Source organism: Piliocolobus tephrosceles, chromosome 16 (assembly GCF_002776525.5).
Source record: "Piliocolobus tephrosceles isolate RC106 chromosome 16, ASM277652v3, whole genome shotgun sequence".
In the NCBI taxonomy this organism is placed as follows: domain Eukaryota; kingdom Metazoa; phylum Chordata; class Mammalia; order Primates; family Cercopithecidae; genus Piliocolobus; species Piliocolobus tephrosceles.
Window position 1 is genome coordinate 38,596,680 of NC_045449.1, and position 72,089 is coordinate 38,668,768.

The window sequence follows — 72,089 nt, forward strand, 5'->3', positions numbered from 1 at the left end:
CTATTCTTTAGTAATTGGTTTCTGTCTTTTCTACCTTCCCAGCACCACTCAGTTTCCATTTTCTCTTTTGTTCTAGCCCTATTTCTCTTTTTCTCCTTCTCATCTGCTCTTAGAAAAGAAAAAAAAAATCCATTATAGACCTCGGTGATTGCCTCCATCCTTTTCCTCTCCATGGCTACAGGCCCAACTGGGAAGTGAATTTTCAGAGCACATAGTCACATATAACACAGTGTTTGACTATCGATTACTTTCTTTTTCAAACTTCTGGGAACAAGCCGCACTCTACACGGGCACCAGCATGGCCAGTCTCCACTGCCAAGTCATATAGAGACAGGAAGTTGGACCAGCACCATCTCTTACCCTCTCTGGTATCAATCAAATCTAAAGAAAAGGATGGCAGATGCCAAAATCTGTATGCAGAAAGTGTTCTCAGCCCATATTTTTCCTCCCTCTTGTTACCTCTATCCTATTCCCAACACATCCAAGGCCATGATCACCTACTCAAATAATAACTTGGAGAACTAAAAACCTGCATCTTGTAACTACCATTATTCTATGTAATTCTAGGCCACTGTGAGACACCCCGGTGCTCCACTGCCAACTCTAAGGGACAAAATCATTAACATCCCCTTATAATAAGTGATTATCTGTATACAGATGACCCACTTTGAGAATGACTGATGATTGGCCGGGCGCAGTGGCTCATGCCTGTAATCCCAGCACTTTGGGAGGCCGAGGCGGGTGGATCACAAGGTCAGGAGTTCAAGACCATCCTGGCTAACACGGTGAAACCCCGTCTCTACTAAAAATACAAAACACACAAAAAAAATTATCTGGGCGTGGTGGCAAGTGCCTGTAGTCCCAGCTACTTGGGAGGCTGAGGCAAGAGAATGGTGTAAACCCAGGAGGCGGAGCTTGCAGTGAGCCAAAATCGCGCCACTGCACTCCAGCCTGGGTGACAGAGCAAGACTCCGTCTCAAAAAAAAAAAAAAGAATGACTGATGATTGACAGTGCAGTTTAAGTTCAAGTCTACTTTTATGTTTGCTCAGCTACTTTCCCCTCCACCCATTGATCAGCCTCCTCCTCAGTAAGTGCTGCTGGGAAGCCTGAGAAAGGCAGAGAAGAGTAAAAACACTTGGAAAATACAAACAAAATTTAATCATGCCAGCCTCAACCAAGCATGAACTGAAAGGCAAATAAGCGAGAGAGAGAGAGAGAGAAATATTATTATACATATTTCAACATATATATACAATATACATTCATATATACAATATACATATATAGTGTGTATATATACACATATACACACATGATTATACACACTATATATATGTATATATACACACTATATATGTAGATTTATATCTATAGACACGCGCTATATATGAGAGAGAGTGAGAGGTCTGTATAGATACCGATACAGTTTGGCTGTTTCCCACCCAAATCTCATACTCAATTGTAATCCCCATAATCCCCACATGTCAAGGGAGGGACCTGGTGGGAGGTGACTGGATCATGGGGGCACTTTCCCCCATGCTGTTCACATAATAGTGAGTGAGTTTGCATGACATCTGATGGTTTTATAAGGCAGTTTTCCCTGCTCTGGCTGGCTTTTCTCTCCTGCCGCCATGTGAAAAAGGTCCTTACTTCCCCTTCACCTTCCGCTATGATTGTGAGTTTCCTGAGGCCTTCTCAGGCATGTGGAACTGAGTCAATTAAACCTCTTTCCTTTATAAACTACCCAGTTTCAGGTGGTATCTTTATAGAAGTATGAAAACAGACTAATACAGATATTTATTACCTCATTTTTAATTTATATTTTATTGATGTAAATGTTACATGTGATAATGTACACATATCTTCAAAAAACACCTTGGTAACTTACGGCATGTGCACATGCATGTGCGTGTGTGTGTGTGAATTAAACAAAGCTGTTTATCTACTGTTTATCTAGCTATAAAGCTTCCTTCATAACCTTCTCAGTCAATACCCACCCCTGGAGGGAACCACTATGCTGACTTCTATCATCATAGATTAGTTTTGTCTCTTCATCATCATATACATTGAATCATACAGTATGTACTCTTTTTGCCATCTGGCTTCTTTTGCTCCACATAATATTTGTGAGATTTCCACTTTGTTAAATTTAACAAGATTCTTTTTCATTGCTGTGTAGTATTCCAATATATGAATACACCACAATTTATCCATTCTACTGTTCAATCACTTAATTTTGAAAATACTATTAGTTCTTTAGGACAACCTGGGCTACTCATCTTCTTCAGTTAGGTACTAACTACACTACAGTAGACTCTACACAAGTGGCTTACAACCTCAGTTACGTATTGGCATCATCTGAATACATTTTTACATTACTTGTGGCTTTTAACTGTAGCTAGATGCTCACGGGGATCCAAAAACCTCTGTGAGAAGACATACCTCCCAAGAATTCCTAAAATAATTCAAGGATTTATTTATTTTGATTGAGATTAGAGAATTTAAAATGTAATTATTTTATTTATATTTTATATAAATATATTTTATAGAAAATGCATTTATTTTATTTATAATTAATTTCTTGAATTATTCTGTGCTTATGTAGCATAACATAGAGATGATGATGATGACATATATTACATGTTGATGCTTCCTGTATACCAGGCACTGTGCTAAGCACCATACACTTGCATTCTCTGGGTGGCTCACCATTGAAATCCCAGTACCTTGCACTATGGCTGGCACATAGCAGGTGTTCAAAATTTACTGTGTATGCAAATTTAAGTTGATCTCCACAACAACCTTTTGAAATGAGTTTCATTCTTCTTTTATAAGAAGAAAATTAACTGTCAGAAATTTAAAAACTTACCTGAAGATACTGAGCACAAATATGGGGAAAAGTAGGAATCAAATCCAGGTTCTAATCATTCTACTAGTGTATCCTTGCATGAGACCTAAAGATATGGCCTTTCTGGTAAGGTAGGAATAGGAGGAGAGCAGTGTTGATCCTTTTTTTTTTTTTTTTTTTTTTTGAGACAGAGTCTCGCTGTGTCGCCCAGGCTGGAGTGCAATGGCGAGATCTCGGCTCACTGCAAACTCCGCCTCCCGGGTTCACGCCATTCTCCCGCCTCAGCCTCCGAGTAGCTAGGACTACAGGCGCCCGCCACCACGCCCGGCTAGTTTTTTGTATTTTTAGTAGAGACAGGGTTTCACCATGTTAGCCAGGATGGTCTTGATCTCCTGACCTCGTGATCCGCCCGCCTCGGCCTCCCAAAGTGCTGGGATTACAGGCTTGAGCCACCGCGCCCGGCCAGTGTTGATCCTAGATCAGAATATGGATGACCTGGGTGGAATCTGAAAGAAATTCAGATACATGGAAAAAGTGGGGTGCTTGTTTTCATTAACAATTGACTATTGGCAAGACACCTTGCTCACTGGAGTGGGAAGGGTGAGGATATCTATTATTTTTCAACAAGCTCTATAAGTTTGTTTTATTATCTCCACTTTATAGATGAGGAAACTAAGGCTTCAAGACATTAAATATTATACAACACAAAGCCATGAGTTCACAACAGTTGCGTAAGCACAGTTCTAAACTAGGTCTATCCCATTTCCAAGTCCATGCTCTTTCTACTGCATCCTGCTGACAAGAAGGGAAAGTGTGGGAACTGATGGAGGTTCAGCAGGCTCTGTTGTCAGCCCAACAAAAGCACCAAAGAAGGCAGGAGGAAAATAGAAACTGAAATAATACATAAAGTTACAGCTTTTGTTTACTGAACACTTGCGATATGCTAGATAATGTACTGGAAGTTTTCATGCATTATCTAATTAACCTTCACAACAATCTCTGAGGAAGGAAGTATTTTTATTCCCACATTATAGATGAGTCACTGAGAGTTAGAGAGGTCAAATCACTTACACAATCACTGTTACTGAACAGCCAAGCCAAGATTAGAAGTCAACCATTTGGCACCCAATTGCACACTCTTAACCCCTATGCTACCTGGACTCTTGAGGCAGAGATTGGAGAAAAGTAGCCATGTGGGTAGAAGCAAAGTACCAGGAGACGTTCTAGGAAGCTGTGATATACCAGATCTAAGAGACCTCTAAGTCCAAGGCCAATCCATGGCATGGAGGTTAAATCTGTAGACCTGTGGTCATGACCTAAAGGTGATAGGTGGACCTAGGGACCAAGCAGTGTATTTCCAGGGATCAAGATGTTTGAAAATGAAACATAAACAGTATGAATACATTTTCAAGAATAGATAATGACCTTAAAAGTTGCAATTAGGTGAGGTTCCAGCTCCCTTGTTCTCCCAAACGAGAGAAAATCAGGAATAAGTTAAAGAATGTTTTAAGCCTAAACCAATATATTGATTGCTGTGAGATGCTGAACTGAGGACACTCCTTTTTAGGCCACCTAGTAGAAGTGGTGAGATAACCTTGTGTTGGTCACCTGTGCTTCCCAGACTAAACAATTTGCATTTAAAAATGTCAACCTTACTTCAGCTAGACTATCTACTAAGACATGTACATTTGTAATAGGCAACCTTAAGTAGCTACATTCCAGACACTTCCTGGGGTTTGTAATCTTGAAGTAGTAGTCTTGTGGAGTACTCTGCTGCCAAATACCTACCAAAAGTGCATCAGAGCAAAACAAAATTTGAGAATTATTTTTAGAAATAAAAACAGATTCTTTAATTAATCTGATTATTAAAATAACACATTTAGTGCATGCATACAATCCCTGTGTCAGCTGGGGTCTCCTGTATTTTAAGACTAAAAACAGATTGTGTGAATCCCTTATCTTTGCCTTGAGGTAAAATCCATTATCTTCCCCATGATTTTAATGAAATACTACAAGGCTTACATGCTTGTAATCACCAAGGGCTCTGTCGTCTGGCTTTCTCTGAATCTTGATTCTTTACTGTGCCTTACTCTAATTCCAGTCTGGTGTTGACCTAAATGCAAAAATCAGTTACATTCTTCTTGTTCAAGTTCTTGGTGTGTGAAACAGACTGTAATAAACAGACATGGTAGCAATGCAAATAACTGAAATCCACCACATCACTCAGTCATGCTCATTTCTCCTTGCTCTTGCTCCCACTCTTTTCTCTACTCTTCTTCCACCCTCAAATTCCTTTGCATTTCCAATGCACAGTGAGTTAGTTGTCTTTTGTGTGATTTTGTACCTTGCTAACCCAAGTCCTCGGCACCACACCTTCTTCTCCTAGCAGCTTATAAAGGTATTTTATTAAAGAAATACACTTTTTTAAAGATGAAATCTAGTGCCTGCCAGTATGATTTTCTTTAAACCTCACTTTTAGAGCTATGCATTGTTAATCTCCAAGAAAGGAATCACATGTGGCTATTTGCAAATATTTGAACTTTTGTTTCCTTAGAGCATCCTTCAGGCCTAATGATGTACCGTGGAAAACACTGGAAAATGCTGGATGAATCCCATTAGTAAGTAAAACAAAAATCATAGAAAGAAACAGTTTTTTGACAGTGGTATCCTATTCTCATGACCAATCCCTTAGACAAAAGGAAATTTGCTCACACTCAGTAGCATAGCCAAGTGACAAGAGCATTGAGAAAAATCAAAGGCACTATTACCTCTCTAAAAGTAAAATACTTAGAAAGGAAACATTTTTCTAAGCCATAATACAATGAGTATGACCTAGGTAAAATATCCTTTTCTTACTGGCTGTGATCTACTCAGTCTTAAAATTCTAGGAAGGTGATTTTCTTAATGAAGTCATCGTAGAATTCTCTGCTTCAGAAAGGTTAAGTGCTATAATTTCTTACCTCTATACTCCTGTTGTGTGTTACTCATACAGCTAGCAGGGCCCTTAATGAATTGCAGTATTGTTCATTATCTGTTCCTCCTCTGCCCTCTTAACTAGGTGGAGAGTAACCTGATGTCAGGGAATGTGGTTCTGCACTTCTCAATTGACACGAATGAAAATTATTAGTTGGATTGTCCAGTTAAATGAAAGTATAGAAACTACTTTTACAGGCTGGGCACAGTGGTTCATGCCTATAATCCCAGCACTTTGGGAGGCTGAGGCAGATGGATCACCTGAGGTTAGGAGTTCAAGACCACCCTGGCCAACATGGTGAAACCCCATCTCTACTAAAAATACAAAAAATAAAGTAAAATAAAAGAGCCAGGCGTGGTGGCACACACCTATAGTCCCATCTACTCTCAAGGCTGAGGCAGCAGAATCGCTTGAACCAGGGAGGCGGAGATTGCAGTGAGCCGAGATCATGCCACTGCACTCCACCCTGGGTGACAGCAAGACTCTGAGAAAGAAAGAGAGAAAGGGAGAAAGGGAGGAAGGGAGGAAGGGAGGGAGGAAAGGAAGAAGGAAGGAAGGAAGGAAGGAAGGAAGGAAGGAAGGAAGGAAGGAAGGAAGGAAGGAAGGAAGGAAGGAATTTTACAATAAGTAAAAAATTTTTAAAAACTTTCAGTTGCCTAGAAATCTCCACATCTTTTCAGTTCTCCATAAACTTTCAGTAAGCTTTTTTGAGGAATCAAAAAATTCAGCAATCAACTTTTTCAGCTTAGAAATGACATGATAAAGTCCAAGTGGAAATAAAAAAGAAAAACTTGAACTTTCAAACATTCAACTATAAGCCAAAGGAAATATATTTAGCAACAGATCAAATAAAAACAAGAGCAAGAGGAAGAGGTTGGAAATGCTAAATTATACGATTTTTAATTACCTCAAGGATTAATTTTGCTAAATGCATACAGACATCATACAGTATAAGTTTAGTAAACTAATAGGAGAAATTGAACAGACATTTTGAATAGAGGAATATTAATAATTAATGTAAAACACATATAACCAACAGCATCTATGTTTTCATTGTTTAGAGAAGATAAATTATTTTCAGACTTCCAGAAAACATTTGGATTACACAAACTAAAATATTTTAAAATAAAGAAAAAATTATGAAACAATAGTTAAAAGAACAAACGAATGGAGTGTTAAGATTATGTAAAGGATTTACTATAAAAATTAGTAGTAGTTATATATGAAGAATTAAACACAAGCTCTAAGTCAGTAAAATGTCCATATTAATAAGGGAAAAAATGAAATACCCACAGCATAAATGACAAAAATAAAATCATTTACTTAAAATACGTGGAGAAATCTCAACTCTCTACATTTACTGGAGATGCAAATCAAATTTGTAAAAAGCTATCACTAATTTGCAGTCAGAACTTTCAAAATTGGTGCATGGAGCAGTGAAATGACAGTTTCATAGTCATAATAATATGTCACAATAAATAGTTTAATGTGGCTGTTGTACAGAGGGCAGAGTGGCGGAAATGGGACTAATACTTTCTGGTTTTCCTCTCTTCCTAAGTTTCCTGGCTGACATCTTCCTACGTCATCATGTAGGTTGAACTGGATCGTGAATACCCTTAGGTGCCATTGGAAGGGGTTTAGATTTCACTTTCTAAGGCAATGAGAGTTCATTCAGAGATTGTGAACTGGAAGAATATCATGGTCAAAACTGTGTGGCTGGTGAATGGAGACAAATCTGAGGTCTGGGGTTATATTATCGAGATTCAATAAATGCTAATTCTATACTTATTTATTGAGTGCCTAATATGTGCAAAACTTCATGCTGAGGAATAAGCCTAAAGAAAATAGATGAAGTCCCAATCCTCATGAATCTTCTTGTCCAGTGGGGTCATTACTGTAGTCCATAGAAAAGATTAATTAAATCAGATGAGAAACCCAAGAATCAAATAATACTTGGCCTAACCATAGTGCCAGTGATTATTTTGTGCAATCCTCTCACACTTACAGAAAATAAAGATGCAGCTAAGAAAGAATCACAGTTCTAACTTGAGTTTAGCGGCTGCATATTTGGATATGGGCTATAATTTCAGATAATCTCAGATTTGGGAATCTGTGATTCAGAAATTTAGCATGAACCTTAAAGAAAGTATTCCTGTGAATTATAGTTGCTCAGTGGTATTTATCTTATCAGAATTTCTCATCAGTGAGGAATAATACGCAAGATGCAACAAAGAGCAGTTTCAAAAAGGCACCTAATGGTGCTATCTTTTTACCTTAAAATTACCTAACAATAAAGGCTGGGCATGGTGGCTCACACCTGTAATCCCAGCACTTTGGGAGGCCGAGGCAGGTGGATCACTTGAGGCCAGGAGTTCAAAACCAGCCTGGCCAACATGGTGAAATCCTGTATCTACTAAAAATACAAAAATTGGCCAGGTGTGGCCAATTACTGGTGTGCACCTGTAATTCCAGCTATTTGGGAGACTGAGGCAGGAGAATCACTTGAACCCGGAGGCAGAGGTTGCAGTGAGCCGAGATCGTACCACTGCACTTCAGCCTGGGCAACAGAGCAAGACTCTGTCTCAAAAAAAAGAGAGAGAGAGAGAGATAAATGTAGATATGGATATAACTAGACTTTTTATTTGCTTGGTAACATGATAATTGTAGAAGGCTATGCACAGAGAGGCTGTGTCAGCCAGGAAGCTAAGAGAGAAAATACAGAAAGAGTATTGGAACATCAATAATATGTAGCACTGTAACACACTGTCAACTACACACACGTGAGTATCAGCAAAAGTATATCCTGAGGTCTGAAAGTTCCATGTGAATTTTAAATTCTGTTTTCACTTCAATGATAATACATCACTGAACTTAATCTAAAAACATTCTGCCTGTTCTAGATGACCACTTGATAACAGAGTTTTCCCATACAATTTCGGGGCCCTTGCATTTGTGATGCTAATTGCATTAGTACTAAGTGAAGTCCAAATGACCCCACAGAGCACTTTTTAATTGAAGGTTTACAGTTGTACAGAGAAAGGAATTGAAAGAATTGAAACACTACATAGAAGAACATCACATAGATATCTTAAATGCAAAACTCCTGTCAGTAGTCTGTTAAGGTTGTGAGTGGATGCTATGATACCCACTTCTGAGTATAAGTAAGAGTAATAGATTCACATGAAGAAATGTCATTCAGCTTTTTGGGCTGTAACACTTATAATAATTACTAAAAACAATTAAAGGTTGAGTGCAGTGGCTCACACCTATAATCCCAACACTTTGGGAGGTCAAGGCAGACCAATTGCTTGAGGTCAGGAGTTTGATACCAGCCTGGCCAACATGGCAAAGCCCCATCTCTACTAAAATTACAAAAATTAGCAGGGTATGGTGGCACATGCCTGTAATCCCAGCTACATTAAGAAGCTGAGGCATGAGAATTGCTTGAACCCAGGAGGCAGAGGTTATGGTGAGCCGAGATTGCATCACTGTGCTCCAGCCTGGGTGATAGAGTGAGACTCTGTCTCAAACAAACAAGAAATTATAAATATTTATTTTTATATTTAACCCACTTAGAAGTTTCTCCTGGATATATATATGTGTATATAAATTATGTATACATATAAATTATATATATAAAATAAACCAGGAACACACACACACACATATATATAGTTATATAATTACACATACATATAATTTCTTTACTTCAATAGCTTTTGGGCTACAAGTGGTTTTTGGTCACGTGGATGAATTGTATAGTGGTGAAGTCAGATTTTAGTGCACTGGTCACCAAGTAGTATACATTGTACCCAATATGTGATTTTTTTACCCCTCACCCCCTCTCACCCACCCCACTTCTGAGTATCCAACGTCCATTATACCTCTCTGTATGCCTTTATGTTCCCATAGCTTAGCTCCCACTTAGAAGTCAGAATATATGATATTTGGTTTTCCAGTTCTGAGTTACTTCACTTAGAATGATAGCCTCTAACTCCATCCAAGTTGCTGCAAAACACATTATTTTGTTCATTTTTTCTGGCTGAGTAGTATTCCATGGTTTATATATAACACATTTTCATTATCCACTTATCAATGGTCACTTAGATTGATTCTTTAATTTTTAATTGTGCTGCCATAAATATATACATGCAGCTGTCTTTTCAATATCACTACTTCTTTTCCTTTGGGTAGATACCCAGTAGTAGGATTGCTGGTTTGAATGGTAGATTTACTTTTAGTTCTTTGAGAACTCTCCATAACGTTTTTCATAGAGGGCTGTACTAATGATGGCGCCTACAGTCCATCTGGAGCAGCCGCTGCCATTACGCTGGCTGCAATAGCGAAGCTCAGCCAGGGCTGCACACTCCGTGAAGCTGGCAACAAGTGGGAACCCCAGCACTTCTGAGTTGATGGGGAGGGAATTCCCCAGGTGCAGCCACAACGGCCCAAGTCGTGGCTGCAGACTCAGGCCTCCCACTCCACAGAGCAGGAAGGGGCCCCACCCCCTTGGGCATAGCTGCAGCCGCCCAACCCAGGCTGTACAGCCAGGCATCTCTGCACTCTCAGGGGCATGGGAAGGGCTCGCCTAAGAGGAGGAGAATCTCTTGAACCCGGAGGCAGAGGTTGCAGTGAGCCGAGATTGCACCATTGCACTCCAGCCTGGGCAACAAAGGTGAAACTTCATCTAAAAAAAAAAAAAAAAAAAAAATTGAAGTAGGGACTATTATTATTCCTATTTTACAGATGATGAAACTGAAGTCTTCAAGGAGATTGTATAATTTGACTATGTTTACACAGCTACCACGTAGAAAATCTGGGATGCTATGCAGTCTGACTAACAGTTTTCATTTTCAACCACATGTGATACTGTGATTACTGCTATGAAAGAAATAATGTTAATTTCTTGGAGTTACAGTTCAGGGAACTATAACAGTGGGCCCTGACACAGTATGGTGTGGGGAGAGGGTCCAAGAAGGCTTTTCCTGAGGAAATGAGGTTTCAGCAGAGAAATGAAGGGGGGAAAAAGGAGTTAACTAGGCAAGTGGAAGTTGGCAGAGCTTTGTATGTAGAGGAAACAGCATGCAGGGCAGGCCTGGGTTGGAAAGCAGCATGATGCTCTTGAAGAAGTGAAAGTTCATTTCATGGGCTGTTGTTCACTTTATGGTGGCAAGGCTGGAAGTGATGATGCCTGTGTGTGTCATGGGGAGAGAAATGAACTGATGTGGGTCAGTGCATTTCTGCTCTGACTATACCCAGGGGCCCATCACTACAGCGGTGGCCTTATTTTTTCTATTAAGTCTCTTTCAGTGTGAGTTCAAGATCACTAGCATATTATCCCTTTCTCAGTCCTGTGTCTGCCTTCTCATTAGTCTTTGGATGAAGATGAAACTCCTTAAAATCCCTCCGAGTGCTGTGTGGGCTGGCGGCTTCTGGTTCTCTGCTGTCCTTTTAACCCTGCTTCCTCCTGCTCTCTGTGCTCCCAGCTTCTCACTACCCTGATTTTTTTTCCATCTTTTATGCTCCTTCTGTCTCCTTTTGTCTAAGTGATTGTCCTTTCCCTCTTTGCTTGTTCAGGTATTCAAAAATTATTTTCTAGCACCTGCAATGTGTTGGGCACTGTTGTAGGCACTGGAGTTACAACTAAAATTCAAGAAATGCATAGAGGAGTTGGGTTGGGAAGGGCAGACAGAAAAAAAAGAGGCAGTAAACAAGAAGAAATAACAGCTCATGATGACATCATGCAGATAATTAAAATCAAAAGATCTGATGGAGAGAAACTAGGTGTAGGTTGGACGGGTGGTTAGGGAAGACCTTTCTAAAGATGTAATATTTAAGCTTGAGATCTGGATAACGAAAGGCAACAGACAGGCAAAAGTAACAAGCAAAAATGTGTCAGAAAGAGAGAACTACAAGCTCAAAGGCCATAAGCTGGGAATAAGCATGGAATGTTTGAAGAACTGAAAGAAAGATTGTGCGACCAGAGTAGAGTTAGGGGTGGGGCTCGGGGTGGGAGTGGAAATAGTAACAGTTGAGTCAGAAGGTACGAATGTCGGATGTCATAGGGCTGTGTGAGTCAGTGGGAGGAGTTTAGATTTTATTCCGGTTACCACTGGAGGGATTTTAGAAGAGCGACAGGATGGGATTTACCTTTTAGATGAGATTTACCTTTTGGCTGCAGAGTGGAGAATGAAGTCTTGATGGAAAGACTGAAATAGTTCACAAGAGAGAGGGGATGTTGAAGACTTGGCCCTGGGTAGTGGTGGGAAAGTGGTGAATTTTGCATACTATAAGGGAAGAACAGGCAGTGTTAACTGATCAACTGCTTTGGGGTAGGGGGAGTGAGGGAAAGAGAAAAATCGGAAAGAATTCCTAAACCTTTGTTTTGATCAATTGGAGGGATAGTGGTGCCACTTACTAAAACAGAAAAGCTATGAGAAGAGTTGATGTTTGGTGTGAGCAGGGCTGAGAATTCTGCTTTGGACACGCCAACGTGAGATGCCTATGAGGGATCCAAGTGAACTCTCAGGTCTGAATTTTTGAGGAGAGGAAGGACTAAATGTGTACGTGTAAGAGAAATCAGCACATACATGGTGCTCAAAGACATGGAGAGATGTGTGGATAGGGAAGAAAAGAGGGCCCATCTGGTTCACTGCTGCTCAACATTCCCCAGTGTCTCCCCCTCTGGTGTCTCCTTCCTCACTGCTTACATAAATCCCTGTTGTAAACACTCATAACCATCGTGTACCCTCCTTCACAGTTCTTGACACAGTTGAAATCTGCATGTATTTGTGCAATCGGTAATGCAGTGATAATGTGACTGGGTGATAGATCCTTAAGTGTAGAGACTCTGCTTTTGTTCATCATGTGAAGAAAGATCACCCAAAACTTAGAAATAAGGAAAAAAGGATGACTGCGTGTTCTTTCCATGTCATAGAGCATTGGGTAATAAGCCCGTCCATGGGTCAACTGGTTTTGATTTGATGTACTTTTTACCTTAATAAAGAACCAGACTCTGTGAAGTTAGGGCTGAACTTTTAGGAAACTGATAACATATAAATGACTTTTGTCTAGTAGAGAGAATTATTATCCCCAAAGTTACGGTTTTACTATACTGTAGAAATTGACTGTTCTTTTAATCCAATTTAGAAATCTTATTCCAGCATTTTTCTGGTTAAACTGCCTCTCTTCTTCTCTCTCTCCTTTTCTACATATACATACATATTCATATGTGTATGTATATCATATATTTATTTTTATCCTGTATCTTTCTTTGAATCGGTTTATCTTGATGAATCCCTCATAAATGACTCAAATACAACTTTGCAATGTGCTCACTATGTTTTTCATGAGAATTATGTTTTTTTGGGTTTTTTTTTTTTTTTTTGAGACAGAGTCTCGCTCTGTCGCCCAGGCTGTGCAGTGGCGCGGTCTTGACTCACTGCAAACTCCGCCTCCCAGGTTCACACCATTCTCCTGCCTCAGCCTCCCGAGTAGCTGGGACTACAGGCGCCGGTCACCACGCCCGGCTAATTTTTTGTATATTTAATAGAGACGGGGTTTCACCAAGAACTATGTTTTTAACATTTTGAAAATTGTACAATGACAGGCATTCACATGGTCTCCCAGCACTCAGAGTAAAGCCCCTGATGCAGTCTATACTCAATACGTATTTGCTAAATGAAAGAATAAACTGGCCTAGGACCTAATGAATATAACTAAGATTTATGAGGCTAACTCTTATCTCTGCTAAGTGTTTGGAAAAATATATGGTAATCAGGCTCTGAGAAAGGGCCCACGCAGGTCACCCTTCAAGTACCTCTGCAATGTCTAACTCATCCAAGAGTGATTATCCTTGTCAAGGCAACAGTCTTCAGGAGGCACTACTTAGCTTAGCAACAGAATCTTCAATATAATTTTTTAATAATACCTATTGCAAACAAGTGACCTGGGTGTGGATTTGATCTGGGACTCCTTAAAGACCACAAAATTATTAGTTAAGAATGACTTAATCCACAATATGGGAGAAACAACATTCCCTTTACTAAGTTGTTGACCTAAGCATAAATCTATACATATGATATAAAAGAAATATATAGTGTACCAGTATTAAATTTCATTTCCTCCTTATTAAGAAATTAGTGAATTCTTATTCAGGTGTAGCTCAGGGCAAAACCTCTGTCTTGGTATGTCCTAGAGTCTCTTTTTTTCTCCCCGCTTTCCTTTTCCTTCTCATCTCTCTCACCTTGTTCATGTTTTGAATAGTCCATTGATCCCATTCTCTGTTTTAATTATTGATCCATATATTACTTGTCTTAATATATATGTATCCATATATTACTTATTGTCTTAATACATGGATCCATTTATCACTATTACTTTTTTTTCTTTTTCTGAGACTGAGTCTCACTCTGTTGCCCAGGCTGGAGCACGATCTCAGCTCACTGCAACCTCCACCTCCCGGGTTCAAGCAATTCTCTGCCTCAGCCTCCTGAGTAGCTGGGATTACAAGCACCCACCACCACACCTGGCTAATTTTTGTATTTTTAGTAGAGACGGGTTTCACCATCCTAGTCAGGCTGGTCTTGAACTCCTGACCTTGTGATCCACCCGCCTCAGCCTCCCAAAGTGCTGGGATTACAAGCGTGAGCCACCGCACCTGGCCACTATTAGTTTATTCTATCAGTGGCTTTATACAAAATGCAGAAAATTATTTATCTATGTGCAGCTGCTAAAAGTACTGAATTTAAGTGTATCAACATCATTTCTGTAGTTTCAACTACAATGCTCTTGCTAAAAGTCTGAAATTCTAGAGGAAGAGTTCACCTTCAAAGCACTCAGCAGAACACAAGCTGTGGCTGTTGCTTCTCTCTCTCTCTCTCTTTAAACAACTGGAAGAACTACCTCCTCTCATTTTCTTTCTGTATTCACTACTTCTACTTGTCATTCGTAAATCACTTCAGAAACAATGTGACCTAGTGTTGCCTCTCTGCTAAACCTCCTCCTCCTCTTGCCCTTCTCTGTTCTGTACTGTAGAACAAGAGGTTGTTGGTTACCTCCATGGCTTTTATTGACAGAGTGACATTCAGGATGAGTTCAGCTTGAAAATTCATCTCTCACTGCTTAAAGATGTAAAATTCATTTTCTATACCTTCTAGTGATAGCAGTTCAGGGACTTGCTATTTAATCATCTATGCCCATGTGGGATGCCCTTAGTCATGGTCATTCATTTACTTGTGTGGGAGCCTTTTGCATTTATCTCAGCATGTTTGGCTGTTTTACCAGCTCATTCACCTCTGTGCATCTGAAGCAGTATGTCATATATTTCTGGATGATACAGCATAAGGGCATGGACAAGAGGATAGTTGCCTAGAGAGGAAGAATTAATAAACTGGGTTGTAAATGAAGATGGTATAAGAAGGAATGTTGGTGCAGAAGAATGAGGAGCATTTTAAAAAATTATAGTCTAGGCAAAGATGCAAGGACAACATGTCGTTATTCTTCATGGTTTAACAAATATGGATTGACCACTTCCTACATGTTTGGCATCTGGTTCAAGGTAATGGGCAATAAAGATCAATAATGTACCATTCTAGGCAAATTCACAGGGAAAGAAAGTAGATTAGAGATTACCAGGGTATTGGGGAAGAGGGGAATAGGGGGAATAGGGAATTATTGCTTAATGGTTACAGAGTTTTTGTTTGGGGTCATGAAAATGTTTGGAAATAAATAGCGAAGGTGGTTGCACAACATTTTAAATGGAATTAATGTCACAGAATTGTACACTTAAAATGAACAAATGACAAATTTTACTATATATAATCACAATTTATACAGAGTAATAATGCTATATGCACAAAACCACTGAATTATCCAAATGAGTGATTTATAGGATATGTGAATTATGCCTCAGTTAAAGTTGTAAAAAATTAAGACACTATTTTTGCTTTACAAGAGTTCAAGTCTAATGGAGAAAATCAATCTATACACAAATTATAGGTATTACTAAAGGACAAGGTATCAAAAACTGATGGTTAAGAGAACATATAGAGAGTCACATTGTTCCAGTTTAATCCCTTCTCTGTGTCACTAACCCTATAACCTTGAACAATTCACTTACTATCTTTGAGCCTCACCTTGCTTACCAATAAAATGGGTCCAATATTAGTGTATACTTCATAGAGCTATTGTTATAATTCAGTGACGTAATTTGTGTATGTACATGAAACATAGTAGAAATGTAATATATTTTAGATAAAATGTTGATAAATGCAGTTATAGTGAATATGCATTTCAAAGCTAAAAGTATTGCATAGATAGAGTCATACATGTTATGCATATGCACTATGCATTTGAAGGGGAGAGCTTCAAAATGATGATTGGTTCAAATGACAGTCATCGGTATGTAGTGCCAGTCATTATAGCATTGATGAGTAATTTTGATATAGAAAAATTAAAATAATATTCTCATCATTTCTCAAAATTCTGTAACAAATAGTCTCCTATAAAGAGGGGAAAAAAGTTTCACAGACACTAGTGTAAATCACTAGTGTTGATTTACAGTATGTTATTTTTATCATAAGATTTCTTAAATATCTACAAATATAAAACAAGGATAAGCTCTTTATACTTATACAACAATATAACATACTTGAATTTATATAAAATCAATATGTCAAACTCTACTTATCTGATAAAGTTCAAATCAGAGGCATTAATTTAATGTGATGGGTAATATTGTTTCGCTGATATTAAACTACTAATCTTAAAGTTAAGAGTGGAAAAGTAAATGTTGTGTTTTACACTTTAATTGTGGCATTGGTTCTCTTGTATTTGAGCATGATGGGCCATAGGATTAATCACCATTACATCATTCACCAACTTTCTGTTTCAAAAATATACTAGCTTTTCTCTTCTGGACATTGGCCTAGGCAAAGAATTTATGACTAGGACCTCAAAAGCAAATGCAACAAAATCAAAAGTAAACAAATGGGACCTAATTAAACTAAAAAGCTGCTGCACAGCAAAAGGAATAATCAAAAGAGTAAACAGACAACTCGTGGAGAGGGAGAAAATACTTACAAACTATGTATCTGACAAAGGTCTAATATCCAGCATCTACAAGGAACTCAAACAAACCAGCAAGAAAAATAATAATAATAATAATCCCATCAAAAAGTGGGCAAATGGCATGAATAGACACTTCTCAAAAGAAGATACATACAAATGACAAACATGAAAAAAATGCTCATCAGCGAAATGCAAATTAAAACCACAATGTGCCACCACCTTATCCCAGCCAGAACAGCCATTATTCAAAAGTCAAAAACCAAGAGATCTTGGCATGGATATGGTGAAAAGGGAATGCTTACACACTGCTGCTGGGAATGTAAATTACTATTATGAGGTCTTTGGGGTGTCACTTTTCCGGCTAGAAACCTGTGGCCAGCGACGCCTTTGCCCGAGTTTTACTCAGGCCTGCTGGGCTTCTTCCTCTGTTTTGGCCTGGCAGGCTGCACTCAGCTCATGCTACCAGCCTGGATCCCACGCCTCCAAGGGAGACTGAGAGTCAGGCATGGAGCAGCGAGGGATGTGTAAGAGAGCGTGGGGTCCAGACACTGTATAGTCAGACATGCCTGCTGCTGCCACAGGGAGGCAGCTCCAGGTGCCAGCATGGGCACTGGCTCTCTGTGATGCTGTGGCTGGACCTGGCACACCACAAGCAGCTTCCCTAGCTGGCACTGGGGAACGCAGTGGCACCTGGAAGCTTGGAGATGCCAGGAACTGCAGGGCCCCAAAGAGGGAGTCACAGCCCTGACTTAGGGAGCTCCCAGGTCTGGGCTCCCTGAAAGGCTGCAGCTCTTCTCTCCTTCTCTTCACCCACAACGTGGTGAGCAAGGGGCATGTTTCAGCCATGTTTGTGTTACAGCTCTTTTAGCCTTGCCATTTGGTGGGTCCTGAGTTCTTATCTAGCAACCAGGAAAAATGAGGTATGCAAACATGTGGAAGGTGAGCAAGACGAAGAGAAGCTTTACTGGGCAATAGAACAGCTCAGAAAAGATCCACAGTGGGCAGCTCCTCTCTGTAGTCAGGGTGTCCTGACAAGAGTTCAGCTCCTAGCAGAGACAGTAGCTCCTCTCTGCAGGCAGTTCATCCCAACAAGTGTTCAGTGTTTTCCTATTTTTAGTAGAGACTGGGTTTCTCCCTATTGGTCAGGCTGGTCTCGAACTCCTAACCTCAGATGATCCGCCCGCCTCAGCCTCCCAAAGTGCTGGGATTACAGGCATGAGCCACCACACCTGGCTACCCAGCTATTTCAACTTTAAGAATATTAAATAACACACGCAAAATGCTTAGCACAACCCCTAGCATGCAGTTATGTGTTCAGTAAATGTTAGCTACCATCGTCATTATATTATGATTTGTAATGATATATTTATCCATTTGACTAAGTAATGATGCCTCTCACTTCCACCAGACTGGAGTCTCCATTAGGGAAGGAACAAAGAGGGCTTACTCCAGCAGGGTAGAGTGCCTGGCTCAAGTAAGAGCTCAATTAATATTAGTTGAATGAACAGATTTACAGTCTCTTCTTGAATGCAAAACTAATTGCCATGTAATATTCCTTTGCTGGGCTGTATCTAGCAACACTGGAGTCTGGCATTGCAAGATGCATATTGCAGTTGTGACTTAAGATTACGATTGTCTAAGTCTGTTCCGGCTGCTATAAAATTACAAGAAATTTAGAAGGCCGGGTACGGTGGCTCACGCCTGTAATCCCAGCACTTTGGGAGATTGAACCAGGAGGACTGCTTGAAGCCAAGAGTTGGAAACCAGCCTAGGCAACAAACAAGATGCCATGTCTACAAAAAATGTTTGAAAAATTAGCCAGATGTGGTGGTATGCACCAGGAGCATGGTATGCGCCAGCTTACTCAGGAGGCTGAGGAGGGAGGATTGCTTGAGTCCCGGAGTTTGGAGGCTGCAGTGAGCTATAATAACACCACTGCATTCCAGCCTGGGTGACAGAGAGAGATCCTATCTATAAAAAATAATAAGCAAATGAATAAAATTTAGAAAATATTTCTAACAAACATTACTATGAAAGAAGATTTGGTGCTGGAATAGATGTATTCATTCAAATTAATTTTATTGAGTATCTAGTATGTTCAGTATGCCTAGGAAGAATACTAGGTACTGGGGATGCAGCAAGAAATCAAACGTATCAAAACCCCTAACCTAACAGAATTTTAATTCTAGTGGATAAGACTCTTGTATAATTGTTTCTTAAGTGTCAGATACACAGATTTCTTTGTACGCCTGCTTTTCCTTTTAATTTGCAGTCATCTGAACATCTTTGTAAGTCTAAATGAAGCCATTTGTAAATCAATCTATGTGTCCTTCTTCTCCTGTTAGCCCGCAGGTCAAGTCTTCAGTTCTTTCCACAGCCCCCACAGCACGCAGCTCATTACTTAGCACTCACATGCAATCTGAACTCAAACAATATGCTGCGCGGGCTCCATGACAAAATAAAAAGAGAGCTCATGTACCACCAAGTTGGATCTAGGACTAGGAAATCTAGAGGCCATTTGGATCAAGTGAGGAAACCCTGTGGAGGAACCAGTCTCCAGGAAACATGGGAAATTTACATTACTACCCCTTCTTATTCTTTTTTTTTTTTTTTTTCTGAGACAGGGTCTCAGTCTGTCTCTCAGGCTTAAGTGCAGTGGCACAATCATGATCACCGCAGCCTCAACCTCCCAGGTTCAGGCGATCCTCTGACCTCAGCCTCCCAAGTAACTGGGACTACACATGTGTGTCACCACCTCCAGCCCCTTCTTATTCTTTTAACCTCCTCAGCAGGGCTCTCATTGAAGTGACAGATGTCCATCTTTGCCTTTGCATAGCTATCTCTGCTTTGGAATTGCCCCTAGTTTTGCTCTTAGGCGCTGATGAGGACTCTGGGTGAGAACAAAGCCCTATTTTTTTCAGGTCCATGGATCTCTCAGCTTGAAGTCAAGGTCTCACTTTCTTCTTACAGACCTGCCCCTTCCCCTTTCCAGCTGGCAAAGAAGCAGGCTGCTCCTGCCAGGTTTCAGAAACTGTGGTCATTTGATGGTGCAAGAAGTCAGACTGTTTTGCTACAAGTGGCAGAAAGCTCTGGGGATCCTGCCTAGGGGGAGCGTGGCCAAAACACTGGGTTAGGAGGAGGTGGGAGGGGTAATCCGTTTGGCCCCACGTCAAATCCCACCACTGACTCCTTTGAACAAGGGCTACGGAATGAGGCCCTCTCCCAGCGAGCTGTATGAAATTGGAGGCTCCACTTACCTTCTGCCTGTTAAAATTAGACAAGCCCTCCACACAGCACGAGAATAAGTGGCAAGCGTGTGGACAGCTCTTTCTGAGCTGGATGATTTAGTGAAGCAGCTGTGGGGTACACAGGAGGCAGGATTTGGAAGAAGGACCCACTGGGCTGAGGGAGGACTGTTCACCCCCTATTTGTAAGGCTGGTAAGAGCAATATTGGTTGGGAGGTGGAGAGAGGAGAGCTTGCTGTTTCCAAGGCTTTGAGCTCTTTGCCATGGAGTCAGTGGGGAGCTTTTGAAGACAGGTTCCCCCACCCCATTTCCCACTCGGGGCCTGGGGAGAGACTTAAGTTAATACAATGATCTGGGAACAGCCAAAATCCAGTTGCTATTTGGCTCTGCACTTCCAGGGAAATGTGAGCTGTCTGTTTCTCATTACTTTGCTCTTATCACATCAGGCTGTTCTTGTGGGGAAGCAGTTTCATTTCCAAGAAACCTGTTTTGATTCTCCTCCCTTGAAGTCCTGCAGGCTCTTGCCTCCTCCCTCTTCCCTACCCCTCCCTCATCATCTCACCCCTTACTCCATCTGCTAGTAACCCAATTTCTTCCCCATCTAGAAACTAAGCTACTACCTGCCCCCCGCTAACACTAGACCTAGAAAATAAAAAGATTAAAGTTTGGTCAGTGACCACAGCAGATGGCAAAATATAACTCCTCTTCCTTTGTGTTTCTAGGTTATTACTTTCTTGTTTATGGTGTTAAAGGAACTGTGAACCTCAGCCCATTTTGTGGTCATAAATCAGCAACTTGGAGAAAGTACCTGGTATGTTTGCAGGTGGGAGACTCCTTGTAAAAAAACACCTGGTGGCCCACAGTCTGAAAGGCAGGACAAAGCAAATCCTGTGGATAAGTCCAGCCACCATGCTCCAACACCATCTCCTTCGGGACATGAATGGGTATGGACAGTTAAGTCCTCTATTGTTGCACATGCTCCATAAGGACCTGGGGATGTTCTCAGCCAGCAAGGACCAGCTGGATGACTGCTTCTTGCTCAAGCATCCCTCAGTGAGACCTCGGGGAACTCCAAGTGCCTCTCTCCAAGTTCTGGTCATACGCATTTGCCTTTACTCTTCCTTCTTTCTGTCTCCCTCACATTTTATCTATCCCTGCCTTTCTTCTATCCCCACCTTGTAAAAAAAAAAAAGAAAAAGAAAAAAAGATAGCACAATAGGGTGACTGTAGTCAATAATAACAACTGTACCTTTTAAAATAAAGAGTGTAATTGGATTGTTTGTAACACAAAGGATAAATGCTTGAGCAGATGGATACCCCATTCTCCATGATGTGTTTTTTTCACATTGTATGCCTGCATCAAAACATCTCATGTACTCCATAAATATATACATCTACTATGTATCCACAAATATTTTTTAATGAAAATATCTTCCCTATCTTTTCCTAGAGTTTCACTCATGACTGTCGTTGAAGGGTTTACTGAGTCCCACGTCACCCAGGGTCCACTGAGATCTCCCTGCTCTTCAGCTTTAGGGAAGATCACCTCAATTCCACTCATGCTTATGCCCTGCCCTGTGAAGATCCAAAGTCCTCCTCAAGTTGTCTGTGAATTCTTCAAGAGGTAGATCCTTTTGGTCTACTCTGACTCTCAACTTACTGTTTCCACTGAGCTAACCAACCGTGTAGGTCATTGATTCTGTGTCTGCTATGCTATTTCTTTCTGCGCCAGAATCACCAAGGATAAGAACCTGACACCTCCCTCAGTTTAAAAAACAACTCTCTACTCGGGAGGCTGAGGCAGGAGAATGGCATGAACCGGGGAGGCAGAGCTTGCAGTGAGCTGAGATCCGGCCACTGCACTCCAGCCTCAGCAACAGAGCGAGACTCCGTCTCAAAAAAAAAAAAAAAAACAACTCTCACCAGGCCCATGTATGTGAGTAGATGAAGAGGTTCACATTAGAGAATCTCACACAACTTCAATTGCATACAGATATATCCCTTTTTGTGAAATGGTCCAACCACACTTACAGATTTTTCATAGACTCCGTGGCCCCAGGAGCCCCAGCCTCACCCACTTCTCTGTCCACTCTTCCTCCTTCCATCTCTCTTCTTCACCAGCTCATTTGTGGAAAAGCCTTTGTAATGACAAAAGGACCATCCCTTTTAACGGGTCTATCTTCTTTACAAGGCTGTTGTAAATTTTAATTTTTTTAAATTGTGAACTGACAAATTATAGTTGTATACATTTATTGGGTACAATTTTACTTTAATTATTTTTTTTTTTTGAGACAGAGTTTCGCTTTTTTTTTTTTTTTGAGACAGAATCTCACTCTGTCGCCCCGGCTGGAGTGCAGTGGTGTGATCCCAGCTCACTGCAACTTCTACCTCCCGAGTTCAAGCAATTCTCCTGACTCAGCCTCCCGAGTAGCTGGGATTACAGGCGTTCACCACCACGCACAGCTAATTTTGTATTTTTAGTAGAGATGGGGTTTCACCATATTGGCCCTGCTGGTCTTGAAATTCTGACCTCTGGTAATCTGCCCACCTCAGCCTTCCAAAGTGCTGGGATTATAGGCATGAGTCACCACACCTGGCCTTTTTTACTTTAATTTTTAATTATAAAATATTTCAGGCCTTTAGAAAACTACACTGGTATGCTATTTTTGCTTCAGGTGTCTCTCTCTTCCCCACCCCCATTACCTCTCCTGCAAAATAAAATACTTTTCACACAGCTAAAGCCTGGAACCAATCCCTTTCCTTCCCTCCCACCCCCTTTAGGATTAACCAGTATCCAAAAGTTGTTGCATCATTCTCATGCATGTTTTTGTACTTTCATTATATATGAATGTTTCCATAAACAACATACAGTATTTTGGGGGGTATTTTTAAATATTTGCTTGAATGGTGTATCGCAGTCGATGCTGAGAATGAGCTTTATGAGCAAGAACAACATTATCTTATTCTACTTTCTATTTCTTACAATCTCAGTCAGTGGCCCAACATCTTGTAGGTACCCAATAAATATCTTCTGAATAAATTGCATTACAAAATAGCCTCCAAATCATCAATAATAATAAAGCATGCCAAGTTAAGTAGTGACCCAAGATACGTGGTCATCTATACACTTTTTAATTTTGGGCCTAAGAAATTTCAATAACTATGAATAACTGTTCCAACATAGGTACATTCTTCCTGAGATTAAACAGGGGCTTTATAAATGCCTCACTAAGGAGCCTTCTATCACCAAGGCACAATGTGTCTCCCTTTACATGACCCTAATTCAAGGAGATCCCCCGAGACTGAAGTTCTTAGCCCATGTCCTCCTATTCCCCAAACTGCTGACTTCATGGATGAGTACAGCCTCTCCTCTTCTCCTACCCCGAGTTCATCCCCTCAAATGCCAGGAAGACTACTTGATGTTACTATCTCTGGAGCAGCCAAGGACACCAGCAGTCATTCAGTAATGGGTAGGGCTCACATCCCTATGGCATTATTTATTCATCCAGACTGTGAAGAAGCAGAATCCTTCAGACTCTTGGCTGCAACTCCCTGTGAGACAGAAACCTCACTCAAGGCAATGGGGCTGGGAGGTGCTCTAACCTCTCACTACTCTGACCTTCAGTAGAGAAACCATATAATTTATCTTCTAAACTCTTATAACTTGGGAGTAAAGATGGTGCCATTAATAATTATGCCAGGTTAATAGACATAAAGATCCCTTTTGGCAAACCAGGATGTATGGTCATCCTAAATCAGCAATCCTGTGTAAAGCCAAGCACAGTATCCCTTCTTATAAGGTGCCTCAAGTGATATACTACCCAGAGCCTCAGGAAAAATTCCCTCAGTCCCTTTTCCAGGATACATCTAATGATGGATGAGTCCATTCTCTTACAGCAGCATGTTGAAGACCTAATCTTAATATTGTTAAGTATGGGGAGAAGAGACGGCTTTTTAGCAAAGAGTAATTAAAATCACTTTCCATTTCTTTTTTCTTTCTCCACTATGATGAAATTAGAGCCTAGTCTTCCCCCCAAGTTCTCTGAGAGTTTGCAGAGAAATGACAACATACATCAGACATGTATAAATCAGAGGAGAAAAAAAAATAAGACCAGTGGATCAAAACTGTGGCTCTGAAGCAGAGTTTATTGGGCATCAATGGTAATGTTTACTGGGTGACCATATGGTTTTATGAATAAGAGGTTTAGCATTAGATAAATTTGTGTTGGAGTTTCAGCTTCACCAGTATCTTCATAAGACAGACAAGTTACTTCTCTAAATAACTTGTTTAACTAGACAGAGAGAGTGGTATTATTCCCACCCCCATTTTACAGATAAACTGATAACTCAATTTACAGAATTATTTGTAACAGATAGACCTATCTGTAAAATGAGGGTGGGAACAAGATCAATCTCACACTCTAGTTAGAAATTTTTCAGTGAGATAATAAATTTAAAACCACAAGGACAGTGCCTGGCACATTTTAGGTGCTGGGCAAATATTAGCTATAATGATTACTCATACTATTTAAATCTGCATTGTATTTTTTTTTCCAGCATTTTCTCTACTTCCACACATATTATCTCTGTCCCATTAAACTGGCCATTTAACTTTTCCAAAAACTGCCTTGCATTTGCCACCTCTTCATTTTTGTTCCTGCCCTGCCTCTTGCCTGGAACACTTGCCTCTTTCCTCTCTATTTTTATCCTTTTGGTTCAGTATAGCCCCATCTCACCCCTTTTTCACAACCTACTTCAACTGCCACATCCTCCAGGCAGTCTTCTGAAAGGTGAATTCTCCATCCCTGAATTCGTTGTTTTCTTATCACTTTCCACTATGCATTATAGGAGATTAGTACTTTTCTAGTACCCTGCAAATTTGGCAAGGACATATCCTATGCCTGATTAAGATTTCTCTTCCCTACAGTGTTTATTATATTACCTTGAAAAATGTGCTCAAGGAATATCTCCTGACCATAGTAGAGCTTAGAACACAGCAGTTAACAGCTGGAGTCAGACAGACCTGAGGCTCAATCATAACTTTTTTTTGAAAGAGTCTCGCCCTGTCGCCCAGGCTGGAGTGCAATGGCTCGATCTCGGCTCACTGCAACTTCCGCCTCCCGGGTTCAAGTGATACTCCTGCCTCAGCCTCCTGAGTACCTGAAATTACAGGGGTGCACCACCATGTCAGGCTAATTTTTTGTATCTTTAGTAGAGATGGGGTTTCACTATGTAAGCCAGGCTGGTCTTGAACTCCCGACCTCGTGATCCACCCTCCTTGGCATCCCTAAGTGCCAATCATAACTCCTAATTGCATAATGTAAAGCAAATATTTAACCTCTTCAAATCTTGATGCTCCCCTCTACAAAATGGGCACACGGCTACACAAGTAGGGTTGAGTACCCTGGGTTTACACTTGAGCAACCAGTGAATATTCAGGAGATCATAGCCTTCTGCTGCATTTATTAGCTTAGTCACTGTTATCATGAAGTTTCATTATTGTCAGTAATACCCTTTCAGAATGATGCACACCTATTCCCAAAGTGCTTTTAGATCTTTTATTTTGTTGTTCAAGTCAGTTCCAACAAATGCCAGAGACTTGCGTAACAAAGACCTCTCCTACATCTTTCACTCAGGGCCAAATCTGACATCTCACAAGCTCCTCATTACAACTGCAGAATTCATGTGTTTTCATGTTTTTCACCATGAGCACTATGACCATTAATCTCACCCATTGTGTCAGCTGTTCAACTCAAGAACACATAGAGATTTTCTCTTATCTGTCACAATACATACAAAAACTGAAGCCTGATCTTGGCCATTCACAAATATCTCCCTTCTGGATCCACATTATGAATCATTTCTTCTGTGACCGATTGGTTCATTTCTTCGCCCCTCACTGCTGGTTCCCATGCATAACTTACTCTACCTTATGCTGGTTCCCATGCATAACTTACTCTACCTCATAACTTATTCCTACCTCTGAGCTGTGTAACAGGCCATCCATCCACCTTTACCACTCAAATTTAACAGTGTGCTGTAGTGATTGAGGATGGGCTCTAGAGCTTAACAGAACCAGATTCCACTACTGGCTGCTTCGCTGACAGACTGGAAATGTTGGACAATGCACTTACCCTTTCTGAGCTTTAATTTTCTCCTCTGTCAAATGTAACTGGGTAAGAGTGACTTCAGACTTCACGTGACGCCGGTGCCAGGCGAACATGGTGGCGGGCACTGGACCCTTGGTTTGGCTGCGGAAGGAAACCCTGAAGGTGCCTGCCCCTGGCGCTCTTTGCCTTGAACCCGCAGCGCCGGTGTGAGCGGCTGCGGAAGAACCATGCTGTGCAGGCCGCTTTAGTGGTGGTCCGGTAGGGAGGCACCTACACCGGGGTCCTCTTTCGCCAGGAGTCCTTCTTTCACTGGGTATTCGGTGTCACCGAGCCAGGCTGCTACGGCGTCATCGACACTGGGAAGCCAGCCCTGTTTGTGCCCAGGCTTCCTGCCAGCCATGCCACCTGAATGGGAAAGATCCATTCCTAGGAGCACTTCAAGGAGAAGTATGCCGTGGACAACGTCCAGGACGCAGATGAGATTGCCAGCGTCCTGACGTCACAGAAGCCCTCTGTCCTCCTCACTTTACGTGGCGCCAACACGGACAGCAGCAGCGTCTGCAGGGAGGCCTCCTTCGAGGGCATCAGCAAGTTCAAAGTCAACAACACCATTCTTCACCCAGAGATCATTGCGTGTCAAGTGTTTAAGACGGACATGGAGCTGGAGGTTCTGCTCTACACCAATAAAATCTCCAGCGAGGCCCACCATGAGGTAATAATGAAGGCTATAAAAGTGGAAAGGAAAGAATATGATTTGGAAAGGAAATTTAAATATCCAAAATAATAGAAAGTATAATGAACCCAAAGTCCCCATCAGGTTTTTGCGTTAGTTTTGTTTGCTAGAGCATTTTAAAGCCAAACTCCAGATATCATGTTATGGCACCTGTAAATACTTCGGTAGGTATTTCAGTTGATGAGAACTTTTTTTATTTTTCCATAACCACCATGCCAATATCACATCCTTTATCACAAATGAACCGTAACTCCTTAATGTCATGGATATCTAGTTCATATTGATCTTAAACTCTTTTTAGCATTGGTTTGTTCAAGTCAGGAACCACACAGAGTCCATACATTGCACTTGGCTGCTGTTGGAAGCAGGATGTCGTGAAGCTGAACTCTGGGGAGATCTCACCCCTGTCTACAAACTGCTTGACCTTCCCTCCACCCCTATCCCAAGACCCCAGATTGGCCTTGCTGCCGCCTCCTGTGTGGACCAGGGTGGCTCTTGGAGAGATGAGCTCGAAGCCAGAGGCCACAGCCCAGTACGCCAGGAAGCTGTCAGCGAGGAGCAGCCACCCGTACGAGTGCGCCTGAAAGCTGAGTGGCATGGGGTCAGCATGTACCCCTGCTGTGCTCATGCTGTGCACCTGCTGTGCGCGCCCACCTGCGGCTCTGGCCACAGGACATATAGAGGGGAAACAGTGCTGGCTGGGGAAGCCATCTGATCTGTGGGCCCCTGAGAGCTTAGAGCAGGGGGGTGGGGATGAGGACTGAGATAGCAACAAGGAGAGATGGAGTCTGTTCCTGAGGGGACCGAGTGGGGAGAGAGGGGTCACGCCCTCTGAAGATGGTGGGAAGATGGGTGTCTGGGGAAAGTGTCACATCACAGCGTGTCCCTGGCCAGATTTGAGGAGGGCGCCCCCGATTGCCGGTGCCCAGGCTGAACGAAGCCCCTGGGACATCTGCAGCCAGAGAGATGTACTAACACTTCTGCCTCCTCGAGCTGCCTCTCCAGGGCAGGATCACTCTGTGATGCAGTTTTGTTGTGGTCCTTGTCCTGGAGAGCCTGGAGGCACCTTCTTGGGGACCACATCTCATTTATCTGCGTGCTGTCTGACCCACCGTAGGTGTCAGGAAACATGTGGGTGGGTGCGATAGATGGATTGGGAAAAAGAAGAAAATGTTCTAAGCTATTTTTCTGCCATCTTTTGTGCCACTGGGGACTTGAGAATTCTTCTCTGAACTAGTCGGGGAATAAAAGTCTCTTCTAAAACTGGAAAAAAAAAAAGCGACTTCTGGTGACTTCTGATAATCTGGCAAGCTTAGCTAATGTGGAAAGGCTGTCCCTCCATATGATAAACATAGAAACACTGGAGAAAATACAACAACAAGAAAAAATTAAATATGTAACCAAACTCATGAATAATAAAAGAAGCCAGGCGCAGTGGCTCACATCTGTAATCCTAGCACTTTGGGAGGCTGAGGCAGGCAGATGGCTTGAACCTATGAGTTTGAGACCAGCCTGCTCAACATAGTCAGACTCCATCTTTACAAAAAATATTAAAAAAAAAAAAATTAGCCAGGTATGGTGGTATGTGTGTGTGTAGTCCCAACTACTTGTGAGGCAGAGGTGGGAGGATCACCTGAGCCTGGGGAGGTCAAGGTTGCAGTGAGCCATGATCACACCACTGCACTCCAGCCTGAGCAACAGAGTGAGACCTTGTCTCAAAAATAACAGTAATAACAATAATAAAAGAAAATTATCAGATGGGCGCGGTGGCTCAAGCCTGTAATCCCAGCACTTTGGACGGCCGAGACGGGCGGATCACGAGGTCAGGAGATCGAGACCATCCTGGCTAACATGGTGAAATCCCGTCTCTACTAAAAAATACAAAAAAACTAGCTGGGTGAGGTGGCGGGTGCCTGTAGTCCCAGCTACTCGGGAGGCTGAGGCAGGAGAATGGTGTGAACCCAGGAGGTGGAGCTTGCAGTGAGCTGAGATCTGGCTACTGCACTCCAGCCTGGGCGACAGAGCAAGACTCCATCTCAAAAAAAAAAAAAAAAGAAAGAAAGAAAATTCTCAGGTCCCAGGAATAGAGCAGGAAATCAAAGTCAGGGTAGGGAACAGCAGACAAAGCCTAAGAACTCCCACAAGGATCAGAAACTGGCAAAAACCGTAGGGACAGGAGGCGTTCCTATACTTCAGGTTCCTACAAGACAAGGTGCTGAACTTGAATCTCTACTAAAAGCTAGTGAAGACAAATGCCATCAGACCATAAAACTGGACTCGAAATACTCCTCTATTGGCCTAGATACATAGTCAGAAAGCTACCCATCAGGTGTCATGGCTAAAAGTTTAGACTCATAAGAAATCATTGGCCTTAAATTGACACACTCCAACTGGTGGGACACACTTGAAGCCAAGAAATTATCACAAAAACAAGATCCAGAACTGGTAAAAATCCACTGAGATTTAGAAGAAGCAAACTCAAATCATCCTATAAAAAAGAAGATATATCTCAAGTCATGGAGACTCAACTTTCACTAAGAATGAGTTTACTACAGAAAATAATTTTGAACCACATGAGTTAATAAGCCACATAAAAGAAAGTCAGAAGATGCAACAAATAGTAGGAATTTGCAATAGAAAATGGCAAATAAATCAGTATAAAAATGTTAAATAAATGTTTTTATATTTAAAGAGAGAAGCATAAACACAATGCATTATTACAATATTTTAAATTATTGTTTTAATTTTTTTAAGAATTAAAAACATTTTTTTAACCAAATAGAAATCTTGATAATGAACACATAGTCACTGAAATAAGTATACACAAACCTTCATATTTAATGGTTGGGCCAAAAACAGATTATTCATAGCTGAGGAAATAATTAAAGATTTAGAAAATGGAGCTGATAAAGATGTTAGAATGCATTATATGTGGCAATAAAATGGAAAATACAAAAGTTAAGGCCTGCATGGTGGTTCACGCCTGTAATCCTATCACTTTGGGAGGCCAAGGCAGGAGGATTGCTTGAGTTCAGGAGGTTGAGACCAGCTTGAGCAACATAACAAGATCCCATCTCTACAACAAAATTTTAAAAATTAGCCAGGCATGATGACACGTGCCTATAGTCCCAGCTATCCAGGAGACTGAGGTGGGAGGATCTCTTGAGCCTGGGATACCGAGGCTGCAGTGAGTTGTGATCATGCCAGTACACTCCAACCTGGATGATGGAGCAAGACCTTGTCAGGAAGGAAGGAAGGAAGGAAGGAAGGAAGGAAGGAAGGAAGGAAGGAAGGGAGAAAGAAAGAAAAAACAACCAGAAAAAAGAGTTAAGAGAACTGAAGTAGAGAGAGAGAAACAGGCCCAAATGAGTCTAAAAGAAATTGTAGGAGAACACAGAATGTGAGGGGAAAAGCAATATTGAAATAGAAATCGAATAATAACTTTTTCAGAACTTAAGAATGACTTAAATTCTCACATTAAAAGATTATTCCTAGCACTGAAAAGAACAACAAAATTCTCCTACATATACTATAGGGAAGTAACAAAATATGAAATGCAAAGAGAAAATATACATATCACCTAGAGAAAGAAGATTACTCAAAAAGAATGACCATTACATCAAAAAGTCTCCCCATTCGTTATCATAGATACCAGAAAACAATGGAACAATTTCTGCAACGAGCTAAGGAAAAATATTTGGCCATCTATATTTCTACACTCAACTAAATTCTCATGAAAAAAAATGAGGGCAAAGTAAATATATCTTCAGGCAAAAAAAAACTGAGTTTCTAAGTCCTCACTTAAACTGCTTCTGAAGAATATAGTTCAGCTAAAAGAACCCAAAACCCAGATGTAAAGAGGTGGATTAAAGAAGCAAGGAAAAGAAAAAAATTGGCAAACATGAGTAAAGTTAAGTATTGGTATTTACAAAATAATATTGACCAATGTTGGTGGAGGTGATGAAAAACAGTTCAAACTAAGGAACCAAAACTTGGAAATAAAGATGGAATGAAGCTAAGAATCTTTTACTGTTTAAAAAGAGATTAAAGACATTGATTTATTTTAGACTTTGCAATGTATATATGTTAAAGTGTAAAGGCAACTACTAAAAGAATAGAAATAGAATGTAAAATTTCTACAGAGAAGCAAAAATCGAAATAAGTACAATGCGATTAATCATATAGATGGCAGAAACGGAGGAAGAAAAAAGGGAAGGGGAGAAAGCAAAGAAATAGAAAACACAAGGTAAAATGATTTTTTAAAGCAGCACAAATAAACCTCAACAAATGTTAATAAACATAACTTTCCTCTGAAAAGACAAACTATTAGATTGTACTGCTTTCTATCCCATAGATGCTGTTTACAAAGGACATGCCTGAAAGTAAGGACACAGAAAGATTTAAAATGAAGGGATTAAAACATTATATATCACATAAATATTATTCCAAAGGTTTTCTTCATGGCATTAACAGGCTAGTTCTAAAATTCACATAGAAGAATAAGGGAACAAGAAGAAACATGAATATTGTGAAGATAAATAAGGAGAAGGATTTGCCTGACTAAGTATCAAGATTTATTTTAAATCACAATAGTTAAAACACTGTCATATTGGCATGGCAATAGACAAATGAACCAATATCCAAACTACACACATATGGAGATTTGGCAGTGTCACTAATCAGTGGGAAAAGGAAAGACTAGTCAGTCAATGGTGTGGGACACTTGGCTATCCATTTGGAAGTTAATAAAAGTGGGTACATCCTTTTATCAAGCCATATGCAAAAAAAATGAATTCCATATAAATTAAAAACATTAATCTGAAAAGCAAACTTTCTAAACATTTAGAAAAGATTCTAAATTAGGGGAAAATATCTTCATGACATTGGGAGAGGAAGTCATAAAAAATGAAAACACATAAAGAAAAAGTTTTTGAACAGAATATGCCTTAAAATATTAAAATAAAGAAAAGGTTTGATATATTTGACTAATGACAAAAAGAAAATGTTAGAATGACAAAATAAAACATAGAGATAACACTTCATGAATTTGTGTGTCATCCTTGCACAGACAGGAGCCATGCTAATCTTCTCTGTATCGTTCTAATTTTAGTATATGTGCTGCCAAAGCGAGCACAAAACATAAAATTAACACAGGAGTGAGAGACCAGAAAAAGATATTTGCAATGTGTATGACAAATAATAGGTTAGTATCCAAACTATGTAAATAACCAAGACATTCGTTTGAGTGCAGAGTCTCAATTCACAAGGAAGGAATATGAAGCAGTCTACCTAACACCCAATAAGGGAGCAGTTGGTAAGGTATATAAGAAGGATGCAAAACTGGTAATGGAGTATCTCGCCATTTGTGATGAATGTTACATTACAGAAATTGAGATGCTATTGAATGAGAAAGGGGAATTTACAATTGAAATTGAAGGGAAAACATTTCAGTTAACAAAAGATGTGGCCAAACATGATGAGATTCCAGAAAACACTCCATGTGGAAGAAGTTATTCTGAATGTAACTGAACCCTGCTTCAGCCTGGGCAGGATCATGAACATATATTCCATGTAAGAGAAGGAGATGAACAGAGAACATTCCTCAGTTTCCCTGCTGTAGTCACTCTATTCAAATGTTATGCCCTCTCACTGAGCCAAAACCAGGAGTTCATGCCATTTGTCAAGGAATTACTGGAAGCCCTGACCAGGCACAGGTTGTCTCACAAAGCAGATGATTCCTTTGGGTCAACTGGAAGATGCTATGTCAGGACTGATGAGATTGGTGTGGCTTTCAGTGTCACCACTGACTTTAACACAATGAACAAGGCCCTCCACACTGCAACTCTGAGAGACTGAGATGCAACGTGGCAGGTAACAGCAGAGGTCTCTGAGCTGCCTAGTATAGTCCGAGATCTGACCAGTGGCAGCATCATATGGGCCAATGTGGAGACCAGGTATCCTCTCTTTGAAGAGCGATGATACAGGAGGTAGAAAGAAATTATTTAGGCAGATTTAGGTAGAAAGAAATTATTTAGGCAGATTTAGGTAGAAAGAAATTATTTAGGCAGATAGTGAGGGCAAACGAGTCCTCAGCAGAGCTTCCCTTCAAACAATAAGCAGCCCCAAAAATCATTTCTTTTCCAACAAAGAGCAGCCTGAAAAATCAAGCTGCAAATATAGATAAGCAAACTGGAAGCTTGCACAGGGGAATGCCAGCAGCTGTACCAATAGGAAAGGGCTACGTGGGGGACAGGCACGTGCACCATGGAAGCTCCATCTTCCCTTTTTTGTTAACACGTGTACAGTAAGAAAGAAATGGGCAATATGGCACAGCTCAGACAGAGAACCCACTTGCATAATAAAGACTGAGGTGGGGGTGGCCAGAGATTCGTGCCCTATGCAAATAGCACACCTGGTCCTAACCGGGTTTTTGCACCCTATGTAAATCAGACACCACCTCCCTGTCAGCTCATCTATAAAACCCTCTACATTTTGCTGTGGACCAGCAACTTATTTTTAGGATCCCTCTCTGTAGCAGAGAGCTATTCTCTTTCTTTTCCCAATTAAATTTCCGCTCTTAACCTCACTCATTGTGTGTCCGCATCCTTGATCTCCGTGGCTGTGAGAAAACAAACCTCAAGTATTACCCCAGACAATGAGGCCACTTCAACAAGAGACTGGTGAAAAAGAAACAATCAAGGAATAAGGACAATTTTTGGTGACATGCGTTAATTAAATAAATAATGCTTATCATACCCACTTTATAAAGAGAACAGCATTGTGATTATTCCCAGTAACTGTATTCTATCTTCAGTGGCTGTCAGATTTTTATCCCCACAATTAAAATTGAAGGAATTCTGAAAAGAAAAATCTTAACCTTGTGAATTAATATTTCAACATACGAATTTGGAGGAGGACAAAAACGTTCTATCTATTACAGGGTCTAAAAGCACACTTGCCCACTTAATCTCTAATTGATGGAGTAATGTTAATATTTAATATGCAGTTTACTTGTTAAATGCAGTTCCAAGCACTTTACATGTTTGGATCATGGCAGTCTTGTATACTGGATTCTTTCCTTCAGCTCATACAAACACCTTCTAGTATCTCTCATTAAAAACAATAGCACACCCTTTTTGAACTCTCATAACCCTCCAGATGCTGCTCCATTTCTCTGTATTTTTTCATTTGTTTAAGGGTTTTCTACAAACGTTATGTCCACTTACTCATTTTCCACTTACTCTTTACTCACTACAATCTGAGTTTCACCTCCAGTACCACACAGCAATTACTGTTGTCTAGGTCACCTGTAATCTCCATGTTACCAAATCCTATGAGCACATTTCTGCCCTCATTTCAGTTGATTCCATAGTAGCACTGCACATAGTCAATCACTCCTACCATTTTGGAACTCCCTTCTATATTGACTTCTGTGACACTCTTCAGTCTTGGTTTTCATTGTATACCATTGCTTACTCCTTGCCTGTCTCCTTTACTCCTCTTCTACCCAATCTTTAAATGTTGGCACTTCTCAAACCCCAGTGGCAGTACTCCTTTCTCTATACTCGTTCTCTTGATGTAACCCGGTCATTCTCAACAGGGTGTGATTTTTTGCCCCCTAGAGGACATTTGCCAATGACTAAAGATATTTTTTATTGTGACAACTGGGAGTATGTCACTGGCATCTAAAGGACAGAGGCTGGAGGCACTGCTAAACATTGATGGTGAGTATACAATCCTAACCCCAATATATTGTAATACATTGTATAACTCAGCCTCTCGAGTAGCTGGGCTTACAAGCACATACCACCATGCCCAGCTAATTTTTGTGTTTTTAGTAGAGATGGGGTTTTGCTGTGTTGGCCCGTCTGGTCTCAAACTCCTGGCCTCAAAGTCATCTGCCCATCTCGGCCTCCCAAAGTGCTGCGATTACAGGTGTGAGCCCAGGCCACCATGCATGGCCTGGAATTTGAGTTTTATCATGAAAATAGAACAACAAGAGTTTTACACATAACCAAGATGGAGTAACAGGTGATTGGATTTACTCTTTGCCTAAACAACCAAAAAAAAACAAACATGTAACAGTGGTTTTCAAGCAGCAGACATCAGGCACTATAGGATAGAGATACTTGAAACTCAGAGAAACAAACAAGGTAATCACTGTTGCCCTAGTTTACTGCCTGGACAGATATTTCTGTCCAGGCAACACTGCAGGGGTGTAGAACCCACACAGAGCCCAGCCGTCACCCTGAAGTGAGGAGAGAGAACTGGGTATCTGAGAAGGCAAAGGTGGGTAGAATTTGCAAGACAGGTCTCTGGAGAGAAATTATACACACAGAGAAAAAGATTGAACTCCAGAAATATTCAAAAGGTCCCCCTCAAATGTTCAGCTGAGTATTGACCAGTGCATGCATATGAGAAAACCGTGTGAGACTATGGAAGAAACATCCAGAAAAGAGCACAAGTAGCCACTGCCAGGGCTTACAACTCCAAGAATAGTCTGTGTTCTCACCAGGCAGAGTAGAACACCTTGTAATTCATAGTCCATTAGGTGGAGCATTCAGCAACGTATCGCCTCAGTAAAGGGAAAATTTAGCTCAGGACCAAAGGCCACTCTAGTCCTACCTTAAAATGCTTAAAAGCAAACCTCAAAAAGATCAAACTACTTGCTAATAACGTAACTGTGTTCCAAAACCAGTTAAAAATATTTATTATAATCTAAAAATATAAGATATAAGATATAGAATATAAAGATAACCAGCACCAAACAATTACACAATGTCTGGGATCCAATCAAAAAGTACCAGGCATGCAAAGAAGCAAGAAAAAAATAGCCTATGCTAAGGACAAAAATTAAACCATCATCCTCAGCAAACTGTCACAAGAACGGAAAACCAAACACCACATGTTCTCACTCATAAGTGGGAGTTGAACAAAGAGAACACATGGACACAGGGAAGGGAACATCACACACCTGGGCCTGTCAGTGGGTGGGGGGCTGGGGAGGGATAGCATTAGGAGAAATACCTAATGTAGGTGATGAACTGATAGATGCAGCAAACCACCGTGGCACATGTATACCTATGTAACAAAACTGCACATTCTGCACACGTATCCCAGAACTTTAAGTGTAATAAAAAAAAGAAAAAAAATTAATCAATAGAAACAGACTCAGAAAAGACAAAGATAATAAAATTAGCATAAAAAGATATTAGAATAACAATTATTAATGATAGCCCATATGTTCAAGATGGTAGGTATAAGACTAATCATGTTTTGTAGATATATAAAAAATATTTTCCAAAAGATCCAAATTAATCTTCTAGAGATGAAAATGACAATTTCTGAGATTAAAAATGTACTATATGGTATTAATAACAGATTACACATTGCAAAAGGAAATACTAGTAAGCTGTAAGATACAACAATAGCAACTCTCCAAAATGAAGAACACACACACACACACACACACACACACACGTGTGCATGCACGGCAGACAAAAAATAAACAGAGCATTAGCAAGTTGTGGGACAACTTCAAGAGGCCTAATAAAATGTAATTGGAATCTCTGAAGGAGAAGAGAGAGAGGAATAAATAGGAAAACAAAAATCTGAAGGAAAAAAGTGCAATTTTTTCCCAAATGTAATGAACATTATCAACCCATAGATTTAAGAAGTTCAATGAATCCCAAGCACAAGAAATATAAAGAAAAGTAAACCATAAAACATCATAAACATGAGACTTAAAACCAGTGACAGAAATTTTTCTTTTTTTTTTTTTTGAGACAGAGTCTAGTTCTGTCACCCAGGCTGGAGGGCAGCAGCGTGATCTTGGCTCACTGCAACCTCCACCTCCCTGGTTTGAGCAATTCTCCTGGTTCAGCCTCCCAGGTAGCTGGGATTACAGGTGCCTGCCACCATGCCCAGCTAATTTTTGTATTTTAGTAGAGACGGGTTTCACTGTGTTGGCCAGGCTGGTCTCAAACTCCTGACCTCATGATCTGCCCGCCTCGGCCTCCCAAAGTGCTGCCATTACAAGCATGAGCCACCGCACCCAGCAGTGATAAAAAAAATCTTAAAAGCCCCCAGAGAGAAAAAGACATGTTATATATAAAGTAATATAAATAATAATAGCTGACTCCTGTTCAGTAACAATGCAAGCTAGAACACAGTGGAACAGCATCTTTAGAATACTCAAAGAAGAAGACCTTCACAACTTAAATTTCTACCATTCACAAAAATGTATAAGACTTTCTCAGACTTACAAAAGAGGCCTGGCACAGTGGCTCACACCTGTAATCCCAGCACTTTGGGAGGCTGAGGCAGGTGGATCACCTGAGGTCAGGAGTTTGAGACTAGCCTGGCTAACATGGTGAAACCTTGTCTCTACCAAAAAATTACAAAAATTAGCTGGGCATGGTGGCACATACCTGTAATCCCAGCTACTCAGGAGGCTAAGGCAGGAGAATCACTTGAAACCAAGAGGCAGAGGTTGCAGTGAACTGAGATCCCATCATTGCACTCCAGCCTGGGCAACAAGATAAAAGATAAGGCAAGGAGGAATGGAAATATACTGTTGTAATAACACAAAAGAAGACACAAAATAGGAATAAAAAAAAGATGATGCAAATACAAAATAAACAGCAAGATGGCATGTTTAAACTGAAGCATAACAATCATTAATCATCAATTACTAAATGTTATTCATGTAAGCACCTCAATAAAAGAGATCATCAAATTAGAAAAACAAAAGACAATTTTATGTGTATACATATGTCTAAATTTGTCAAATTGTACACTTTATATTCTTGGTTTATCATATGTCCATTATAGCTTAATAAAGATTTTAAAACAAATAAATAATCTAGTGTTTGGTAGCAGAATAGGGTGATTATCGTTAACAATAATGTATTGTATATTTCAAAATAACTAAAATAGTAGAATCAAAATGTTCCTAACACAAATAATAAATGCTTGAGGTGTTGGATATTCTGATTACCCCAACTTGATTATTACACATTGTATGCTTGTATCAAAATATCACATGTAGCCCTATAAATATGTACAATTATTATGTATCCATAATAATTACAAATAACTACAAACAATATTGTTAAATGTATAAAATTGTATTTAAAATTTAAAAATAAATTAAAAATAAAAATTAAATAGAATAACAAAAAGGAAAAGTAGACAAGAGAAAAGAGCTGAGAATAAAAAATGTGATAGGGAAGGTCTTCACTAAGGGACTCACTATTGAAAGCTGTAGACCAAAAATCAATCACATCATTCATGAATTCAAGGTGACCGTAAGGAATCTGTTGAAGACAAAGTAACCACATGTTTTCTAAATTAAGCCAAGTCACAGGAAGCCATAAATGTTTTCAAAGGCACTTTTCCAACAAGTTATTCATTAACAGATGTTGAAAGATGATTCAAGTGTTTGATTCAAAATCTCACCTCAAAGAGGAATATTTTCAAGAATCTGTCTTCCTAAAAATTCGTATCTAATAGGAGAGCTCCTGTTAGATATGAATCATTAAATTCATCTTATTTTTGACCTTTGGAATGAGACTAAATTAATCTGCTCCCTCTCCCACTTGATAGCCCTTCAAATATTTTAGATCATATTATCTGTTCTCCAGGCTGTCTATGGTAAAATTAACCGTTCCCCGTGGGACCTGCTTCCAGAAATTGTCACCATCCTAAACGCTTTTGTTTGGATATACTTCTGCTGAAAATCTCCCTTTTAAAAATACAGTCCTATACTCAGAATGAGCACAAAATTCTAGGTGTGGTCTGATCTTTTAAAACTTAAATTATATACTTATACATTGCAACCTATAAACACATTTGTTTTCTTCATAACATTGGCAAAATGTGTGTCACATATATCCTTTAAACTCTCGGCTTGTTTTCATGTGAACAGCTAACCATGATAGGAGTCTTCGTCCTATCTTTTATAATCAGCATTTTGAACCTCAGTGCAATATTTTATATTTGATGAGATTATGTGCTTTCTCATATGTGCAGGTTTACTTCACATCTTTTTATTTTAATTGTTTGTATTTTTGTTGTTTGTTTTTTGTTATTGTTTTTGAGACGGAGTCTCGCTCTGTTGCCGAGGCTGGAGTGCAATGGTGCGGTCTCGGCTCACGACAACCTCCGCCTCCTGGGTTCAAGCGATTCTCCTGCCTCAGCCTCCCAAAGCGCTGGGATTATACTTTCAATGTATTATCTATTTCTACTAATTTTGCATCTGTTTTTTACTATGACTTGCAAGAAAGAAGAGAAATTAGAAAGAATTCTAATCAGAAAAGCAAGTTAAGCAGTCAGGTACAATATTTCTCTCAATAGCTATTTGATATTACAATGTGGAGGAAACATTAAAGATTAGCCTGCCAAAACAAATCATTGAAATCAAAAATAAAAGAACTGAGTCAAGTAGTCAGCACATTAGGATCAAGTCCTGATTCCCCTAAAAAATAAATATGGTGGAAGAACATACCTATTTATCTCTCTTTCCATCAATCTTCCAAAAAGGATGAAAATAAAAGAATTAAATAGATAAAATTAAATTATTAAATAGATAAAATTAAAAATTAAATAGATAAAATTAAAGAGTTAAATAGATAAAATTAAATCGATAAAAGAATGGTAGAGATGATAATAGTATATAAAAGATGTCAGCAAAATATTGGAACTTGAAAAGAATGATTAAGTAGTAATTGGCTTAATAGATTTGATAGAAATCTAGGTTATAGAAGAGAAAGCCAAGAAGATCCAAGCAACTCATTTCATAGAACCTCAGAGAGGCTCAGAATATTATGTCACTAGCTGTCTCAAAACATCAAGATGAAAGGTGGGATTTCAGGATTATATAAGAAGGAGTTATACTCCCCAACTTCCTCCACCATTCAGCAAAATGGTTACCTATCCCTTCTTCAGTGTAGCAAAAACAAACAAACAAACACATAGGAAGTTTGTCCTTTGGAGAATAACCAATCAGCTCTCTTCTTCCACTTGGTTTCTCAACATTGCTAGCCAGGCTTATAACACCTAGTCAGGAAATTGGAGAGTTCCTCTATGTGGAAACTGAGAGGCTCAGGAGTTTTGAGAATTCCTCCAACAAATTAGCTAGATCCATTCCTAGTCTCTCTAAAATGAAGTCAACAAGCCCTAGCCCACCCATAGAGATTCAGGTTTTCTTGGAGGATAGAAGTTTAAGAAATAAATCAAGAAAAAAGGCCCTGGCACTGAAAGATAGAGATCTATAGATTATATGGAACCTGCCCAAATGCCCATCAATCAATGAGTGCATAAAGAAAATGTGACATATACACACACCATAGAATACTACTCAGCCACAAAATGGAATAAAATAATGGCATTTGCAGTAACCTGGATGGAATTGGAGACCATTGATTCTAAGTGAAATATGTCAGGAATGGAAAACCAAACATTGTATGTTCTCACTCAGAAGTGGGAGCTAAGCTATGAGGATGCAAAGATATAGAAATAATGCAATGGACTTTGGGGATTTGGGGAGAAAGAGTGGAAGAAGGGGTGAGGGATAAAAGACTATACATTGAGTACAGTGTACACTGCTTGGGTGATGGGTGTACCAAAATCTCAGAAATCACCACTATTCATGCAACCAAACACAACTTGTTCCCCAAAAACCTATTGAAATAGAAGAGAGAGAGAAATGTACAGATTAAAATATTGCACTGAGTGTCCAGCACAATGAATTTTTAAAAAACCCACATTAACACACATCATTGTGAAAATTCAAATTCAGGGGAAAAATAGTATATATAAAATATTGTGAATAATATTAATATTAGCCTTCTTTACAGGAACCCTTGAAGCTTAAAGACAAAGAAGTAATGTCTTCAAGATTCAGAGAAATAATCAGTTTCCACATAGAATTCTCTACACAAGCACATATGCATGTACACACATGCTATTAATCACATAAGAGGGTAGAATAAAAATGTTTTCAGATATGTGAAATACTGTCTCAAGAAATTTAATGGTCAAGCACCCCCTCTTAACAAATATACTGGAAAACACACTCTACAAAATGGGAAAGTAGCCTAAGATAGAAGATCCAGGAAATAGAGGATCTCACACAGGAAGGGGAAGAAATTCTAGTATGAAGTTAGGGAAGTCGCAGGATGTTCGCTGGTCATCAAGCCTAGAGACCTGTCAAGATTGGTACAAGAGAGTAGAAAGCTCCAACAGGGCTGATTCCATAAAAAAAAAAAAAAAAACTGACAGATTATCTGAAATGTTTGATTGTGCTGAAAAAAGATATTCAACTAGTGGAATACAGAATGAATTAGTGACAGAATGGGGAAAAGGGTTAATCAAAAATTTAAGCAATGATTAATGCTGGGAAAAACAAAAAGTTGTTCAAAAGAGAAACATGTAATTGTGTATTTCTTTGATTTAAAATATACATTTTAATTAAAAACAAATATATTCATCAAGGAGCAGAATCTGCCCAGTAATTCCATTCCTTTGCTTTCTTTTAAATGCTCCATCATTATTTTCTTATTTTAGATATTATTTCATCCATTGATGAAGGAAAAAAAGAATTTAGGTCCATGTATACTAGCTGAGCATGGTGGTATACGCCTGTAGTCCTTGTTACTTGGGAGGCTGAGGCAGAAAGATCACTTGAGCCCACTGCAGCGACCTATGATTGCACCACTGCACTCCAGCCTGAATGAGAGTAAGACCCTGACTCAAAAAAACAAAACGAAACAAAAATCTAGATCCACATATACTAAAGTCCCTTACTTACACACATACACATACTTCTGCTAACCCCATCTTCCTGATATTATAATTTTTGGATAAGCAAAAATTAATCATTCACAATATTATGACTATGCAAATACTGTCACAGCTGTAGCACAGGGAGTTGGGAAACTGTGTAGAGAAAGTCAATCAATAAAATAATGTCTACAATTGAAAAAAGTTAATACATTTTTAGCACATTTAGAAATATGGGGGTAAAATTCAGAAGAGTCAGCTAAGAGTTGGAAGTTTATGTTTCTAAGGAACGTGACTCAATGTTAGGGAGCAGGACCCCTGTAGTTCTATTTTTTTTTTTTAAATATGATTCTGTTGTTCTTTGATAATAATTTTAATTATTTTTTAAATTATAATCACCAAGGATCTTACTTAACATTATAATAAAAGCTCTTTTTTATTGTTTAGAAACTTGTTCTTACAATTAGAAATATTATTTTGAGAATCAAATAATTTATTCTGTAGAATTGAAAAAGCAAATTAATGTTATATATATTTAAAAATCAGATAAATTACAATCCAGGAATTCAGAACTCCAACCCCAGACCATTTGGCTAAGGAAGGTTGGCACATTACACTTACTTTTTTTTTTCATTTTCCTGTTTATCATCATGCTTCATTCCCAAATTATTTGGAATTCAGAATGCATATTGGAATTTAGCATCTTTGGATCAGTAAAATCTCCTTAGTCATATTTCCTCTGTTCGTTATGAACAATGAAAAGAGAAAGATTGAAAGAGTACTGTGCACATATAAATCTATGAGCCAGTTTTTAACTTCTAATCTAAAGCCCAGTTCTTCTTTGAGTCTTTCTTCATGGAGGAGGGAAAACAAGGATAAAAGGCATTTCAGATAATGTATTTTTATAGTTGCAACACACAAAATTATAATATGGAAATTTGTCCTTACAGATATCTGAACAATTTGTAGTGAAGAACAGATTTGCTCCAAACTAAAATGCTGTTTGTTTGCTGTTTTTTCTTCTATAATTAAGAAAATTTAAACCCAGTCCTCTGTCAAAATAATAGTTAGAAAACTTTTTTCTTTATTACTTACTTGTCTATGCTGCTGAGTATGGCTACAGGTAAGTTGAATTAGCCAGAAAATTATACAAAGAATTTATACTGAGGGCCTAAAAAAAATATTATACTGAATAAGTAAAGTCCAGATGTTAGGGGGGAAAAAAAAAGCAACTTAAAAACTAGTGAAAATAGGCTGGGTGCAGTGGCTCACGGTCACAGTGGCTCATCCCAGTACTTTGGGACGCCAAGGCAGATGGATCACTTGAGGCCAGGAATTTGAAACCAGCCTGGCCAACATGACAAAACTGCCTTTCTACAAAAAAATACAAAAATTAGCCAGGCATGGTGGTGCACGCCTGTAGTCCCAGCTACTTGGGAGGCTGAGGCAGAGAATCACTTGAACCCAGGAGGCAGAGGTTGCAGTGAGCTGAGATGGTGCTGCTGTACTCCAGCCTGGGTGACAGAATGAGACTCTGTCTCAAACAACAACAACAAAACTAGTGAAAATATAACTACCTAGCAGTACTATCCTGTGTTTTGTGAATCCTAGTTTTTATAGTAGGACAGAATAAAATACTGGAATCTAGGATTTTGGTCCTGAAACTGCAACTCATGTGTCATTTGACAACAAGGCTAGTCACTTCTCTTCTCTCTGCTTCATTTTCCATCTGTCAAATGAGGGGATCAGACCAGATGATCCATCAAGTTTCTTTCAGGTCATAGAATACAAAATGTACATTAAGAACATAACAAGAAATTCCTCTTTCTCTTTTTGTGCATCCCCTAGATTGATTTCTATAATTATATGGAAGCATGTGAAAACCCTACTGTTTCCAAGGATCTGACCAACAATTACAGCAGGAAATGTGGTCATCTAATTTAACTCTTAAACATCGTCAGCAAGACCAACAGCTTGGATGTATCCCAATTATTCCCAGAAATTAATGGTGTGGTATCAAGAATAATCGAAAACACTTCCACTTAGCTTTGGGATTCATTATATTTTTTGGTTTACTGTAGATTCCAATTAACATTTTGGTTTATTCAGGCTGATTTTAAAATATGTTGTCTTAATTACATACTCAAACCAGCTAGTCTACAAATATGCCTAGTTAGATAAAAGAGATAATATCCTTGAATTTGACATAGTCCTTGAATTTCTAAGGGCTGGTTTACACTGAGACCTAGTTACGTGGTCATGTGGTTTAGCTGTGTCCCCACCCAAATCTCATCTTGAATTATAGCTCCCATAATCCCCACGTATTGTGGGAGGAACCTTGTATGAGGTAATTGAATCATGAGGGTGGATTTTCCTGAGTTGTTCTCGTGATAGTGAATAAGTCTCAGGATATTTGATGGTTTCATAAAGAGGAGTTCCCCTGTACAAGCTCTCTTGCCTGCCGCCCTGTAAGACGCCTGTAGTCCCAGCTACTGGGGAGGCCTTTGCTCCTCCTTTGCCTTCTGCCATGATTGTGAAACCTCCCCAGCCATGTTGAACTGTGAGTCCATTAAATATCTATTTCTTTATAAATTACACAGTCTTGGGTATTTCCTCACAGCAGTATGAAAATGGACTAATACACATGGTAATAGCAGAGAACTCTGTGGTGTCTGCCCAGCTCATAATTCCTTCTCCTCTAAGAACAGCTCTCCTTTCTAGCCCGTGGGTGACAGGAATGGGACCCTAGAAGCCATGTTTTAGTCACATAACACCATTGCCTAGAACTCAGCTAACTGGACAATGGCTGAGCACCAGAACCAAATTGAGCCAATCAGAGCCCCTTCTTAGGAATTTACAGTTGTGACTGAAAGCAAAATCTCAATGAGAGTTTGCTTATACAGACACTATATTAACTTGAGAACTGGGCCTCAGCCATTGTCTTAGGAGTAGATGAGTAATAGAGATAGATTTGCAAAGACACTTGAAGAGAGAAATGGAGGACAAAATAAAGCAAGCCTGTTTTCTGGGCTCTTCGTGGCTCTCCATCTCTAGTCCCTTTTGAGTCACAGCTCCATCTCTGCTGCTGGCTTCCAGAATATATTCATATCTTCTTTCATTATCTTAAATTCTCCTGTCCTGCTTAGACTAATTAAAATGGATTTCTATTATTATCAACAACAAAAAATTTCTGCTAAATAGATTTTTTTGGTAACTGAATTGAAAACTATAATGGGGATATCTTTTTAATTGATTTTTTTTTGCATTAACTTGCAGCTTAACTATACAGAAAAGTGGCTTGGCACCAGAGACTTCAGATAACTAAAACATGATTCATATTGAGGAAATTTTATCTTATTTTCTACATCAGTCTCTAGTCTATAAAGCTTAAGTTTTATTTTATAATGAGAATAATGCACTGAATTTATGAGGTTAAATGGAGGGTCACAGCAGTGGGACTTTTTATTGTAATGTACAACTGCATTCCTGAATCAGGCACAGGTTAATACATAATAATTAATTATTCCCTGGAAACAATGGCAAAGCATTCCTAGCAACAGACAAAGTAAACAGCTACTGGAGTACTATGGCTGCCATTTGTTAATTACTCCCAGATAGCTGCAAAACACACACCATCTTCAGCAAAAACTGAAACTCCAAACCCCTTAGAGAAAATAAGGGGATCAGGTGCTACAATGCAAAGAGCACCAAAATGGGTGCCCGCTGATGTGAATCCAAGTCTTTGCAACTATCTTCACTTCTGTGAATTTTAGCTTCTTCACCTCATTTGAAAGAGAGAAAATTCAGCATGAGATCCAAAGACCAAAAGTAGCTCAGTAGACCATGCGCTAAATCCTTCTTTTTCTGAACATGTTGTTAAACATTTTATGCCCCCATTTCCTCAACTGTATAAGGGAAATGCTACTTGTACCTACCTCATAGGGTTGTCGTGGGGTAGTTATTACATAGTAAGTGCTTGGGAGAGTATCTAGCACATAGGAGCACTCAATTAATGACAGCTATATTGGTTTTTTACTTTTTTATTATTCCTGAGGATTTTTTTAAACAAGCTATAACCAGTTATGAGCGTCTCATTGGTATATTTACTTTGACCATTGCCAACTATATATTTCATGTAGCTTGTTAAATTTATAACTGTCCTCAAAGCTAAATATATGTAATGATAGTATTTTAAGACATTTAAGTTATATTCCACTAAAAGTAAATTACTAAACTTGGGTGACATAAAGCATGAGTGAATAAGGAAGAATGGGTCTGAGGAAAGCCTGCCGATAGCATCTGACTCATTTTCGAATCATGGCCAATTTTTATGCTACGAGAATAGCATACCATGTTGCCTTTACACTTCTGGATTTCGTACCATGAGGGTTAACTGCTGAAAATGTATACACAAAAGAAAAAGAAAACAAAAATCATATATATTCCATTTGTTTGAGTTCTAATGTTGCTTTCAGGTCAGACATTCTGGAGTTTCATGGTTTTGGCTTCAGAAAATTCTAGGTCTAGAAAGCAGTTGTTTCTATGGGTGTCCCAAAGAAGAAAACTGCTACATGAAACAAGAGCAAACCGTGGTCTCGTCTGCACATTTGCAGAGTAGCATCAGATCGGTGGAGATGCTGTTTGCTGAAAAAGTAACATTCATTGTGTTGGACCTCACCTATGTGACCCTTTCCAGGGCACAGTCTGGAAGGACATGGAAAATTAAGAGAGAAGTTAAGCACTGCACAATTAAGTGAGAAGAATTTTGAATCTCAGCGAGCAACCCAGGCAAGACAATAGGAAGAGAATGGAGATAAGGAGAAGGTATGAGCTACAAGAAGGAAGGTCAGCCCTCCACCAAACCAGCAAGATATTCCCTGTGGTGAAGAATGGCTGATGACTTTCAGCACAAAAGTATCTAATGTTCAGTTTCAAGTTGCTGTCTACATGATGCTATGCCATCATCCCTCCATTACTGCAAAGCTTCAGTAAAAGAGAAAAAGAAAGCTAACAGAGAAATGAGGAGCAATATTTAGGAAGCATAATGGAGCATAAAGACATGTAAACACTAAAAAATTACACAGGTGAGACTTTTCAATAGCAATATCTTATTTCAATTTTAAAATTCAGGCTCAGACTAGAAAGTGAGGGTACTTGGGGTCACCCACACAACTGACACTTGGGTGACGTATGTATTCCTACACAATGGGGAAATACCTCTTCCACATGATGGCAAATATCCCTGTGAATGTTATCTGCTTATCTTTCACCTTATCTTACCATTGTTCGGTTTATTTAACTCCTACTTGGGGCCTATTCCGTACTATTGTGTCCTCCTCACTTATTATGGTTACATTCCACTTCTTAAACAATTATGTCTACTGCAGCTCCATGTTTATGTAAAACAGTGACTGCGTACTGATGTTTAGTCACAATAAAAGTAGCCCACACAAAGTAAAAGAGGGTTGGATTTCAAAGGAAAAACACAATTTAAGACTTGTTCTCTTTGACATTTCTTTCTTTCAGTACGTCAGCCAATACATAAAAACATGCTCACTTTATCAAGGCCAAAGATTAGATACCAAGAGCTTCATTGATTCCACAAATATTTATTGTTCATCAGTCCTATGACTGACACTACTAGGGAGTAGGGCCACAGTAGAAATAATAAATGGTCACAGTGTAGTTAGGGAAAGAGAAATGAAAACAAAACTGGAAGCTGGAGTATACACCAGGCTAAGACAATATAAGGAGGTTATCAAAGCCTCTGGCATGGGAGGATACAAAAACTTCAAAAGAAGGTGACAACTGGAGCAAGTTTTGAAGAATCCATGAGGGTTCACCAAGCCAACAGGAGGGCAAGGGCATGAACTTACAAGTAACAGCCACATTATTGAGGGAAGCTTGGGCATGTGGGGAGGTCAGTGGAAGAAAAGGGAAAGGCAGGCAGCATTGGGGTTATGGAGATGTTTGCATGCCTGAGATGTTTAGCCTTTGATAACCACGGAGAGCCACTAAAAGTTGATAATGATAGGAGTGATTAAGGAGATATCTTGCTTCAGAAGGATGGCTTGGAAGGAGAAGTGGAATCTGAAAGTCCACAAAATCTACAACTTTTGTCATGACTATGGGGAGGAGAAGGAAAATTAAATCATTATTTATTAGGTAGATTCAAATAGAAAATTTTATTTATTTCCCTGTGCCTGGCTGCCTGAATCTAATGGTTGAACTTGCCTTAGGGAAGAGGGTCAAAAAAAAACCTGTCACTTATTTCTTCCTCCTTCCCCCCAGACAACTCCCAAATGAGAATTTCTACATCCAAGCAATTCCTTCTGCTTTCCTGCATTTTTATTTATTTATTTATTTATTTATTTTTTGAGGCGGAGTCTAGCTTTGTCACCCAGGCTGGAGTGCAGTGGCGCAATCTCAGCTCACTGCAACCTCTGCTTCCTGGGTTCAAGTGATTCTCCTGCCTCAGCCTCCTGAGTAGCTGGGATTACAAGCGCCCGCCACCACACCTAGCTCATTTTTGTATTTTTAGTAGAGACGGGGTTTCACTGTGCTGGCCAGACTGGTCTCAAACTCCTGACCTTGTGATCTGCCTGCCTTGGACTCCCAAAGTTCTGGGATTACAAGTGCGAGCTGCCGTGCCCAGCCTTTCCTGCATTTTTAACTGCCTCTGGGGCAGTCTGCATTAATTAGCACTACAGTCTCTTAGATTCCCATCCTAGTTGCTAAAAGGGAAACCCTCTGTCTCCACTAATATTTCAGTTGCCAAAGGAGGACCGTAGGGTGTAGTGTGTAAATGGCAGAGAGGAGGGTGAAGTCCACGTCGTTCTGAGTTTCTAGGGCAGCACCAACTATTTTCACATCCCTGGGCTGGATTGATTTGTAATCCTCCTCTCTCCTACTGCCTGACCTGTTAGCACCTCAGTCAATCTCTGGAAGCCAAATTGGGTTCCTATCCTGGCTACGTACAATCCATTCCAAATGACCTTTTGCCAAATCCCCATGGAGTTTAGAGATCCTTCTGGGGATTTATGAAGCTTTGCTGTTTTTAGATCAAACTTTCTCTTTTATTTCTCTTTCCTCACTAGGGCTTTGGAGGAGAACTCAGCTTTCAGTTTGATGATGAAATATTAGTTAAACACATTATCCCTAAAGGGATCTCTTTGCATCTTCTGTGAATGACGACGGGAACAGTCTCAGTTGATCAGCAAGATGGCTGAGGATGTACTCACCTAAATGAACAACGAAGTTCATCTGCTACAGCTGAGCTGTATTTGCATGGGCTAACTTATTGAGAAGGAAAAGCTAGGTTTCAATATTATATAAAATGTGTTTGTTTTGTTTCTTTGTTTGTTGTTTGTTTGTTTTTCAGACAGGATCTGGGTCCATCACCCAGGCTGGAATGCAATGGTGCCATCACAGCTCACCACAGCCTCGACCTCTGGGCTCAAGTGATCCTCCCTCCTCAGCCTCCCAGGTAGACTGAGAGGCTGTGGTGAGTGCCACCACATCTGGATACTTTTGTATTTTTTGTATAGGAGGGGTTTCACCATGTCACCCAAGCTGTTCTTGAACTCCTAGACTCAAGTGATCCACTCATCTCAACTTCCCAAAGTGTTGGGATTACAGGCATGAGCCAATGCTCCCAGCCTGGATATATAGTATGAAATATTTTTCATGGTAAATTAATTATGAGTTATTGGGCAAAATCCGGCTGCTTATTTGTAAAACAAACTAGCATTTTTTTTAACCATATTCTGCTTTGTATTGTCTCTGTATGAATATCTCTTGTAAACTGCAGTAAGAGGAAACCTGAGAAGGATAGTTCTGTCACCTCCATTTTTTCTTCAGAATAAATGTCAACATCTAGAAGTTCTTCTTTACACAAGTTTAAATAGTTAGTGCTAGACAGACCCAGAACAAACATCTGAAGGAATCCCCTGAAAATATGAGTTCACTAAAACCCAAAGAGGTTAAGTGACTTACCCAACATCACACAGGCAGTTTGTGGCAGAGCTTCAATTCTACCCAGATTTCCTGATTCTTCATCCAAAGCTCTTTAGCTGCTTTTCTTTATATGCAAATTGCATTTTCTTCCATCTTAGCAAAAAGAGTAAAAACAATTATGTTATAGGTTTAAGACTTCCCTGAGGCTGGTGCAGTGGCTCAAGCCTGCAATTCCAGCACTTTGGGAGGCCGAGACGGTCAGATCATCTGAGGTTAGGAGTTTGAGACCAGCCCGGCCAACATGGTGAGACCTCCGACTCTACTAAAAATACAAAAATTAGCCAGATGTGGTGGTGGGCATCTGTAATCCTAGCTACTCAGGAGCCTGAGGCAGAATTGCTTGAACCTGGGAGGCAGACTGCAGTGAGCCGAGCTCATGCCACTGCACTCCAGCTTGGACGACAAAAGCGACACTCCATCTCAAAAAAAAGAAAAAAAAAAAGACTTCCGTGAATAGCTGTGCTTGGTGGTGTGCGCCTATAATCCAAGCAACTTGGGAGGCTGAGGCTGGAGGATCACTGGAGACCAGGAGCTTGAAGCTGCAGTGAGCTATAATCACACCACTGCACTCAGGCTAGGGTGATAGAGCAAGTCCCTATCTTTAAATATATAAATTATATAAATTGAAAAAAAAAGAACTTCCTTGAATAATCCCACCCACCTGTGATGTTATCCTGGTTAGTAAATAATCGTGAGCTATGATATTGATTTATGTGTTCACACAGGCAACGAGCACTTGTCAGGCATTTATTATTGTGCCTCACATGAGGCTAGCCAGTCGGAGAACAATGAGATAACACAATCTAGATTTTTAGGGACTTCACAGTGCAAACAGTAAGACACACTAAAATAATGGGTAAGATGCGCTCTAATCCTGGCATGTGAAAAGTTCTGGAACATAGAGGAGAGAAGGCTGAAAAGTGACGGGTGCAACCTAAGACTCTGGCCAGTGACTAGCAGTTTTCCAGAGGAGGAAGAAAGGGAAAGGCATTTCAGGAAAAGGCCAGCATGAACACGCACATGAAGCTGCACACAGGTGCAGAAAAAGGGGTAGCTGTTACTCTTCTGGGGCTAAGTAGGCAGACCCTGGTTTCTGCCACCCCTGCTAAGTTTAAGGCTTTCTGAGGACAGACACAAGGTGTTCAAACCTAAGCTGATAGTTCCCTTCTCCTCCGGCCTATTGAGTGGCAGCCTATTTTTTCTGACTGTAAAATGGACTACAAGAGACAATTCCTGCTCAGAGGGTGCCCTCTCTCGGTAAGCGTGCACATGCAGTGTTTCTCTCCAAGAAGGAGAAAGATACTTCAAATTGCCTATAGTGTCACCCTCATGCAAACCTATAAAGAAAACACAGTTTCCCTGACAGGTCACTTTAGTTGACAAGAAGAGTAGAGGTGAGAGAAAGAGCCATAGACTGAGTAAAACTGGATCCCACAGGCCTAGCGACCTGATCATAAAATCAGTGGATTGCACCAAATGTTCTTAGTCCCTCCTTTCTCTGATGTACCCTGACTTCTAGAAGCTACAAATCCCTAGATCTTGGCTAAATTTAAAATTCTCGCTACTTAAACCATATTCTCAGAAGTTAAGGACTCCGAAGAAACCAGAGAATCCCCACCAGGAGAGAAATATTGTTTCTGGCTGTGGGCAGCTTTCATCTCCGAATGTTTCGTAGCAGCCAGAGATAATTGGTCCAAATAACTTTTCCTTTCTCTTTTTCTCACATTCTAGCAGTAAAAAATCCTTTTTGAAGATGGTCAATAACATGAGGACACAGAGCAGAATCACATTCTATTCCTACAAAACACCCCCACCACCATTTTAAACTACAAATCTGCCAAACGAAAGATCACCCAAAAGATACTTTTTGAGTGCATTGCAGAACTGGGAGGGTATGTTCTTCTGAAGTGATTTCATTTTTCAGGCTTGCAATAATAAAATGATCTTAAGAGTGCTGAGGGCCAACAGCTGAGGGGAGTAGAGTCACCGTTGAGCCCTGAGGCTTGGTGGTATCCTGGGACTTGGAAATTCCCCGCAGATAATTCCAGCAAATGCATTATTATAGGGGAAAACAGTTCCTGGAAGTGGGGAAGGAGACTGAGAGCGTGGGGAGGGGAGAGAAATGAGCCAGAGGCAAACTGTGTGTGGTCATGTGGGAAAAAATTAGCTTATTTTTTCAGTTGTTGCCCAAAGAATGTCACTGGTGATATAAAGAAGTGGAAAATGAGAAAACTCCATGATCATCCAAAAGCCATTATTGTCCATTTCCTGCTCCTGATGGGAAGGAAAATTGGACCATAAATCTTAGACTTACACATGGTCGTGGTCTCTTAATGCCCTCTGCTGGCAGGGAGGCAGACTGCAGCTGCCTGCCCTGTGTTACTGTGGACAAACTGCGTAGCACCTCTAGGCTTCATTTCCCTCTTCTGTAAAATGGTGATAATAATAGTATTTCTCGGCCGGGCGCAGTGGCTCACACCTGTAATCCCAGCACTTTGGAAGGCCGAAACGGGTGGATCACCTGAGCTCAGGAGTTCAAGACCAGCCTGGCCAACATCGTGAAACACCATCTCTACTGAAAACACACGCACACACACACACACACAAAAATTAGCTGGATGTGGTGGCACACATCTGTAATCCCACGTACTTGGGAGGCTGAGGTGAGAGTATCGCTTGAACCCGGAAGGCGAAGGTTGCAGTGAGCCGAGATGGCACCACTGCACTCCAGCCTGGAGGACAGAATGAGACTCCATCTCAAATAATAATAATAATTAATAAGAATAATAATAGTATTTATCTTACAGAAACGTTGTAAAGATTAAAGGAGCTAACATATATAATTCGTTCAAATTGGTGCTAGCTATAAATTAGAATGGTCTTGTTGGCCACATGTATTTCCTTCCTCTATCTCCACTGTTTTTTGTTTTCCTAAGTCAAAACAAATCAATTACAGCTCTGTAACGGTGTGGTGGCTCACGCCTGTAATCCCAGCACTTTGGGAAGTCGAGGCAGGTGGATCGCTTGGGCTCAGAAGTTCAAGACCACTCTGGCCAACATGGTGAAACCCCAACTCTACTAAAAATACAAAAATTAGCAGGGCATGGTGGTGTACGCCTGTAATCCCATCTACTCCGGAGGCAGAGGCTGGAGAATCACTTGAACCCAGGAGGCAGAGGTTGCAGTGAGCCGAGATCATGCCACTGCACTCCAGCCTGGGTGACAGAGTGAAACTCTGTCTTAAAAAAAAAAATCAATAAATGTCTATTACCCTTTCATTATGTACAAAGTATCATATATAGTAGATATTTTGTCCCTATCCTCAGTGAATTAAATCTATTTTGAAGACATAACACAAAACTGGTGAAAAGTTAAGTTTAGGAAGATTTGTATAGAATATTAAGTCATCAAAATAATTTTAAGAGAAGTATATTATTCTAAATTAGTTGTGCTTACAATGAAATTTTCAGAGGAGAAGGGTAATGTAAAATTTTATGGGGGAGGTAGGATTTGGACTTGGTATTAAAGATGGATTTTAGGTAAGGATGAGCAAAGAAGGCATAAGAAACTAGAACAGCAATCAATCAATCAATTAATCAATCAATCAATGAGGCAAGGTAATGGGAAGGAGAGTTAAGGAAAAGTGGAGAGATAAAGGATGACACAGTTTTTCTAAATATATGTGAATAATGAAAAATAAAGCTGAAAACTAGGTTGGTGCTAACAGAAGGCTGAGCTAAGAACTAGCACATCTAAATGTTACAGAAAAAAGCCTTCTGTAGATATAAAAGGAGGTACAGTATAGAAGTCACAAGTGCAGCCTCCATTGCCACAGACTAGATTCAAGCCTTGGCTCTGCCACGTAAAAACATACGACTTTGGGCAACTTCCTCAACCTATTTGTGCCTCAGTTTTCTCATCTGTAAAATGGGGTGATACATTTCCATAGAGTTGCTGGGAGGATTGGATGGCTCAGTGCGTGTAAAGCAGTTCAAAGAAAACTTAGCACATGGTAAGCTCTCAGTCCATGTGAATTGTAATGATGACAATGTAATGATAGTCTGCCTCTTAGGTGATCCTCCACTTTGGATCCTCCACTCCACTCCAAGTTTCAGGACTTCCTGAAACCATTGGACCCTTAGAAACTTTTAGTGAGCTAGAGAAATGCAAATCAAAACCACAGTGAGATACCATCTCAGACCAGTCAGAATGGTTACCACTAAAAAGTCAAAAAATAACAGATGCTGGCAAGGTTGCAGAGAAAAGAGAATGCTTATATACACTGTTGGTGGGAGTGTAAATTAGTTCACCTATTGTGGAAAGCAGTGTGGTGATTCCTCAGAGAGCTAAAAACAAATACCATTCAAGCCAGCAATCTCATTACTGGGTATAAAACCAAAGGAATAGAAATCATTCTACCATAAAGACACATGCTGTGTATGATCATTGCAGCATTATTCAAAATGGCAAAGACAGGAATCACACTAATGTCCATCAATGACAGATTAGGTAAAGAAAATGTGGTCCATATACACCACAGAATACTGTACAGCCATAAAAAGGAATGAGATCATATCTTTTGCAGGAACATGGATGGGACTGGTGGTCATTATCCTTAGCAAACTCATGCAGAAACAGAAAACCAAATATTGCATATTCTCACTTATAAGTGGGAGCTGAATGATGAGAATTTATGGACACAAAGGGGAACAACAGACACTGGGGCCTACTTGAAGGGGGAGAGTGGGAGGAGGGAGAGGAACAGAAAAAATAACTATTAGGTACTAGGGTTAGTACCTGGGTGACTAAATAATCTGTACAACAAACTCCTGTAACATGAGTCTACCTATGTAACAAACTGCGCATGTACCCCTGAACCTAAAATAAAACTTAAAAAAAGAAGAAAAAGAAAAGCTCTCTTCGGAGGTTAGATATTAATATGTTATACTCAAAACTTGGAACAACTTTTCTGAAAAAAGAAACTTTTAATGAGCTTATGTTTTCCATTCGGCTTCATATAAATAGAGCCAGGCACTTTGAAAGCCCAACTCAAAATATTGCTTTTCCCTGAAGCTGGATGTATTAGTTGGCCAAGACTGCCATAACAAAATACCAGATATTAGGTGGCCTAAACAGCAGAAACCTATTTTCTCACAGTTCTGGAGGCTCTGGAAAGTCCAAGATGAAGATGTCTGCAGGTGTGGTTTCTTCTGAGGCCTCCGTCTTTGGCTTGTCTACAGCTGCTTCCTTGCTTTGTCCTCACATGTTTTTTTTCTTTTTTGTTGGTTTTGTTTGTTTTGTTTGTGTTTTTTTGAGATGGAGTCTCACTCTGTCACCCAGGCTGGAGTGCAATGGCATAATCTAGGCTCACTGCAACCTCCACCTCCTGGGTTCAAGCAATTCTCCTGCCTCATCCTCCCAAGTATCTGGGACTACAGGTACGTGCCACCAAGCCCAACTAATTTTTATATTTTTAGTAGAGACAGGGTTTCACCATGTTGGCCAGGATGATCTCAATCTCCTGACATCGTGACCCGCCCACCTTAGCCTCGCAAAGTACTGGGATTATAGGTGTGAGCCACCACACCCAGCCCCTCACGTGGTGTTTTTGCTGTGTATGCACATGCCTGCTGTCTCCCTGTGTGGTCTAATTTCCTCCTCTTCAAAGGACAACACCTTAATGGCCTCTTGTTAATTAATCACCTATTTAAAGACCCTCCTTCCAAATACAGTCACACTCTGAGGTCCTAGGGGTTCAATATATGAATTCTGGAGAACACAATTCAGCCCAGAGTATTAGACTAGGACTTCTTTCCTCATTATAATATTTCTCTAATCCCCTGGCAAGATCGTTTTTATTACCATTATCTCCAAATATTGGAAGAGATATGTTTGTGAATGGCGTATTCATCCATTCATTCCCCAAATATATATTCAATGCTTACAATGTGCCTGCCACGCTCTGGGCCCGTGTACAGGGATACAATGAATAAAACAAGCTCCCTGCCCTCATGGAACTTAGTTTCTACTGGGGGAGTCATATCACAAACAAAATGCATGACAACACTAAGAATATGTCAGATTGGGACGAATGCCATAGAAAATAATCAAGCAGAATAAAGGAGTGGCCTAGAGAGGGAAGTGATGTGGTTTGGCTGTGTCCCCACCCAAATCTCACCTTGAATTGTAATAATCCCCACATGTCAAGGGTGGGGCCAGGTGGAGAGAATTGAATCACGGGGGCAGTTTGTCCCATACTGTTTTCATGGTACTGATTAAGTCTCATGAGATCTGATGGTTTTATAAATGGGAGTTCCCCTGCACGAACTCGCTTGCCTGCCCATATGTAAGACGTGAATTTGCTCTCCATTCGCCTTCTGCCATGATTGTGAGGCCTCCCCAGCCACGTGGAACTGTAAGTCCATTAAACCTCTTTCCTTTGTAAGTTACCCAGTCTCAGGTGTGTCTTTATTAGCAATGTGAGAACAGACTAATACAGGAGGTTTTCCTTTTACAAGGAATGGTCATAGAAAGCCATAAAAGTCATAGTTGAGCAATGATCTGAAGGAAGCAGGGAACCAGCTATGCAGATAATTGGAGAGAGAACATCTCATGGAGACAGAACAGCAAGTACTACGATCCTGATATGGTAGTGGCTTGGAGTGTCCGAAAAACACCGAAGTGGCTAGAGTAGAACAGGTGAGGGAGAAAGTATTTGAAAATGAGAGGACAGGGGTAGGTTAGCCAGCTTGTGCAGTGCCTTACTGCCCTTGTAAGAATGCTGGCTTTTGATGGAGTGAAACGGGGAATTATTAGAAGGTTTTGAGCAAAGGAATAACATGGTTTGACATGTGTTAAAAGGCTCGCTCAGGTTATCGTGTTGAAAATAGACTAGGTGAGGGGCGGTGGGGAAATCTAAGCAGGTATGCTAGTTGCATTTGTCAAGTCAGGAGGTAACAGTGAGTTGGCAAAAAAAAAAAAAAAACAAAGTCAAAGTGGTGAAGATGGTAAGAGAAGTTTTCATTCCCAATATATTTTAAATGTAGAGCCCCCAGGATTTTCTGCTATTCCATATGGTGCTCATACCTCCCTCTCCGGGTTGCTTTCGGCATCCTGACAATTAACACTGTCAAAGTTTTAGTTGCATCTGAGCATTCTCTACATCTTCGAGCCAGGGATACATCTAAAATCCACGCGTGTCCTCCCAAGTCCAATCTACACATCAAATAAATGAACACTAACATTATATAAATCCTACATAGGAAACTAGAGAGAGATAAAGTAGACATCTTTATTCATCTATACCCTAATCACAGGTTATAAAAAGTCCAAAGCCAAACGGAATGCAGAATGCCTCCAGATGGTATGATATTCAGATAAGGAAATACAGAATGTCATCATGGGTGTGAAACATTTCTAACCAGAAAAGGGAACAAGAGCAGCAGAAAGGAAAGCAGACCAGGGAAGTGATCACATTTGTTATCCCTAAAACAGGGTAGCTAGCATGGTACAATTATTTTTTGTAAGGATTCTTGTCAATACTTTCAAAAGCAAGCTACAAAACTCTCCTCTCTAATTGCTGAAGTTAAGAGGAATTGGTGTCATTTTTGTTTTTCTTATTTAAGATAAAGAAATTAGCCTAGCTCCACTCATCTTTTCCTTCCTTGATTTTCTTTCATACATTCTGAGATGTTAGCTCACGATTTTTTTTTTTTTTTTTTTTTAAGATGGAGTCTTGTTCTGTCACAAGACTCCAGTCAGACTGGAGTGCAGTGGCACAATCTCAGCTCACTGCAGCCTCCAACTCCTGGGTTCAAGAGATTGTCCTGCCTCAGCCTCCCAAGTGGCTGAGACCACAGGCGTGCACCACCATGCCTGGCTAATTTTTGTGTTTTTAGTAGAGACAGTAATTCACCATATTCTCTAGGATGGTCTTGGACCTCAGGTGATCCACCTGCCTTGGCCTCCCACAATGGTGGGATTACAGGTGTGAGCCACAGCACCTGCTGGTCAAGATAATTTTTATTAAGTAAAAGTTATTATTACTACTATTACAGTGGCTTCCCTCTTATCCAACACCTTGTTTTTGGTCCAGTAGTACTGATTTTGGACTTCTGGCCTCTAGAATCATGAGAGAATAAACTGCCATTGTTTTAAGCCACAAAGTTTGTTAGAGTAACCACAAAAATGTAATATACCCACATACTTCAGGACCTACAATTTAAGTAGGTGATTTACACCCCTGAACAGCTGCTTCTAAACATCTTTTCACCTTTCTCCATCAAAATCATGAGCTGGTGTGGTGTCAGACTTACTCGCCAAATGCCTCTTCTTTTCACAATCATCTAGGAACCTCCTGACCAGCATTGTCTCACCAAGGACTTGAGCACTTAGCTCACCTCATTCTCTTCCCTCTTCCGCTTTTGCCCTTCTTGACAATTTCAGCAACACTCTGACCCTGCAGATTTTTTATTATCTCAACTCCAAAGATATGCCCTTCTGCTATACACTCTCATGGTCTTCCCTACATCTTGTTATTACAAATAATTTCAGAATCTCAATTCCAGTCATACTCCTCTTCAAGCACCACTGCCAGTCCTCCCAGTGTGCCAGTTCTTCTTCTCTGCTCCAACTGTCTTTTGACCATACAGGGACCACAGTTGCAGTCAATCCACCATTGATCACAATTTCCAACCACATTCCACCCACATACCACATGCCTTCATATCCCTCCTTACCCAATGTACAGGTTTTGGTGTAGTATCAGAACTATTTCCTTCCTAACACCCTCTTGCCACCACCTTCTGTTTTGTTCACTGACTAACCTCCAATCTGCTTAACCAAACTATCTGCCTACTTTGAACTAATATCTCACTTTCAATTCATGAAAACCCTTGTCAAAGGGGAATTCATCACTGCCCAGCACTCCTACCCTACTTCTCTAGGGTATTTGTCTTCCTTTTTGCCAAAATAACTATTTCAAAAATTCTCCTCTTTTAAAATACACAGTACATTTCCTCCACTCATATTCTGCTAATGATCTTAACTCATTCCCAGGTGAGAAGAAGAAAAAAAAAAACCTCAAATAGCAGATGAAACAAACCTCATATTCTCACCACCAAAGCTATTCTAAACCTACTTATTTTTCCTCTCTCTTGATAAATGGGAAGCGTTGTCCTTGCCTCTAGTTGGGACCCACCTTTCCATGTTTCCTCTGGATTTCATCTCTGTTCAAGGAACTTTTCCTTTTCTCTCTCGTATTATCCTTTTCTCTCTCATATTATCCTTTTCTCTCTCATACAACTTTTCCTTTTCTCTCTCATATTATCAGTTGCCCTTTCACAGCTCACAACCCATGGCCTCACATGATGCTTTATATCACTCATCTAAAACAAAAACAAAACAACTTTGTTTCACTGTCACCCTGCTTTCCAGCTATTGCCCATTTCTCTTCAATATTTCACAACCAAACTCTTCAAAATTATTTTTACTCGCGGTCTACTTTTTTACCTTCTTTTCTCCACCTATTTTTAGGGGTTTTCTTTGTCATCCCACCCTATGAAAACCCCTTCTGATTTTAGCGAAATCTCAAAACTAACAGTCAACTGTCTATTCTCATGTTACTTGATCAATCACTCAGCAGCTTTCAACCTAGTTGGTCACTGCCTTTGTTGAACCCAGTGCTATAGTTTGAATAGTGTTCCCCAAGGTCGTGTGTTGGTAACTTAATCCCCAATTCAACAGTGTTGAGAAGTGGAAACTTTAAGAGGCAATTTGGCCATGAGGGCTCTGTCTTTATGAATGGATTAAGGCTCTTATTGTGGGAGTGGGTTAGTTATCAAGAGAACAGCCTCTTAATGAAATGACAAATTAAGCCCTCTTCACCCCGCCCTGCTCTGCTCTCATGCTCTCTCTTGCCCTTCCACCTTCTACCATGGGATGACACAGCAACAAGGGCCTTACCAGATGCTGGCCCCTCAGTCTTGGACTTCCCATTTTCCAGAACTGTGAGCCAAGTTACCAGTCTCAAGTATTCTGTTATAGCAGCACAAAATGGACTAAGACTCACACTTTCCCCTGGATTTCCATGACACTATATTCTTCTGGTTTTCCTCTTATCTCTCTGTTCACTCCTCTTTATTATTTGTTGATTTCTTCTTCTCTGTTTAACATCCAGGTGTTGGGATACTCTAGGCCCTGTCTTTATCCCTCTTCTCTTCCCAATGTACACCTTCTTTTAATGTCATCTCTTTCAGTTCTGTGACTGTAAATACTACCTATATATTGATAACTCTAAAATCTATATCTGCAACACTAACTTTTTTACTAAGATCTGAACTCACATATTCAGCTGTCTTCTCAGCATCTCAAATTTAATCCTAAGGATTAACTCTTGCTACTCCTCCCTCGTTTACTTTTCCTCAGTCATCCACGTCACTAAATGATATCTCCATATACCCGAGTTTTTCACTCTGTGACCTTGGTAATAAGTACCGTGGAGTCTTTTCAATCAGACATCTCTCAACTTCTTGTTGCTGTTGTTGTTGTTGTTGTTTTTGTTGTTGTTTTTGAGACAGAGTCTCACTCTGTCGCCCAGGCTGAAGTGCAGTGGCGTGATCTTGGCTCACTGCAAAACCTCCACCTCCCAGGTTCAAGCGTTTCTCCTGCCTCAGCCTCCCGAGCTGGGACTCCCTCAACTGGGGCTGCAGGTATGCACCACCATGCCTGGTTAACTTTTTTGTATTCTTAATATAGGGTTTGACCATGTTGACCAGGCTGGTCTCAAACTCCTGACCTCAGGTGATCAACCCACCTTGGCCTCCCAAAGTGCTGGGATTACAGGCATGAGCCACTGTGCCAGGCCCATCTCTCACCTTTTGCATCTCAATCCCATTTCAGAGACGTAGAAACTCTATTATTTTCCCTGCACTTAGTATGCCTTCAATAATAATGTAGCCCTGGTTTACCTAGTTAGCTACCTTTTCAGACATTGTTCTCTACTATTCCAGCATATCGCTATCAGTGTTATATATGGCATGAGACTTCTCCAGGAACCTGGTAGTCTTCCAAGATATACTGTGTAATCAAAGCCCAAGCCTTTGTGCCTTGGAGTGTCCATCTAGGTGATTCCATAGTCTTCCTCCTAAGAGATGGTATAGGTAGTGTTGGGGAGAAGGGTCTTCTTAGGGATACACTAACATCTACGTTCTTGTCACCTTCCTCTTGGAATTCCTTTTTCAAATCTTCCTTAAGAATAGGAAGACTGGCCAGTCACAGCGGCTCACACTTGTAATCCCAGCACTTTGGGAGGCCAAGGCAGGTGGATCACCTGAGGTCAGGAGTCTGAGACCAGACTGGCCAATGTGGCAAAACCCTGTTTCTACTAAAAATACGAAAAATTAGCCAGGCATGGTGGCAGGCGCCTGTAATCCTAGCTACTTGGGAGGCTGAGGCAGGAGAATTGCTTGAACCCAGGAGGCGGAGGTTGCAGTGAGCCAAGATCGTGTCATTGAACTCCAGCCTAGAAGACAGAGTGAAACTCTGCCTCAAAAAAAAAACAGGAAGACTGCTCACATTCCTCACTTTCTCTTTCCTATATTTTGGCCTGTTATATAAACTTTATGCTTTTGGTCTCTTGATACACAAAGTCAGTATTTTGTAATTCTAAAAATGGCCTTTGCTTTCCCCACAATGCCTGGTTCAAAGTCTATGGACTTTGTTATAAGTGTACAGAATTCTACAAAGGAGGTCAAGAATGATGAACTTGACTCTTCCAAGCTGTATCTCTCCTGAGAGTCAATACCCTTGGAAAAATCTTGGATGATGAAGGAGAAGCGAAATTGGTTCAAATAAGTCTTGGGAAGGAGAGAGAGAAGCAATACCATAGCGTCTTAAAAAATTTATCCCCAGCTACGTTGTTTTTCATTGTTTTGTAGGTTTTTATTTCTTTTTTTTCTGTGTCTTCTGAGGAATTTTACTGGGAAGATATAAAAGGCTACATCAGGGGCTTCCAGCCAAGTGCTATTTTAAACCAAAGGTCTTTATTTTTTATAGAAGTAAATTTTACATACAGTAATTTTCTTTCATCCCATGCATTTTCTTCATGGAGCCATACCTGAGAAGAAAGGGCCAGGAACCAAGCTCAGGTCTACAAGGGGCAAGCACCAAAATAAAGCAGAAGAGGATCTAAAAGGGCTTGGTATACCTCATGGTTTACTCCAAGCCACATCTGGTTTTATCCACACATTAGATAGGTGGTATGTTCGTTTTCTAGGACTGCTACACCAAAATGCCACAAAATGAATGACTTAAAATAATGGAATTTATCCTCTCACAGTTGTGAAGACTGAAAGTCTGGAATCAAGGTGTCAGCAGGGTTGTTTACTTCTGGAGGCTCTGAGGGAGGGTCTGTCCCAGGATTGTCTTCCAGTTTCTGGTGGTGGCCTGCAGTCCTTAGCATTCCATGGCGTGCAGGATGCCTCGCTCCTATCTCTCTCCATCTTTCCATAGCATCTCCTCCCTGTGTGTCTCTGTGCCCTCACATGGCCTGCTTACCAGTCACTGGATTCAGGGCTCACCCTTCTCCAGTAAAATCACACCCTTAACTAATTATATCTGCCAAGACCCTATTTCTAAATAAGGCCACATTCTGAGATTCCAGGTGGGTGAATTTGAGGGGAGACATTATTCGACCCAGTATAGATGAAAGGAAAGACTCTGAAGTTGTGACAAAATATGGCAGTATTTCTCCAGAGGCTCCCAGGTGAGGCTCCCAAGTAAGCCACCCGCTTGACTACAAGTAGGAGGCTGAGAAGGTGGTAGGTTGAAAGTTAGGTTATGCCCTCTTAGCACAAATTTGAAGGACAAGTGGACTTTTGAAAATCTAGATGGCTAGCATTTGGTTTTATTCATTATTGCCTTTCTCACTTTTCTAGCATCTACGGCATCTTTCCCTCTTTCACTTTCCATTCTATCTAGTCAATAGTTCCAGCGGAAAAACAAACAAACAAACAAACAAAAAAAAAAAACCACGGCCGGGCGCGGTGGCTCAAGCCTGTAATCCCAGCACTTTGGGAGGCTGAGACGGGTGGATCACGAGGTCAGGAGATCGAGACCATCCTGGCTAATACGGTGAAACCTCGTCTCTACTAAAAAATACAAAAAAACTAGCTGGGCGAGGTGGCGGGCGCCTGTAGTCCCAGCTACTCGGGAGGCTGAGGCAGGAGAATGGCGTAAACCCGGGCGGCGGAGCTTGCAGTGAGCTGAGATCCGGCCACTGCACTCCAGCCTGGGTGACAGAGCGAGACTCCGTCTCAAAAAAAAAAAAAAAAAAAAACACTAGACTAGAATTCAAAAACATTGTCTTAATGTCTTGCTTCTGTCATTTGCTATCTGTTTGGACACAAGAAAGTCACGTCCCTGTGCCTGAATGTCCTCAACTGTGAAATAATCAAACTCCCAATGATTTTTTTAAATAAGTTTATAACATTTTTGCCTCTGAAGTTGACACTTCAATAAGACACTAAGACTTTTGGAATACCGTATTTTATCAAGGAAGCAAGGCACTCTGAAATGCCAGAGATACATTTTCATCCAGAATAGTTGATATACAAAAATATGTTTATGTTTTAAGTAATAAACTCTACTTACCTGAAAATGTATTTATATGGGACACATATTTATCTGGTATTATTAAGTAATATTCCAGGCCAGCCATCAAAATGGACTACACTGCAAATAAATATGTAAACAATTGAAGACCCATGGAATACCTGTCCAATGGGTCTCGAATGCTCTATAGAATAAGTTATGCATGTACATGTTTTATTCATATTTTATGCAGTAGAAAAGAGAGATGAGAGGGTGAGAGGGAAAAAGGGAATGAGAATAAGCTCATTAGAATTCCACTGCCTCTTTAAGCTTCAATTTTCTCATTTTAAAAAATGGGGTTGATAATTCCTTTTTTCCTCTGGGCTCTACATTGGTTATATAGTGTAGTTTCAGTATTTATCACATTATCAAGCTCTAAAGTGCTTAGTACCTTGTTAGCAGATGGTAAGTGCACAATTCATATTTGTAATAAATGGAGGAATTAGTATTCCCAGACTACCTCAAGGGGTTCTTCTGAAATTCAGCTTGTTATTGTTTTTACCTATGTCACCCTGTCACGCTGATTAGTAACAGCCGTCCCAGTTTGCCTATTGCCAAGTTTTTTCTTTATTTAGCAGCCCCTGCTTTAGCCACTAGATGGCACAAGAGGAAAGTTCCTCAAAGACAGCAAAAGAAGGAAAGATGGGTGAGGTTAGCCCCAATATGAATAAAGGAGCCAGCCATCCGGGTTAATTAAGTAAAACAAGCACCCAGCATTTCACCAAACACACTGCAAGGAGTTGAAGCCTTCATGAGACTGGACTTCAAATGAACTTTGAGCACTGGTGGAAACAGAAACAAAAAACTCTCTGCTAACAGAAATAAGATACCGGAACCAGACAATAGCCTTGAACAAAACATTCTGGGACACTATGGATATCAGCAGAATGGGGGCAATCTAAGAAGAGACGCCAGACCAGATCACACACCATGATTAAGGATTATCACCATTGCACAGAGAAACCTAGATCTGATATGAAAACTCCACTCAATAGAGCAGATCTGCTGCATTTATTTCAGTTTAATTTAATGTGGACTAAACTGTATGCAGTTCTCATTTCAGAGTCAATTTTAACCAATCCTTGTGTCATCTATTTAAAGTCACCAAATAACTCCCCTAAATATTGTTACATGGAGGCACCTGGGCTATCCAGACTCAGTTTACTATAGAAGTCACGAATCTAGAGTCCCGAGTGGGCAAAAGAAAGTAGGCATCTGGTGCATAATGCTGCCTTTTAAAGCCTTGCTTCTGTCTGGTGCATTGCACGTGACTTACAGATGCAACAGACAACTCTACTTGCTGTGTGATTCTGTGCTTACCAAGAAACTTTCCAATTATAAATGGACTTTTCCTGTAGATCTGCCTTCAGGAAGAAAAAGCTATGTCCTTGCAAGCACAAAATTAATTCTCTGAATCTGTTGAACTCAAAACCTTGGACAGTGTTGAATTCTGCATTGTATGCCCCTCAGAGTAGCTCTTCACAGATCACCAAGGCCCTGGTGATTGCATATTGGCCCATTTTCTTCTCATCCTTTTTTTCTACTTTTATAGCCATGATTCTCCATCCTGGTAAGAGATCAAACTTTTCCATGAAGATTTTTATTAATATAGATCCCCAGACTCTAGCCCCAAAGATTCTAACTCAGTAGATCTAGGGTTGATCCAGGTATCTGTATTCATAAGAGACCCAGTAGATTCCAATAAGGCTGACCCTAACTCTATGGTGTTTCAGAATCATGCATCTTCCGGAGTATAATTTCATAAGTTAGTCCAGGAACATAGAATCATGCAAGATATTTGGAAAAAGGTCTCCAGATGCATAAGAACCCCATACTACAACATCTTCCAACCCTCAGGTTCCCATGGAAGCTCAGTATAAAGGAGCCTGACAGGAAGCCACTAGCCCATTGAAGCTTAACACTAAGAAACCAGCAAACCTTTGCGAGCTTCAGCTTTCAACTAGGAGTATCCAAAAAAGTCCTATTCGCTATTGGAGAAAAGGCTACTGATGCCCTATCTGGTCAAAAATACTTATCTGAGACCAAGACCAGATATGTACGTCATCTGTGGGTCCCAGTGCAAAGTTTAAAAGTTAAGAATTTCAAGATGGCAACAGCAGAGCATTAAACCAAGTGTGAGCTCTTTCTAAGCATGGAACGTTGTGCAGCTGCACAGGGCACATGCCCATGAAGTAGCCCTATGCAGGACTATTGGGACCGGGCTAAAACCGAGCCAGGAGAGTGATTTGTACATCAAGGAATAACTGTAATCTAATCAGTATCTGATCTTCTCAATCTGCTTGTTTTTCTGCAAAACAAGGCAGCCTTGGGGAATCTCTTTAAAATGCAAATTCAATAGTGTCATTCCCCTGCACAAAAGCATTGGATGGCATCCCGTGGCTCTAGGATCATATCTAAAGTCCTGAGTATGGCCCACAAGTGCCTGTGCCTTCTGGCCCCTGCCTACCTCTCCAACCTTGTGCTCCCATTCTCTTTATGCTCCAGTCACACTGCCCTTGTTTCAGTGCTTGCAATTTTCCAGGTTCCTTTCTGCTCGGGTCTTCACATATGCAGTTCTTTGTGGCTAAAAGAATCTTCCCTGTCTCTTCTCACTTAGCTAAATTCTACTTATCCTTCAGGTCATAAGTTAAATATTGCTTCTGCGTGGAAGCTTTTTTGACCCACACTGGGACATGCTGTCCTCTTACCCTCTATTTGTCCCTTATAAACTGATTTCCACTGTTCTTGAATGGCGAATTGTGCAATTATCTGTTTAAAGGCTATGTTTCCTGCTAGACTACCTGCTTCTCTGTCTTATCACCGCCATATCCCCTTTGCTTAGTGAAGTGTCTGAAACACAGGTAGTAAGTACTCAAAAAGTAGCTTTAAATTAACTAATGAGAAATACGGCAACAAATGAAGAAAGGGTGGAAATATCAGGCACCAGTATCTTCTTCTTCTTGAAGAATCACATCTACTTCCAAAGCCTACTGACCTGATCTTCCAAATCACTCCATACATGGCACTAAACATGCCTTATACAAAGACAACACAATTGTCCCGGACAATCCAGTTTTTTAGCTGTCATCTTGGAGTGCTGATTAACAGTACTTACTTTTGCTCACCAAACTGCCTGTGTGGGTGCTGAATTATGTGAATGCTCTACTTACATACCATGATCCAGTAACTCATGAGCCATCTCTCTCTCTCTCTTTCTCTCTCTGTAGGTGAACTGATGAGAGACAGCTTCTGTGTTTTGGTGGCTGTGGTATTAACAGCAAGCTTAAGATATTAAACCGAGCAGCTTTAATCCTCGAGGTCTCCTGGAGCAATAGGGATTAATGTATTTTTACTCCAGAGCCAATGTAGCTATTCCGATGCTCTAAGATCTGCTCTCTGCAATGCCCAAACTGACCCCAGTTGCCTTTCTCTAGTCCCGCTTCTTCGCCTTGGGAGAAGTGATGGAATTCTACTTGGAGATTGACCCTGTCACCTTGAACCTGATCATCCTAGTTGCGAGCTACGTCATCTTGCTCCTGGTCTTCCTCATCTCCTGCGTGCTATACGACTGCCGAGGAAAGGATCCCAGTAAGGAGTACGCGCCCGAGGCCACTCTTGAGGCCCAGCCCTCCATCCGGTTGGTGGTGATGCAGCCAAGTGCCCCTGGGCCCCACTGGCCAAAGGGGCCTGGACTTTCTTTGGGGGATCCTGCTCCACTAGGGAAGAAAAGTACCATGGTATGAGGCTGGCTAAAGGACACTGGGGAGAGACCACTAGACTTTCCATAGAGACAAACTGCTCCCTATCGTGGCTCCAATTCTCTCAGTACATGTGTCCTGCTTGGCAAAGGAGGTGAGAGTTCTGTCTTACTTGCTGTTTTCTCGTCACTGTCTTTGTGACAAAAGCAACTGTTTAAGGTAAGAAGCCCAAAGTGGTCTTTAGTCAAATTCTTCAAATGCAAAATGTCAACAATACTATAGTATAATGGAGTTGGTTACTAATACATTTCTGATGTTGCTGTCCTTTGCAACTCACAGGAGAGATTGACTTTTGAGAAAGGATGCAATAGAGTGTGGGGGTGTGTGTGTGAGTGTGTGTGTGTGTCTGTGTGTGTATGATGAGGAACGAGACTAACTCCAGTCAAGCCTATTCTTTGCAAATTCTTTCTTTTCAAGGCAACCACTTTTTTGTTGTTGTTTTTCTTTTCTTTAAGAGGCAGAGTCTTGCTCTGTTGCCTGTGCTTGAGTGCAGCAGCGTGATCATAGCTCACTGCAGCCTTGAACTGGGCTCAAGCAACCTTCCCACTTCTGCCTCCCATGTAGCTGGGACTATAGGGTCATGCCACCATGCCAGGCTTTTTTTTTTTTTTTTTTTTTTTAGTAAAGATGGGATTTCACTATGTTGCCCAGGCTGGTATTGAACTCCTGGCCTCAAGCAGTCCTCCTGCCTCAGCCTCACAAAACGCTGGAATTATAGATGTGAGTCACTGCACCCAGTCAAGGCAACCCCACTGAACTTGTTCAGACTTCAGAACATTATTATTTCTGCAGCTACCAGCTCTTCACATTCTATTCCCAATTCGGAGACAGAATAAGGAATACATACAACTAAAACAACAAAGCTTGGAGCCTGGATTCAAATCCTGCCTCTTCTACTGGCTAGCTGTGTGGCCATGGTTAAGTTGAGTCTCCTCTTTGTGCCTCAGGGATAGTGATTGGACAGCGAAGCTTTTAGGGCTATTTAAATGAGTTAATTCACCAAAAGCACTTGAGACAGTTCTTGACACACAGGGTTAGCTATGATGATGATCACTGATAATATTTCCTTCCTTCCATATGCCTCATCAAAAAGTTTAATCTCCAATCCTCAAATCTGGCCTGATCCAATACAAAGTTATTGAAAACTCATTGAAATAATTCTCAGGTCCCACAGCTTGGTGTATCTGTCCCCAGAACACTACCTGCTCTCTCTTCGCTCTCTTTGTTGATGTTGAATTGTATGTTTTTCCCCCCGTTCGTTAGTCTATTTCCAAAATTTTTGAATTATTATCTCCATTTTGTGTATTTTTATTAACCCTCCCTTCCCTGAGCTCAGAGAAGCTTATGTATTTACTTCGAGATTTACTAAACCCCTTCTTTCCATCAGGACCTATGCGGAAGTAAAGAGAAAAGTGTCATGACCCTGCCATCTGATCTTTGCTACCCAACAGAAGGAAGCAGGTTCAGGCATGACTTAGATAATGAAAGATAAGAAAGCTTTGCAGATTCTCTGCCAGAAGTCTGCATAGGATGCAGGAGTCCACAGAGATATGAGTGTCTGGCACACAGAAGATACTCAAGAAATATTCGAATAATGTTGAATGGCCAATTTCATCTTAGACTCAGGTACCAAAGATAAGATGATTTGTCTTAAAAGATAAGTAGTTATTTTTCCAGAAGAACAAAAGTATGTTGGAATCTTGAAGGGTAGGACAGGAGATGGCTTTTTAGCCAGAAGAAATAAAAAAAACAAAGCTTAAAAGCAAAAAAATTATAGAGTCCATTGATTGTAAGGGTCTGATGGTATCCAACATGTGAAGAAAGCATGAGAAATTCAATTCTGTTTCTCCTGTAGAAAACTGAAGAGGAGGGCCTGGCCAGCCTGCCCTGCCAGCTTTGACAATGAGCATTGTTTTGCCTTTGGATTGTTAAGTATCTGTAACAAACGTGAAGATAATCCTAGTTACTTTGTTTTCAGGTTTTGATGTTTATTTTTAATTTAATTTGTTTCTTATTTTATCAGAACATTATATTTTCTTTTAAATACATGATTTGAAAACTATATTGAAAACCATGCAGAGGAAATTTGTTTCTTTTATGAGCAAAAAGCCATCTTCACTTTTTTTTGTTTTTTTTTTTTTTCTGAGACGGAGTCTTGCTCTTGCTCTTATCGCCCAGGCTGAAGTGCAGTGGCACAGTCTCGGCTCATTGCAACCTCTGCCTCCCGGGTCAAGCAATTCTCCTGCCTCAGCCTCCCGAGTAGCTGGGATTACAGGCATCTGCCACCACACATGGCTAATTTTTGTGTTTTTAGTAGACACAGGGTTTCACCACATTGGCCAGGCTGCTCTCAAACTCCTGACTCAGGCCCGCCTCGGCCTCCCAAAGTGCTGGGTTTATCAGGCATGAGCCACCGTGCTCGGCCACCATCTTCACTTTTATAATGAAAATATAAACTGAATGACGAAACACCATAAATTCACAGGCAGCTTCTAAGAACCTACCCTTTACATATTATACACTTATATTCCCATGAAAGGGAAAGAAATAAGGTTAGTTCAGATGAAGCTCACATTAAGAAAAGAGCAGGTTCATATATATATATTTTCCTATGAATATATATATAAATGTATATATTTTATGGGACTATAGAGAGAGAATATACATATTGAACATATATATTTCATGGGACTATATATAAACACCCATAAAATATATATATTACACATTCAATATATATTAAATTTCTCATTATATATATTCAGTGATATATTCACTGATTTTATATATAATCAGTGAATATATAATTATTATGTATATAATGATATATATGTATGTAATTATATACCTATAATCATATACATATAATTATATACAATATTATATATCATATATAATATGTATAATGTATTATTTTATATTATGTACATATATAATATATAATATACATACATATATTGTATATAATTATATGTTATATATAATGTACAATAATATATGATATATATTATATATTATATAATATATAATATATAATTATGTATTATATTATATATTATATATAATATATGTAATTATGTATTATATAATTATATATAATTATGTATTATATATTATATGTGATTACATATAATATATAATTATATATATTATATTTAAATATAATATATAATATGATATGTAATTACATACTATATATAATTATATTATATCATATAATAATGATATATAATATATAATTATATACAAGTAATTATGTATTAATAATATATAGTTACATATTATATGTAATATATGTAATTATATGTTATATATTTTATATTATATACATTATATATTATAATATATATTATATAAAAGTATGTACATAATAATTTATGCATAGTTATATATAATTATATAATCAGCAAATATGTGATCAGTGAATATATAATGAGATATATAATATATAATAAGACATATTTGTCTATATATTTGTTAGACAAAATATATATGTGTCTATATATAGACAAAATGTATATGTGGAGAAAAAAATTAGTGCACCACAAGAAAGTAATGAAAATAATAATAATGAATTTAGCTTTTTCCGAGAGAGAAATATAAAATGTTCAATGCATCTAATATTGAAGTTAAGAATATAAAATATTATTCTCTCTTGGATTCCTATTAAAAATAAAATTTTCAAAATTCTTTAAAGAATATGAAGTAAACATTCATTTAAAAGTATTCCACTTAATGTGTCAATTCCACATTGGATCCAACTAAAGAGGAAAGATTAACAGAGATAGGGGACAGAAAAATAAATTCTAAGAGAAAGAAAGAGAAGGAGAACAAAAACCAAATAATAACAATCCTAGTAACAACAACAACAAATAAGGGAACAGAAATAAAGTCAGGGAAGAGAAAAAGAAGAGGAAAAAAGGGGAAAAAACTAAAAATACTCTAAAGTGAGTGTTGGAATAGATGGCATTGAGTAATTCCAAGCCTCTGGTTCATTTGATTTGTAATCCATTCAACTTGTTCTTCAAGAAGGAACCAACTTCTCGTATTTAAAACAATCTTTTCAGTATAAAATGAAGTTTTAGAATCTTGTAAGGACTACAACTAAGAATTTTGCAGACCAGGAGCAGTGACTCATGACTGTAATCTCAACACTATGGGAAGCTGAGGCAAGAGGATCACTTGAGCCCAAGAGTTTGAGACCAGCCTGCGTAACATAGCAAGTGCCCATCTCTATAAGAAGTGAAAGAAATAGCTGAGTGTGGTGGCTGGCACCTGTAGTCCCAGCTACTCAGCAGGGTAAGGCAGAAAGATCGCTTGAGCCAAGGAATTTGAGGCTGCAGTGAACCATGATCACATTACTCTCTACCCTCCAGCCTGGGTAACAGAGCAAGGCCCTGTCTCTAAAAATAAAAATAAAAAATAAATAAATAAATACCAGCAAGGAAATAAACCCAGAAGAAACTGTGATTTCTTCCCAAGAATATGTGACCTCAGAGGTAAGAGAAAGAAAGAAGAAAACAACCAACCAAAATAAAAACAGGAACTGAGGTCCTATTATCACCTTTTTCCTATTTGCCCCCACCACTTACCTTTCTACAGCATGATCTCCTTACTTGCTTTCATTTTAAACTTTCATCAATTGTGTCTTATTTTAAAATATAGCTTTATCTCTTAATGGAATTATAAGTTGCACAACCGCAAGGTTCTACCTAATGTTTTAATATTTTGGTATTAAGACCTGGTGGAATGGCTTGCCAGCTAGAACCAAGAGGTTTATGTAACATTCAAATACTGCCTTATTTTTCTTTCCTTATGGAATTAGGACTCCCTTTTCCCAGTATATTTTAATTCACTACTCTTCTATCATGCACATTTGTTTTAAAGCAAATGTAGTGT

General features: G+C 39.9%; 1 non-coding gene and 1 pseudogene across 1 annotated transcript; one reads left to right on the forward strand and one right to left on the reverse strand.

The window, feature by feature from the left end:
- The first annotated feature begins 27,830 nt into the window (after positions 1-27,830).
- LOC111537251 lies at positions 27,831-32,961 on the forward strand (annotated as a pseudogene).
- LOC111537721 lies at positions 32,006-32,116 on the reverse strand. Its single transcript, XR_002730087.1, has one exon. It is a non-coding gene; the product is annotated as a U6 spliceosomal RNA (small nuclear RNA).
- Positions 32,962-72,089: the final 39,128 nt, after the last annotated feature.